This window comes from Callospermophilus lateralis, assembly GCF_048772815.1.
Source record: "Callospermophilus lateralis isolate mCalLat2 chromosome 11 unlocalized genomic scaffold, mCalLat2.hap1 SUPER_11_unloc_2, whole genome shotgun sequence".
Taxonomy (NCBI): Eukaryota; Metazoa; Chordata; class Mammalia; order Rodentia; family Sciuridae; genus Callospermophilus; species Callospermophilus lateralis.
In genome coordinates this window covers 2,119,829-2,191,917 of record NW_027510154.1, presented here as the reverse complement: position 1 = coordinate 2,191,917, position 72,089 = coordinate 2,119,829, and the positions used below count along the sequence as shown (strand labels likewise).

At 35.8% G+C, this 72,089-nt stretch overlaps 1 non-coding gene and 3 pseudogenes across 1 annotated transcript; 1 reads left to right on the top strand and 3 right to left on the bottom strand.

Moving 5' to 3' along the window:
• Window positions 1-7,359: 7,359 nt before the first annotated feature.
• On the bottom strand, window positions 7,360-9,081 carry LOC143387425 (ATP synthase F(1) complex subunit alpha, mitochondrial pseudogene; annotated as a pseudogene).
• A 16,737-nt stretch (window positions 9,082-25,818) lies between these two features.
• Window positions 25,819-65,667, top strand: LOC143387435 (transport and Golgi organization protein 1 homolog; annotated as a pseudogene).
• Window positions 43,862-43,968, bottom strand: LOC143387441 (U6 spliceosomal RNA). The gene has a single exon (XR_013089851.1). It is a non-coding gene; the product is annotated as a U6 spliceosomal RNA (small nuclear RNA).
• Window positions 65,668-69,687: 4,020 nt separating the features above from the next.
• Window positions 69,688-72,089, bottom strand: part of LOC143387436 (axin interactor, dorsalization-associated protein-like) — a 36,696-nt pseudogene continuing 34,294 nt past the window's right edge.

Genomic DNA, 72,089 nt, shown 5'->3' with positions numbered 1-72,089 from the left:
TTATGATTTCAACTATAAATAAATATAATTGTGATTGACACTAAAAGAGTAGTTTGTTAATAGCAGCAAACATAATCAATACTCAGATATCTAGGTGCATCTCATTTTGGGAGGAGAGGTTACAGTTTGATTCAATCAGTAATCTTATAGTACCATTGGTTAATATCTCTTAATCTATAGATTCCCTTTAAAATTTTTTTCTTAACAGTTTTTTATTTGTTAAGCAACCCTTCATCTGAATTTTTCTGATATCATCTCCTTGGTGCTATTTAGTATATTCCTTTTCTCCTCTATTTCTAAAAATTAGAAGTTAGATGTGATGTGATATTTGGGCAAGTAGTGGTGTGTACTTTCATCAAGAATTAAGAATTACTGTTATGACTATACTGAACTAGATATAATATTGATCTAGGAATATTAGAGTTTTATATTTGTTTTGTTTTGTTAAGGACCACTGAGGCATGTCTTTGAACTCATTCTTTTTATTTTCTATTGCCTTCCCTCACACATACACTTGAACTTCAGGTTGGGAATTGTTGGGAAGACACTATTAATTACTTGTTGTATGTTCCTGCATTATTTACTTTTAAATATAGGAGCCAATGACTATTCTGAATGGAAGTAATACAATATATCTTTAATCATTTTTCCCCATCTCTAGGTTTCCTATGATGTTTATCACCACCTTCCCTATAGGAATTGTTCAGCTAGAATGGCTGTATCAGGATTCAATATGTCATTGCCTTTCTATACCTAGATTTCCCTGAACATTCTACAAAGACATTAATAAATGGTTTTACTAGCATATCAGGTTTTTAAAATTTTTTTTATTTTGAATTAATTTGGCACTAAGATAAGCAGAATATTCTCATCTTGAAGAAGAAAGAGCAGAGTCAGTGTCCAGTTACACATAAGCAGTATTTTTGCTTCTAGCATTCCAGAGTCTATTTTAATACCCTTTGACTTTTATGTTGTGATACTTGGTTTGTATCAAGGAGCAATATCTAGATATTTTTCCTACATTTTATGTTCCCCTTGCCTCCCTTTCTCTCTCTCTTTTCTCCATTTCTTCTTTTGAATATACATTTAGAGTTGCCTAATGTGTATCAAAGTGCTAGGCTTAGTGAAACACATTAACAAAACATAGTTTTTATCTAAAAGGGAAATGATGGCCCATTGGGACTTATAGTCTATTTATATGGAGTGAGGAGAGTCATATTACACATAGAATCCAGAAAAACTGAACCCCCAAATTTAAAAAGCAGACTTTTAGGAGAAAATAAATCTCTTTGTGGAGCTGGGATTGTGGCTTAGTGGTGGAGCTCTTGCCTAGCATATGTGACACACTGGGTTCGATTCTCAGCACCACATACAAATAAATGAATAAAATAAAAATTTCTTCAACAGTGTTTTAGCATTCTTCCTGGATAATGGGGACAAATAAAAATCAATGTGTGAACTTACATAAATCATTTAACTTCTTTTCTGTTTTAGAAGTCAGTAAAGTAACCCCTGTCTTCATTAAACCTTTTTTTTGTGTGTGTGTGTGTGTGTGAACCCAGGGCCTTGTGCATGTGAGGCAAACACACTACCAACTGAGCTATATCCCCAGCCCTCATTATACTTTTTCAATCCTCAATTTCCTTAACTGGAAGTGTCAGGGTTAGACTAGTGTCATGTAACAATAGAACCTATTACATGCTTATTATTGTAATATGGCCTTTATATAAATCATCTTTTTACCAAAACCTCTGGAGGAGTATAAAAATGGTGCATCTAAGTTAAAAGCATATAACTAGTAGTTGCAGAATTCTTCCTTATAAAGACCATAAAAATAAAAATTTCTTCAACAACTAATAAAAATATTTTTAAAATAAATAATCTCTTTGTGACCTGATAAGGAAAAAAAAAATTTTAAACACAACACCAGAATAATTTTTCATATAGAAAAACACGTTCAAGTGCCACATAATGATGTTTCAATCAACAGTGGACCATGTGAGCCTGTAAAGAGAATGAAGCTGAAAAATTCTTATTTTCACATAGTCATTGGCTGTTGTGATAGCACAATACATTATTCACATGTTGGTGAGGATAATGGTATAAACACACTTACTGTGCTTCTAGTCATGTACTAGTATAGAGCATAACATTTATATGCAGTTCACAATATTTGATAATAAACAACTATGTTACTGGAGTATGTATTTGCTATACGTTTTTGTCAGTAGAGAGTTAATCCCCCACTTATGAAAAAGAATTTACTGTAAAAACAGTATACCTTGTTTTTCCAGCAGCTGACTGATCAAAAGGCCATGATCAACAAAATTGCAATGTTTTATTTATAGATATATTTAACATTTGTAATAAAAATACACAAATTCATGAGAATGATAACTTCCAGACAATGGTCACTGCTGAGGAAGGAACGGTAGAATCAGTTTTATCTAAAGTTTTCATCCTTAATTAAAAATGAAAAGCAAAGTTTTTATATTTATTCAATGGGTACCAGGTACTTTACTTGGCAATAAAGTTTATTCTTTTGTTTAATTTTTTTATGCTTAGTACCACAAAATTGGCTTTATGGTAAAATTAATAAACCTTTAATAAGCATTCCGTGTCAAAAGCAAAGTTTGATTTTCATACCTAAATAGAACTTTTGAAGTCACTCATTTGTTAATCACTAAGTTTACATATTATGGAATTTTATGCATGCCTCAGCCCTTGTGAAATTATTTTGCTTTTTATACTCTAGAGATATGGCTCTTAATTAGGAACAAATGGAAATATGGGAGTAGCTGTGGTTGTCACTATCTGGGCATTTAGTGGGGCCAGATTTAGTGCTACTGATGGCATTTAGTGGGTGCCATCCAGTGATGATAGACATCCTACAATGAGTAGGACAAGCCAATAAAATGAAGAGGGATGCCATTCATAATGTCAGTACCACATTGAGAAACATTGGTCTATAGGTTAATTTCATTTCAAAGTACAGTATAGTACAAATGTTGAGGAATGTTTCATTAGTTTTGTCACACAAACAGCATAGAATATATTTAACTAAAGGCTGCTATGATGTCAGTAGGTGATGTTATCTTATAGGACCATCATCATTTAAGCAGTCCATTGTTGACATAAATATCCTTTTGTGACATACCACTGCAGATCCCCTGAAGGTTCATAAGAATGAGCAAGAACCAATGAACTATGATTATTTTAAAAGCAGTTTGAATTTAAAAACAGAATTGATACTTTGGATTTTGTTTCTTGATTAGGTACTAGAAGTATCAAAATGAGGTTTTTCTTAGTCTTATAGTTCTAATTATTTATTTTTATTGAGGTAAAATCTATAATTTAAACATAAATTTAACCTTTTAGGGTATGCTCTTACATGGCGTTTAGTACATTTATAGTGTGTAAACATCACCTCCATCTAGTTATAAAACCTGTCACTCTCCATTTTCCCCCATCCCCACAATGCCCTGGTAACTACCAGTCACTCTGCGTTCTGTCTTTGTATGTAACTATTCTGGATACTTGATATACATACATTAATGTGATCTTTTTTATTAATTTTTCAAAATTTATATATGACAGTGAGATGCATTACGATTCATATTACACATATAGAGCAAAAAGCTAAATACCAAAAAACCAAATAACCCAATCAAAAAATGCGCCAAGGAACTGAACAAACACTTCTCAGAAGATGATATACAGTCAGTCAACAAATATATGAAAAAATGTTCATTATTGCTAGCAATTAGAGAAATGCAAATCAAAACTATTCTAAGATTTCATCTCACTCCAGTGAGAATGGCAGCTATTATGAATACAAACCATAATAAGTGTTGGCAAGGATGTGGAGGAAAAGGTACACTGATACACTGTTGGTGGAACTGCAAATTGGTGCAGCTAATATGGAAAGCAGTATGGAGGGAGATTCCTTGGAAAATTGAGAATGGAACCACCATTTGACCCAGCTGTTCCTCTCATCAGTCTATATACATAGGACTTAAAAACAGCATACTACAGGGACACAGCCACATCAATGTGTATAGCAGCACAATTCACAGTAGCTAAATTGTGGAACCAACCTAGATGCCCTCAGTAGATGAATGGATAGAATGCGATCTTTTATGTCTACCTTCTTTAATATAAAGTTTCTTTAATATAAAGACTTTAATATAAAGTCTGTCAATGTCAATAAGGTTAAGGTGGTTGATAGTTTTGTTCAGACTCTTGTGTATCATTAGTGATTTTTTTATAGTGTTACTATCAGTTATTAAAAGGGTGTTAAAAATTCAAAGTATGGATTTGTCTCTTCAGTTTTGTCAGCTTTTATATATTTGGAGCATATAAATGGTTGTATGATGTTATGGTTCTGTGTTCTTAAAAAACACATTATGGTATTATGAAATGTCTTTCTTATCTCTTATAAAACTCTTTATCTTGAATTTAAATTCATCTGATGTTAGTATAGCCTCTGCATTCTTCTTGGCTTACTATTCATGATGTATTTTTATCTATTATTTATTTCTTGTTTTCATTCTATTCCTATTTTTATTTAATGTAATTAAATAAAATTACATTAAATAAAAATTAAATTTTATTTAATTTATCATTAGCTTTTAGCTGTATTGCTATATATTATTGTTTTAGCAATGTTTCCAGGAATTATGAAATGCATTCTTTAATTTATCACAGTTTTAAGAGTTTAAATTGTGATACTTTCTCACATCTCCCCAAGTCTTTTGTGCTTTGTCTTCATACATTTTACAGCTGTATACATTCTGTTTTTTACCTTAGTCATGTTTCCAATAAATTAAAAGAATAAATATGTATACATATTGCCTTTTATATTTACCTACATTTTACTATTTCTAGTACTTTTCATTTCTGTTTATGGTGCATTGTCTTTAAAAATATCTAGCCCAAATTCTTCACATTCCTGTATCATGTTGCTTCTCTCATTATGAAGTAATATCTATTTTCCCACCCTCTGAGTCTGGGCTGGTTTTTTGCCTTTTTTAATGAACAAAATATATTTTCAGTGAAAGTGATGCCATGCCAATTCTAACCTAACACCTTGGGAAGGTGTATACCTTCTACTTTTATCCTCTAGTTATCTAATCAACAAATAAAAAATTTTAGAATGACTGAATGACTAAAAGCATTTGAGGAGATAAGGCTGACCCAACCAGTTGAGCTAGCAGACATGTAAAGGAAGCTATTTTATCAGTTCTACCTTTGGTTAAACAATCCCTGCTAAAGGAAACCACATAAGCAGTAATAAATACCTAGAGCAAAGGACCCATCAGGTTATGTAAAACCAAATCATAGAATAAGGAGAAATAACAAATAATTTTTATTTTAAACCATTAAGTTTATTACACAGTGAACTAAAACACACAGTGCATCTGTTTCTACCTGGTGGATCATCTCCTTTTATCCTGAAGAGGTTCTTTTAGCATTCTTCATAGTAGAGATCTATTGGTATTGAATTTTCTTACTTTTTATTAATTTGAAAATGTCTATTCTGTTTTCAGTTTTGAAGAGTATTTATCCTGGATTAGCGGTGTTTGTCTTCTAGCACCTTAAACCTTTCCATTAACTTTAACCTCTCATTTCTGATAAGAAGTCAGCTATCATTTTAGTCATTTTTACCAATGCATAACACACCACTTTTTTCTAATTGCCTTCAAGACCTTTTTCCTCCTAATTGATTATTTACAGTTGACTCTGATGCATCTAGATGTGATTTGCTTTGTAACTAACCTTAGTATTCACTGAGTTTCCTAAATCTGTTAACATCTTTTTTGTTAATTTGGGATAATTTTAGCCATCATTGTCTTAAATATATTTTTTTCTGTACAATTTATGCATCTATTCTTCTAGAGATCTAATTATATGTATGTTAGGTCACTTTGTACTGATAGTAACCAAGTCTCTATTTTTTTCTTTCTGTTTTTTAGACCAGATAATTTTTATTGGTCTATCTCCAAGTTAACTTTTTGCTGTTTTTGCACTATACAAACTGATGATAGATTTGTTTCATGAATTTTTTATTTCAAATACTATACTTTTTATTTCTTTTAAAAGAAATTTTTCATTTATATGTTGACACCCATATCTACTTATTCATTATGATTAAGCTTTTCTGTAACTCCTTGAAATTAGTTATAAAAACTATTTAAATTTTTTTTCTGCTAATCCTAACATATGGGTCAGCTCATGGAACTTTTTTTATATGTGATATTTTTCTCTTGTGGTTCTCATTTTTTGATCTGCTTTGCATTCTGGCAAAATTTAATGATATTCTACATGCCTATAATCCCAGCAACTCAGGAGGCTAAGGCAGGAGGATCAAGAGTTCAAAGCTATCCTCCGCAACTAAGGGATGCACTTAGCAACTCAATGAGACCCTGTATCTAAATAAAATGCAAAAAAGGGCTGAGGTTCTGGCTCATGGTTAAGCACCCCTGGGTTCAATCCCTGATAGCAAAAAAAAAAAAAAAATTAATTATATTCTGGTCATTTATAGATGATACATCATAGGAAATCTGGATTATGTTGTCTTCCTATAAAGGATATTCTGCTTTATGTGTCATGCAAGTTAATTACTGGTGAATTGTTTTGATCATAATAGATTTGGTATTATTATTATTATTATTATTATTATTATTATTTGGTACCAGAGATTGAACTCAGGGTACTCAATTACTGAGCCACATCCCCAGACCTATTTTGTATTTTGAGAGACAGGGTCTTGCTGAGCTGCTTTTGCACCTCGATTTACTAAGGCTGGCTTTGAGCTCATGATCCTCTTGCTTCAACCACCTGAGTCACTGGGATTATAGGCATATTCCACCGAGCCCGGCTAGGTTTGGTATATTTCTTTTTTTCCATATTTCATGGTGCATTATACTTGTACATAATGGTGGGATTTGTTGTTATGTTTTCATACATATGTACAATATAGTGATAAAACAGCCAATATCATTCTCGAGTATTTCTCTTTTACCTACTTTCCTCTCTCCCCTGATCCCTTTCCTCTATTTTACTGATCTCCCTTTGATTATCGTGAGATTCCTTTCACACACACACACACCTTTCTTTTCCTTTTTCCTTTCTGGCTGCCACATACATTTTTAGCATGAATCAATTTTGGTTTCAAATGTAGGTCAACCATTTTCCCTTTACTCTTTTGTGTGTGGTTCTTTTTGCTAAGGCTTATTTCTGAACTCTTAATTAATTACCTGATATATTAGTGAAGCTGCTGCAACCTGACTCTGCTGGAAACCTAATTTCTTCCAACGTTGCCATTTAGCATCATCTTCAGTCTTTTTTTTTTTTGATGTGAATCCATATTTTATGCTTCAAATCCAGCCAAGAAGTTTGTTACAATCTTTTTCAGCTTTGCATCGGACTGTTCAGAGATCTTCCCATCAGCCCTGATATTGCCCAAGAGGGCTTGGTGTTGACTGATCACATGAGACAAGAAAGCATTCTCAAACTTGGTGATCTTGCTGGGCTCCAGTTTATCAAGATATCCCCTTACACTGGCATAGATAACGGCCACTTGTTCTTCAATAGCCATGGGAGAGTACCGTCCTTGCTTCAGCAACTCAGTCAGACGCACACCACGACTCAAGAGTTGTTGAGTGGCAGCATCAAGATCAGAACCAAACTGTGCAAAAGCAGCAACCTCACGATACTGAGCCAATTCCAACTTCATGGTACCTGCCACCTGCTTCATAGCCCTAGTTTGGGCAGCAGATCCGACTGGGGACACAGATAAACCAACATTAATAGCAGGGCAGATACCTTTATAGAACAATTCTGTTTCCAAGAAGATCTGTCCATCAGTGATGGAAATGACATTTGTTGGAATGTAAGCAGACACATCACCAGCCTGTGTTTCTATGACTGGTAAAGCAGTCAAGGAGCCACCACCAAAAGAATCATTCATTTTGGCTGCTCTTTCCAGCAGTCGGGAGTGTAGGTAGAACACATCACCAGGATTGGCTTCACGACCAGGGGGTCGGCGTAGCAACAGAGACATCTGACGGTATGCAACAGCCTGTTTGGATAAGTCATCATAGATGATCAAAGCATGTTTGCCATTATCTCTAAAATATTCTCCCATAGAACAGCCAGAGTAAGGAGCCAGGTACTGAAGTGGGGCAGCATCAGAAGCAGTGGCTGACACCACAATGGTGTACTTCATAGCATCTGCATCTGTAAGTCTCTTCACCAACTGGGCAACAGTGGATCGCTTTTGACTAATAGCAACATAGATACAATACAGCTTCTTTTTCTTATCAGTTTCATCATTGAAGCGTTTGTGGTTAATAATTGTGTCAATAGCAATCGATGTTTTCCCAGTCTGTCTGTCACCAATAATCTGCTAACGTTGACCACGTCCAATTGGCAGCAAGCTATCCACAGCCTTAATGCCAGTCTGCATTGGTTCCCTCACAGAGATTTGAGGAATGATTCCAGGGGCTTTCAGGCCCACTCGCCTATGGATCTTGGAACCAATTGGACCCTTTCCATCAATGGCATTACCAAGGGCATCTACTACACGACCCAACAGTTCCTCGCCAACTGGAACATCCACAATGGCTCCTGTCCTCTTAACAATATCTCCTTCTTTAATTAGTATATCATACCCAAACATGACAACACCAATATTGTCTGGTTCCAAGTTCAGAGACATACCCTTTAAGCCTGAAGAAAACTCTACCATTTCTTCTGCTTGAACATTCCTCAGCCCATGAACTCGGGCAATGCCATCACCAATACTTAAGACACGCCCAGTTTCTTCAAGGTCAACAGAGGTATCAGCTCCAAGAATATGCTCTTCAAGAATAGAGGACATCTCAGCAGTGCCAATCTTCTGAAGATGGGTGTTAGAGGCATGGAGGTTCCTTGCAGCAATGAAGGATGATCCCAAAGCATTTTTGGAGACCAGCCCGGCTCGCCGAGGGAGGGCACGGGCCACGGCCGCGGCGACGCGCACAGACAGCATCTTCGGTTTCTGCTCAGGCGGTTCCTCTGCAGCCGCAGTCTCCGGACTGACTGGGACCTCATCTTCAGTCTTTATAGCAGTCAAACTCTGCTAAGCCTTAAAGAGTCTCATCTGGTACATTCATATCAAAAATGAATTTTCTCCAGGCTTTTAGTATTCTCTCTCTAACACACACACATAATCACATTGCACCCACCATACATAACTCAGACATTCTTGTCCACAAAATTCCAACCACTATGATAATCTTGCACTTTGATAATTTTCTCCTTAACTCAGTATGACCACCATCTTACTTGAGCTTCATCTCCCTGTATAAGTGTGTTTTGTGCACCAGGCCTATAGTCATGTCTGAAATTAATACCTGAAAATGTTTAGTTTTTCTAGTTTTATACTCTTTTGTGTCAGAAAAACAAATCCAGTACAGTAGATCTATAACAGTTTAAAGTAAAAGTACTAAATTACTTATATCCTTGCCCATCAATAGTGGTAGAGGCACTTAGGTGAACTTACATAGAAACTGCAACATCTTACATACTCAACAACAATTTCATTGCCCATGGAACCCAAAATTAATTGAAAGAGTAAATCCCAAAATGGATATCTGAAAAATAAACTGGTCAAAATTAGTAAGGCAGTCAGACTTAAGTAATCATATATTTTACCAATAGCACTAGCTTAAAAGTATGGGTCTACATTAACTAGAAAAATACAAGTTAATGTCTAGAGTCATAAAAGTTTCTATTACAATCCAATAGGCAGTCTCCAATGATGCTTTAATATTATATGATAGTTGTGAAATGATTACAAATTAATAATGAACATAATCTATTTGCAGATTAAAATGTTCTTCCCTGTATTATCTACAAAGTTTAGATACACCTCAAAATGTCCTGGAAAAGAAATTTCTTAACTCTCATTAAAATGAACTGCCAGGTTTTTTCCTACATTTGACATGACACAGTGTCAAGATTTCTAGTCCTGAATACACACTTTCTATAGGGAAGAGACATTTTTCTTGGCAATTAACAGATCATTTATCTCATTTCATACAGCCAATTTTCATCGTAAGAATAGAAATGTTTATGTATTTATTCTCCTGACTTTAATCTGTAATCTAATTAGGGATCAACAAACTTTCCCTGAAAAGAGACTGATAATAAATATATTAGACTTTGTAGGCAAGTCTTCATTGCTACTCAAGTGCCAGTGTAGCACAAAAACAGCCTAGACTGTGGGTAAATAATATAAGCTTCTGTGTTCTAATAAAACTTTGTTTACAAAAGCAAGTGTTATTGTTGGACACCGTGGTGTGCTCCAACAGTCGCAACTACTCAGAAAGCTGAGGCAGGAAGATTACTTGAGCCTAGGAGTTCAGGCCAGCCTGGGAAATATGAAAGAAAGAGAGAGAGAGAGAGGGCGGGAGGGAGGGTGAGAGAGAAGAATGAAAAAAAGAAAGAGAAAAAAGGAGCAAAGAGGGCTGGGGATGTGGCTCAAGCGGTAGCGCACTTGCCTGGCATGTGTGCGGCCCGGGTTCGATCCTCAGCAACACATACAAACAAAGATGTTGTGTCCGCTGAGAACTAAAAAAATAAATAAATATTAAAATTTTCTCTCTCTCCCTCTCTGTCTCTCTCTCACTCTCTCTTTAAAAATAAAAAAATAAAAGATTGCTATGTCTTTACATGATGTCCTTCTCTGTCTCCATTTAAAAAAAAAGGAACAAAGAGAACAATTTAAAAAAACAGTGTCAGGCTGACAGCTATGATTTGCTCATCACTGTTCCAGAGTATTAATTAATGTTTATGCTCACAACAAATGTTTGGCTAAGCTGTGTATATACATACATACATACATACATGAAAACAATTTTGTTCTTTTGGTTTGCTTTTATTTTTTTCCATTTTTTTTGGTGATACATTGTAGTCATTAATCATGGAAGTATTTGTCGTTACATATTTCCACATGCACAATATAACACTACAGTTTGGCCAATATCATTCCCCATTATTTTCCCTTCACTCCTCCGTCTCCTGGTCCCTTTTCTACACTCTACTGATCTCATTTGGATTTTCACTTTTCTTTTCCTTTTTCCTCTCTTGCTTTCACATACGAGAGAAAACATATGCTCCCTTGACCTTATGAGTTTAGCTTATTTTGTGTAACAGAATGTTCTCAAGTTTCATCCGTTTTCCAGCAAATGACATAATTCACCTTTATGGCTGAATAAAGCACCATTGGGTGTATATGCCACATTTTCTTTATTTATTCATCCTTGATAAGCACCTAGTTTGGTTCCATAGTTTGGCAACTGTGAACTGTGCTGCTATAAACATGGGTATGCATGTACTACTCTAGTATTATGACTTTAATTCTTTAGGATAAACATTGAGTAGTTGTATAGCTGGGTTATATGGTGGTTTCCTGCCTAGTCTTTTGAGGAACCTCCATACTGATTTCAATAGTGGTTATATTCATTTACAATCCTATCAACAGTGAAAAAAGTGTCCCTTCTTCTCCACATTCTCTCTAGCATTTATTGTTCATATTCTTTTTTTTTTAAGTAGTTGGACACAATAACTTTATTTTTATTTATTTATTTTTAATCTGGTGCTGAGGATCGAACCCAGGGCCTCACACGTGCTAGACAAGCGATCTGCTGCTGAGCCACAACCCCAGCCCCATATCGTTCACATTCTTGATGGCTACTATTCTGACTAGAGTGAGACGAAAGCTCACTGTAGTTTTGATTTGCATTTCCCTAATTGCTAATGATGTTGAACATTTTCATAGATTTGCTGCCCATTTTTATTTCTTCTTTTGAGAAGTATCTGTTTAATTCATTTGCCCAATTAAGCTAGGTTATTTGAGGTTTTGCTGTTAAGTTTTTTAAAGTTTCTTATATAGTCTGGATATTAATCCTGTGTCAAAAGAGTAGTTAGCAGGGCTCTGGATGTGGCTCAAGTGGTAGCGTGCTTGCCTGGCATGCATGCAGTCCAGGTTCGATCCTCAGCACCACATACAAACAAAGATGTTGTGTCTGCCAAAAACTAAAAAATAAATATTAAAAAATTCTCTCTCTCTTTAAAAAAAAAGAGTAGTTAGCAAATATTTTCTCCCATTCCGTAGATTCTTTCTTCATGTTACTAATTGTTTCCTTTGCTGTGCAGAAGCTTTTTAATTTGATGCCATTCTGTTTATTAACTTTTGTCATTATTTTCTGAGCTTTAGGAGTTCTAATAAAAAAGTCATTGCCTGTACCTATATGCTGGAGTCTCAAACCTATATTTTCTTCCAAGGATTTGCATAGTTTCTGGTCTAATTCCTGGGCTTTTGATCTCTTTCAAGTTTGTACAGGGTCTAGTCTTATTTGTCTACATATGGATAACCAATTTTCCTGGCACCATTTGTTTAAAAGCCTGTCTTTTCTCCCAATATGTTTTGGCACCTTTGTCAAGGATCAGATGACTATGAACTGTGTTGGATCTTTTTCTGTGTGTTCTCTTCTCTCCCATTGGTCTATGTATCTGGTTTTATGTAGGAGCCATGCAATGGTTATTTCAATAGCTTTGTAGTATAATTTGAAATCAGGTATTGTGATGATGCCTCCAGCTTGCTTTATTGACTTAGAATCGTTTTGGCTATTCTGAATATTTTATTCTTCCAAATGGATTTCAGGACTGTTTTTTTCTAGTTCTGGAAAAATGACATTTATTATTATTATTATTATTATTATTATTATTATTATTATTATTATTATTTTAAATATATGTATGACAACATAATGCATTACAATTCATATTACATATATAGAGCACAGTTTTTCATATCTCTGGTTGTATACAAAGTATGTTCACACCAATTCGTGGGTATTTTGATGGGAATTGCATCAAATCTGTATGTTGCTCATAAAACCAATTTCAAACATATACAATCATATTAGTAGTGATTTAGTGTCCAAAAAGAGATCTACTAAACAATAATTACTGGGCTGGTTTGGTGACTTGTAGTCCTAACTACTCAGAAGGCCAAGCCAGGAGGATTGCTTGAGTCCAGGAGTTGGAGATCAGGTTAGGCAACATAGCAAGACCCCCATCATAAAAATAATAATAATTACTGATGTCAAAACACATCTCAATCATTATGATAATCACTAACTCTTCAGTGTTTTCCTTGAAACTCTAATATACAATTAGTGAATGTCAATTTAGGACTAATTGTGCTGTTTTAGAGAGGAGAAAGTTGATTGTAATGGTAAATGAAATCAGCTATCATGAACTGATTTGTGTTTATTTAATTACAATTATCATGCTGATGACTCTACATATTAAGTCTCCACCTATAGTCCCCTAGGTGCTAATTTTAAAAACATGAGTTTTCATTAAAAATAAGAAAATAAACCCCTCCATATGCATTTCAATAATTCAAATTGTATCATAATTTGACTATTAACACAAAGGAAAATCAATGCAACTAATTCAGATTTAAATTTAAGATTACACAGTGCAAAAGAGGGAATAGTCTTGGAAAGGGAAGTAGAAAAATGTAAGATCCCTCTTAGATGTCAGAAAAAATAAATTCAAAAATGTGATTTTTTTTAAAGGTAGTGTTAACTTGAAGTGGAAAACAAAAAGCAAAAAATCTTTGAAGCAAAGTCAGTTGTGTTTACAAGGGCCTTTGGGTTTCTTTGATGTTTTAGTGCTTCTGGTTTTTAAAATGTTGATTTGTGGAGGATGGGCACAGGGGATTGAATCTAGGTGCTTAATCACTGATCCACATCACCAGCCCTTTTTTACATTTTTTTTATTTTGAGATAGGGAATCCATAATTACTAAAGGCCTTGCTAAATTGCTGAGGGTGACTTTGAACTCAAGATACTCCTTCCTCAGCCTCCAGAGCCACTGGGATTACAGTGTGCATCATGAAGCCCGGCCTTAAATGTTGATTTTATAATCCTTTCTTTTTAGCTGATAAGAAAATTACAAAATACAGAATACTTGCAAACTACAAAATATAGGATACTTACAACTAAAGGTGCTTTGTTAAATGATCAGAGTTTAACTTAAGTTTCAAGCAGTGACTCTCAAACTGGGAGAGTGATACTATCTTATCAAGAGAAGTTTAGAAATGCCTGGGGGCATTTTGTTGTTGTTTCACACCATGACTGAGGAAACTACTAACATTTTTTGGCCAGGCCCATAGATAGTATATAACCTTCAGCTAGAAGGAAGAGTCCAAACCAAAGTACCAATAGAGTTCTATCAAGAAACCCTGGTGCAAAGAAGTAATCTACCAAGGTTTCTTACTTAACTGCAAGGAAAACACAGTAGCAGTTAAGTAAGAGAACAGAGCAGGTGCGGGGTGCAGTGCTGCATGCCTGTAATCCCAGTGGCTCTGGAGGCTGAGGCAGGAGGATCCTGAGTTCAAAGCCAGCCTCAGCAAAAGTAAGGCCCTAAACAATTCAGTGAGACCCTATCTCTAAATAAAATACAAAAAAATAGGGCTGGAGATGTGGCTCAGTGGTCTAGAGCCCTTGAGTTCAATCCCTGTTACCAAAGAAAAATAGACCACCAAGGTGACTTGTTTGTACCAGTAGGTCTACCTAAAACGAAAAGGGATTTTATGCAGTCAAATTGTTTTATTATCCATTTAAATATAATTCTTTATTTCTTTATGTTTGTCAAGAAGTAAATATATTTAAGATAAAAATGAAAAATAATAAAAGAATGACAAGTGTAGGAACCTAATGATGACTTACACTTTTTGATTACAGACTTGAGATTCATCTGAAATGACAATGCAATCCCTAGCTATTGCAACAGAAATCTTAACCTCTGAGTGAAAAAAAAAGAGGGATGTTGACATACCTTCAATCATCTTTTCTCACTTCTGCGTAAGTACCAAGAGAGGTTGGCCAAAAATATTTTAAAACCTAAAACATACTTTTAAACTTGGCTTTTCTTTAAAATAAGTGCAAATATATGATATGGCCTAGTGTTAATTTACAATCCCTACTTTCTTATGCTGTGACTGTCTTTCAATGTGCCCAGTTTGAACTGAGATGTGCCATAAGTCAGATATCAAAGACTTATTATGAAGAGTGTAAAATAACAGTTATATTTTTATTTTGATTACAAGTTAAAAGGATGACATTTTGAATATATTGAATTATGTAAAATGTATTATTAAATGAAGCTCATCTGTCTTGCTTTTTAAAATATGACTTCTAGAAAATTTAATTTACATGTAGAGTTAATATTATATTTCTATTGGTGGTTCTAAGGGATCAGTGAGAAATAAGAGAAAGATCATGTTCAGATTCTCTATTTCATCATTTGGGTTTGATGTTATTCACTGATCCTCTTATGTATTCCAAACCATTTCAAATTCCATGTGGATTTGGGTAAGACTGAGCTTTCATACTAATCACAGAGAACTTATTTTCCCATATATGTTTGATCAGTGTCCCCCACTGAGTATAGTCTTCATAATAGTGTTTATGATCCTGTTTCTAATTTTATACTGCATGCATCAGTTAAAATGCTGAAGATTCAGGAGGGCTTGCTTTGCTTCAATGTATGCTCTGGTAGACTATATGTTATCCCAAAGAACATATTTTCTGCTCCACTCTCCCTGTCTCCTCCAAGAGGTGCTTGTGATCTTCCAAGCACACTTTGGGAGGATGTTATCAGCCTTACTTTGTTTCAGTGAGAAGAGAACAGTTTCCAGAGTAGGCACTATCTAAAAATGGCTCCTTAGTGATGAAAGCACTTATTTCAAAGACTTTTGTTGCTTTGTCAATTGTCTATATTGGCTGTAACAGCCAGGATTTTGCTGTTTAATTATTTAAACCACATAAATGGGCAATCTTTCATATATTATCTCATTTTCTTCTTAAAAAATGAACTATACAATTTTAACTTTGACCCATATTTGTATAGATGAAATATCTGAGACTCAGAAAAGTTAATGATTTTCCTATAGTCACACAATTAGACTTCTGACTCTTACTACAATCCTTTTGACTATATTCCTTACTTCTGCTGTTGTTCTGGTAAGGAAGTAATTTATATTTCTGAAAACTAAATGGATCAAGCCAAACACTGTGGGGCTGGGGATGTGGCTCAAGTGGCAGTGTGCTCGCCTGGCATGTGTGCGGCCCTGGTTCGATCCTCAGCATCACATACAAACAAAGATGTTGTGTCTGCTGAAAACTAAAAAATAAATATTAAAAAAAAGCCAAACAGTGCACTGTGGAAATTGAGATGTATAGGTCACATGTCCCCAATATCTGTTCTGCATTTATTTCAACACACCAAATATTTGACCTCCATGAAAAGAATGCCAAGGTAAATTAGGCAGAACCAGAAACAGGAACTCATATACATGCCATATATTAGTGGCAATTTCAGATGTTTGAGTTTCTTTCTTTGTACAGTTGAAAGTGGAATAATATTTGTCAGGGCTAGACAAACAGTAGATGCTGGCAGAAGACCTTGCCTTGTATATGACTCACTCCCATTAGTACAGTACACTTCGACATGACTTTTTAATTGTGGGGAATGCCTCAGCCCTACTGGTCATGCCCAGCCTAAACCTCCATCTTCCCTGGATTTAAGGACAAGATACTTGTTTAAATTCCACTTAAGTTATATGATCCCTTTATTTAAAGTCTAATATTTTCTGCATTTTTATTCTATTAAGTCTAAATCCTTATGCTTGATTTTCAAGGAATTTCATAATCTGACCTAAGCACACAAATATGTCATCCTTTATAGAATCCTTTCCTCTTAGCAAAATGAGGTGTCCTTACTGTCCTTTAAACATCTTTCTTTCTGCTGAGTCTTTCTTTTGCTGTTTAATTCACTTGCCTTTTATTCTCTTTTAGAATCCGAATCCTATGTACTTATCCAGGTCTAACTCAAATCCCAAGTCTCATCTCTTACTTTTAACTCTTTAGTGTTTACAATTTGTACCAAAATACATTTTAGCATTTATTTTGTGGCAGGGTAGGGCCCTTGCCACCCTCCCACTACACTAACTCTTACCAAAGAGGAAACTGGTGTTACCAAGAAAGACCTGTTTATTTTTTAGGAGTTCCCACTCTCGAGATTATAATGAGGACCTAGAGTCACCTCCACCCTTGGAGATAGATCCAAGATTGGGGTCCTTAGGCACAGGTGTAAAGGTTGATCCATTGCCTAAACCTCTTACACTGGCACAGAAGATGATGTACACACACACACCAAAACTCAGAAAGGAAAGAAGGAAGGGAGGGAGGGAGGGAGAGAGGGAGGGCAGGGAAAGAAGGAAGGAGACCCTTTGAAATCCATTGAGAAATGATATTGTTCTGGTCAACCTGAGAGAAAATGGAAATTTGTTGTCATTTTCTCACTTACCATATTGTGACCAAGCATAGTGCTCTTATTTTTATTAATTTTTTACTAAGACCTTTACTAGGATTCACCTGGTTTATAACTTTCTACCTTTAAATATAACTGAATCTGCTGGGAGGTGGTGGCAGAGTCTGTAATCCCAGATATTTAGGAGGCTGAGGCTGGAGGTTCGCTAGTTTGAGGTAAACTTGGGGAACTGAGCCAGACACTGTTTCAAAATAAAAACTAAACTGGGCATGGTGGCACACACCTGTAATCCCAGTGGCTCAGAATGGCGAAACAGGAGAATTGGGAGTTCAAAGCCAACCTTAGCAACTTAACGAGGCCCTGAGTAACTCAGTGGGACCTATCTCTAAATAAAATACAAAAGAGGGCTGAGGATGTGGCTCAGTGGTTGAATTCCCAAGAGTTCCATCTCTGAAAGCAAATAATAATAATAATAATAATAATAATAATAATAATAATAATAATAAATGATTAAATAAAATAAAAAGGGCTGAAGATATAGCTCAGCAGTAGAGCACCCTTGGATATTTTTACTAGGGAGTACAAAAAAAAGAATTTTTCAATGTATATTACTTTTTGTCTAGTTTATTTCATTCAGAATCTCCCTGTTTTTGTTATTATCAATAGTTCTTTATTCTTGCTAAGTATGTTTCCAAAATTTATTATCTGTTTTCCTATTGATATACATTGGGTATTTTTTTTTTAAGGAAACCAGGTTATATTTATACAGTGGAAAATTATTAAGCAATGAAAATAAGAAGTACATTCACATTCAACAACTTGGATAAATCTTATAAAACTACATATGGAGCTAAAAAAGCCACACACCAAAGAACACATGTGTATGATTACACTGAATAAAGTAACAAAACAGGCAAAACTAATCCTTGTTATTAGAAGTTCAAATAGTGCCTAACTCTGGGGGAGCGGAGGGAATAATTAGGGGAGCAATGAGAGAGGGCTCATGAAGGTGCATTTGATGTCCAATTTCTTGACCTGGGTTAGGGTTTAGTGGATATGTTTACTTTGTGATAATTCATTGTGCTATACGTGATTTTCTTTTGTCTGTTATATTTAATAAAAGAGAAGTTCTATTAACAGTAAAAAAAAATCAATCTCTACATTCATGGAATAGTTAGTAATCAAATGCCTACTATATGGTTAATATGAGTAGAAGGGTTCTGAGGCATGACATGTTCCCACAGTCCATCATTGGGGATTTTTTGACTATTACAAATAAAACCACCATGAATAGTTGTGCACAAGTCTCAGTGTGGATGTATGCTTTTATTTCTCTGGAGTAAATATCTCGACAGATGTGATTTAATTTTTAAAGCAACTGCCAAACAGTTTTCTAACAGTTTGTGCCATTGTTTGTACTCCATGTTACAGTCTGCAGTTCTAAGAGAGATACCATAGTCTTCATCTTTGTCAACATTTGTTATGATCAGTCTTAAATTTTGTCCATCCTACTGTATGTGTAATAACACTGCAGTTTTGATTTACATTTCAAATTATGTTGGATATCCTTTCATGTGCACATTCACCATATTTGTATCTACTTTGGTGAAGAAAAAAATCTTCTGCCCATCCTTTCAAATTGGGTCATTTTTCTTATTAATAAGTTGCAAGAATCATTTGTATATCCTAGATATCATTCTCTTGAGAGATATATGTTTTGCCAATACTTTGTCCTAGTCTGTCAGCTTACCTTTCCATTTCCATAACAATGAATATAGAATAGACAAAGTTTGTTGTTGTTTTTAGTACTGGGGATTGAACTCAGGGGCATACCACCACTGAGCCACATCCCCAGTCCTATTTTGTATTTTATTTAGAGACAGGGTCTCACTGAGTTGCTTAGTGCCTCACTTTTGCTGAGGCTGGCCTTGAATTTGCAATCCCCCTGCCTCAGTCTCTTGAGTCACTGGTATTACAGGTATGTACCACCACGCCCAGCATGAGACAAAGTTTTTAAGTCTGATCTATTTCTGAGAGGAGAGAGAGAAAAAAGAGAGCATGAGGCAGAGAGAGTCTCTGCCAAGCAGCTTTTTATATTTTCTTCCAGAAGTTGTATAGGTTTAGCTGCTACATTTAGGTCTGTAGTATATCCCTACCAGTAGTGTGTGAGGGCTCCCATTGATCCACATCCTTGCCAACTTATTATTACCTTTTTGATTATAACCATCTTAATAGATGTGAAGTAGTATCTCACTGAGGTTGTACATTTCCCTAATGGTGCTGGGTATCCTTTCATTTGCCTATTGGCTTTTGCTTATTTTCTTTGGAGAAATGTCTATTCTAATTTCTTGCCATTTGTCTTTTCATATTGAACAATAAGAATTGCTTATATATTCTAGGTAGTTATATTCTAACTACATGAATTGTAAATATTTTCTTCTATGATTGTATTTTCACTTTCTTCGATGGTAGCCTTTAAAAGTTTTAAATTTGATGAAGTTTATTAATTTATTATTTTTTTCTTTTGGTGCTTGGGCCTTTGGTGTCTTAACTACAAAGTCATTGTCTACTCCAAGATTTACTTATGCTTTCTTACATTTGGTTTTGGTTCTTACATATATATGTGTTGTCCATTTTGAGTTCTTACATTTATGTCTGTGGTCCTTTTTGAGGTAATTTTTATGTGGGTTAGGGTTTAACTTAATTCTTTTGCATTAAAGACTACATCATTTTGAAATATGTTTTCATTTGGAATTCAATTCTAGGATGTCAGTGTTTTTTTCTTTCAGAACTTGAAAATATTGATGTACTGTTTTCTGGTTTGCATGGTTCTTGAATGAATTTTGACATTTTACTCTCACTTCTTTGTACATAATGGTATCTGTTTTCTGTAGATGCTTTTCAGTTTTTTTCTTAGCACTGGTTTTAAGCATTTAGTGTATATTTGTGTCATCTTTATCATTTTTCTTGTTCATTGAGCTTTTTGAATCTGAGTGTTCATCAGATATGGAACATTTTTATTTATTATTTCTTCAAATGTGTTTTTCTCACCTCTTTTAGGAACTATCATAACACATATATTGGACTGGTTGAAGCTGTGCATACTGATGCTCTGTTCAGTTCAGTCTCTTTCTCCGTGTTTCTTTTTGGAGAGTCTTTATCACTGCATATTCAGTTTGCTGACATTGACTTCTTCAATGTAGAATTTGCTGTTAATCTCATTCAGTGTAATTTTCACCTTAGCCATTGTTTTATCTGAGTTTGAATTAGATCACTTTTATATCTTCTTTTTTCTCCTTTACATGCTTATTCTTTTCCATAGCATCTTGAACATATGGTATACAACTGTATTAATGTCCTTGTATAATAACTCTATCACAGTGTAATTAATGATCATTTCTATTAATTTCCTTTTCAACATGGGTTATATTTTCCTACCTCTTTGCATGCCTCATACATTTTTATTGGATTCCAAACATTGTGAATTTACATTGTTGAGTATTGGATATTTTGTATTCTTTTAAATATTCTTGAGCTGTGTACAGCTTTTTTCTGAACTATCTTGGAAACATTTTTATCTTTTTAAGATTCTGTAGACAGGATTTACCTTCAATTTTGGGCTAATTTTTGCCTTTTACTGACTATGTTACTTGATGCCCTTTTATTATAGATTTTCCATTCCAGCTGGTGATTACAAAAATTGATCTCCATGCCAACAATCACCACCACCTTCCACCCTGTTCCTTTCTGAAGATTCTTTCTCTGGCCTTACATGTGTGCCCATTGTTACTTAACCACAGACTTCAAGGGAACCCTTCATAGATGTCTAGAGAGCTAGTACATGTACACACTCTCTCTCCCTCTGCAGTTCTCTACTCTCTCCTTTACTCTGATCTGTGACTTCTACCTGCATTGGTATCTTCAGACTTTTAAAATCCATCTCTTCAACTCAGGAGATTTTCTATTTGAGTTTTCCTTCTCTGAATGTGGCCTGAAAAATTCTTTCCAGGGAGTAAATTGGGATAATCCTAGCACTCATCTCTCATGCTTAACTTTATCTTAGAGGTCACTCTTATGCTGCTTACTATCTAATATCTGAGAACTGTTGTTGTTTGTATTTTGTCCACTTTTTTCCAATGTTTCATATGCGAGGGTAAATCTGTTGCCCCTATTGGAGAGATTTAGTCCTCCATAATGTTTAACACTATTCTCTGGCACATCATTTACAATAGATGAGGTTCTTCCTGGTAATGGCAGCATTAGGCCTTCTGAATGCTCCTAGGCAAGTGCCTTCACAAGTTTCCAATGGTATATGTTATTATGCTGCCAATTATTTGTTTCAGATATGTTTTTCTTGTCTCATTTAGATTGTACTCTGACATTCGGAACCCTTCATACTTAGAATTTTATGTCCCCTCCACCCAAACTGGATACATTTACCTTTAACAATTACTCAACCCTTACCCCATAAGAATTCCCTTTGAGGTATTAAAGAATAATGCACTTAAGATTATTTATCTCCATGCCAACAATCACCACCACATTCTATCCTGTTACTTTTCTGAAGGTTTTTAACATAACCTTATATTAAACATCAATGCCACATATTTAAATGCTATGAGTAAAAGTGAATGCTGATTCATCCACTAATTGTATGTATCCTGGTAGAAAGAACTCCCACTACCTTATTGTGGCCAGTTGAGAAATTTTCTTCTCATTATCCACCAGACTAGTTAATGTGTCTTTAAGGCAATAAGTTTAAAAAATAATACTGATAAATCAAAATATTGAAAACTCTACAAACTAAGCAGCTGGTTCTTCAGTAACTGGAAGCACTAACTATGCATATAAAATTATATCTGATTATGAGTCAAAGAAAATATCAAGAAGATAATATGCAATTAGATCATTTTGCTATTCTGATTTTTCCATCAATGAATTATCATTAATCTCTTTTCTATAATAAGAAAAATTCTACAACATACCATATTCTATAATAAGAAAAATAAGAAAAAATTAAAACTAGTTTTTAAAGATCTACTTAAATATTCCAGTATCATGTAACCAAACAACTACTCTCCACAACAACTATGTTTTTATTCAATACAAACATTCAGGGGTACATTCCTGGAGTTGAGGATGCATGCTGCTGAGAGGTAGACCTTAAATGCCTTGTTCCCATAGCTTATTTCCTCTCAGTACTGTTTATATATAGGGGCTTAATAGTTAATATATGTGTTTAGGTTAATAGTGTAGTATATTTATAATATCATTGGAACCATGAGTTTATCCAACAAATCATTTGTTAACTCTCTCATACATTCTAGGCATTTCCCTAGTCACTGATATAACAGTAGTGAACAAAACACCTAATTTCCTGCTCGTCTTGGAAATTGTGTTTGAGGTTGGGTTGGAGCAGTCAAGTCAATAAACAAATGTAAGGCAAGTAGTAAGAGAAGTCTAAAGTGGTAAGGCAAGTCTGAAGAGAAAGAAAGGCAGGGTGATGGGCTTTATAGTCATGGCAAGAGGCTCTATTTTGTGTAGGGTGGCCAGGGAAGGCCTTTATCACATGAAATGCCACTGTTACAAAGACATCATAAAGTGAGGGGGTAGTTAGCTAGTCAGATGATTTGGGGAGTTAAGGTTGAGGAAAAGTTGCAAGTGTAAATGCTCTGAAGCAGGGGTGGGCTTGGTGAATTTAAATGGAACTAACAGAGCAAGAGAAGAATGTTAGGAAATGGGGAGAAAAGGATGAGGGGAGTCACATTGATTAAGAGCGGTCCATAATAAGGCAGGGCAGTCCATAATAAAGTCATGGCTTTTTTTCCTTTTTTTTCCTGATACCAGATATTGAACCCCCAGGGGCACTTAAACACTGAGCAACACCCACAGTCCTTTTTAAAATATTTTATTTAGAGATAGGGTCTCACTGAGTTGCTTAGCGAATCACTACATTTCTGAGGCTGGCTTTGAACTCAGGATCCTCCTGACAGCCTCCTGAGCTTCTGGGATTACAGATGAGTACGACCAGGCCTGGCTAAACTCATTGCCTTTTATTTGGAAATGGGAAGCTACAGGAAGATTTTGAAGAGAGAGAGACAATCAGATTTATATTTAAAAATATCACTCTAGTTGCCATCAGGATAATAGATATTGGGGAAAATGAGGGCAGAAGCAAGGACAGAAGAAGGCTATGGAAATCATTCAGGTAACTTATGATGTGGGTTTGGCCTGTATATTGGCTTAGCAGATGCAGAGGAGTGGTCAGATTCTGGGCCTGTTTCAAATGCTTACTTGGAAAGGAGGAAGTCAGAAAAATAAATAAATAAAAGGCTGTATAATTTATATCAAATTCTAGCAAATGCAAAACAATCTATAATGACAGGAGATGTTTGGAGACAGCCATAAAAGGAGAGGGGAGGGATTACAAAGAAGGATGAAAGACTCTTTTGATTTTGGTGATAGTCTCATGGGTATATTCATGTCAAAACTTATCAAATTGTACACCTTAAACATTTGCAATTTATTGTAGGTCAACTATATCTCGATAAAATTATAAAAATGAAGACATAATATTGTCTAATGGACTGGAGTTGGAATGTGAGAGAAAAGAGATCAAAGATGGTTTGTAAGTTTTGGGCTTTGAGCACCTGGATAATGGGAATTAAATTGTCATTCTTATTTCTGAGATAGGGAAGACTGAAAGGAGTAGATTTTGAGAGAAAAATGAGTTTGGTTTTCAACATGTTGTTAGAGATGCCTACTAGATACATTTTATAACATAATAAATACATGGTAGAAAATAAATGAAGAATGACTCAGTTCCTCTCTATGATCCACTGGTTCTCCAGAAAGCACAGAAGTACACTGGACCAACGGGGACTTCTCATGGCCCCTGTAGACAAATATTTGTGCACACCTTTTTTCCATTGTTTTCTTTATTTAACATTATGAACATGGTGGACTACATTCTTTTCTCTAAGTTTTAAAGATTCAGTTAATTTGGGGAAACAACTGATGGGTTCATTGTTGCAGGTTGATGAATAACTTTAGCAGAGACTATAGTAACAAGCCCTTGGTCACAGACAAATGAGAATGGCTCCACCAAGGATGGGAGCATTGCAGACACTCTTCCTTGGGCTGGCTAGCTTGTGCCTTTCCCCCCCTTAACTGTACATATCAGTAATTCAGCTATATTATGATTTAAATCAGATTTTGCTCCTCTTGTCAGAAAGTACAATATTTGCTTGTTAGTTGATGGGTTGTGATGAAAAGGAGTCTACTCCTTGGGTTTGAAACTTAGCTCCATTACTCACTGGATGTGTGACTGCCTCAATTTACTCTAAAATAAGGATTGGAATAGGACCTACTACTACTGTAAGGTACTATTGTTATGAAGATTAAATGAATTGATATGTATAAAACCTTCAGAGTAACAACTGGAGATAAAGAAAGTGTTCAAGAAATGTTAGCTAATAGCTTTCTTCTCTGACACTCGGTTTTGACAGTTGGTTCCCACTAAGTTGTGCACTTTTTCGGACCAGGACCAGATATCTTGTCTTTTGATTTTCATCCACTCCCACACCATGCTAGGGCTTTGTCCAGCATCTGGCAAGAATGGTAGCACAAAATGAAAGTTAAAAATATGCTGTTGAATTAAATGATTTCTTCCCTTATGGATAAAGATAAGAATCTCAAGATCTTAGCCCGAAGACTACTGTCCATCTCTCTGCCCTCACTTGTCCCCGCCTTAAAAAAAGCAGGCCATAGTCTCCAGTTTACACCCTCACTCACAGTTCCATTAACTTTCCCACTTTCCCCTTTCCTAATCAGAGGGATCTTGGGGTGGGGCTTCAAGGAACCTCTAGGAGTTTGAAGGGGAGGGAGCTTGGAACCATAGACTAGTTCTCACAAGTCATGGGTGGGATTTGGTAGTTCAGAAAAGGAGGTACCAGACCTGGAATGGGGGATGGGAGTGATGGTGAAGTGGAGTAGGCTAGTTCAGGATGGACCAGAAATGAGACATTGAGGAAAGCCAGAAAGGACCAGTTGGTGGAGTGGCGGGGGATGGGTGGGTGACAAATGGAATCACGCAGAGGGTGGCTTCTGAGGGCACAGAAGCAAAGGCAGGTGATTGGACGAGAAAGAGAGTCCTAGTTGCCACGGCAGCGACTAGAGGAGAAGGTCTTCAGTTGAGGAGAAGGTCTCCACTAGAGAAGGACGGGGAGCTCTGGCTCCGTGCGTTCCCCAGTAGAGCCAGTGCATCGACCCCCATATATCCCTGCTGATGCGTCAACCGGGAAAGGCTGAGGCCTTCCCGGGCACTGCCCCTCCGTGCCTTGCTACCCACCCGCCCCCTGAGCCCCCACGCCCGCAGCAGCCTACTCCACAGCGTCACCGGCTCCCCGATGTGACCACAACATGGCTGCAGCGCCTGGGCTGCTCTTCTGGCTGTTCGTGCTCTGTCCGACCTGGCGAGTGCTGGGCCAACCGGACCCGAGCACCTGCCGGCGCTTCTGGAAGCACAAATTCTGTGCAGACGACGAATGTAGCAGTGAGTGCGCAGGCGGGCGGGCGGCCCTGGGTCTCCGCGGTGGCTCTTTGGGGCTGCATGGGGCTCCAATCCCCCGCAGTCCCCAGCCCCGCGGGCTGGGCTAGGGGGTCACAGGACGATGGGTGGGGCGCAGGAGTGACAAGAGCCTCGGGACCCTGAGTGTGTCCCCTCCGGCTCTGCCGGCACCCCGGCCAGCCCGCTCGGGTTGTGGGGGGCTTCGACTCCCACTTGTTGCCAGCGTTTTATTTTTCTCTACTGACTGAGGCGGGGTTGGGAAACAGGATTCCCCAGGGACAGCTCTCAGTTTATTCCCTTCCAGGATTCGCCTAGGATCTCAGTGGTTGATGGGGTTTCGCCCTGCGCGCCTGGGACTCCCCACGCTGTAGCAGAGCGCTTTTCTGCCCCCGCCACAGGGATCTGGGCCAGTGCGGTATCAGGGAAGATGCTCTCCAGGGCTCGGTGGCCCTAATCCCAGCAGCAGGTTGATGGTGGGGCTCCTTGGGAAAGGGTCACTGGCTCCTTTGTCCTTTTGCTGTACTGGGGATTGGGCTGGTTTTGCCTTTTAACAGGGACTAGAGTTTATGCTTGGGAAGAGCACTGAGTCCAGGCACGCATTGTGTTCCGAGGTCTTGGCCCTGACTCTGCTTCAATCCTGTCATTTCTGTGCATAGAAGCCTCCCTTCATATTTGAGGTAGGGTAGCAGGTGGGCCAGTAATCTTTTGCTTTTGAAAGAGGCCAAGGATCTGCACTGGCCACCTGGGAACTGCAGCCTCTTCTGTGCGCAGGAAGTGGACAGAATTGCTTCCCAGTCCTGAATTGGAGGTGGGCGGTGGGGAGGATGTAGCCATTCAGATTCAGATGAAGAGGTTTGTTGCAATAACAATAATAAATACTCCAAGATTTTTATAAGCCAATTCAGTTTTAGACTCAGTCGCTAGTGTTGTTGGAACCTCTTTCCTCTATATATTTACTGGCCCAGAATACTTCTTATGGCCTCCTGCTTGGTTTCTAGTAACCTTGTAACTTGATGACCGTGTTGTCCATAAATTGTAAGCAGTACATATTTTAAAATATTCATGCTAAAAAGGCCAAGAAGTTTACCATTGAGCTCTTTATGCCTAAATTGGTGTTACCAAAAACAAATTTTATAATTTGAATTGTTTGTTCCACTCCAATAAAGAAAAAAGATGTCTCCAATATATGTTAAGCAGTTCCTAGAGGTAACGCTAAGGCTGGAGTAAATAAACACTCAGAAAAGCAAAGCAGCTGCCATGATATTTCCTTTCAGATTTGGGTGAACAAAATCAGGCTTCCAGCATGGTAGAATGTTTGCTATTCTTGGCTATCAAGCGCTATCCTACGTGGGCTACCTGGACAATCTCATCACTGATGCTTCCTCGGTACTAAGACATGGTGTTGGTAAGGTTCAGTGGAGTAACATAACTTGAGAAATCGCCTGTGTCCAAACAGATGTGACCAAACACCTGTTGGTGGGTCTGTGTTGTGTTGTAGGAAGTAGTGAGGTGTGTATGTCAGGTGTCCTTGTGTGCCTTCCAAATAAGTGCTCCAAAAAAAAATAACTAAATAGGTGCTCCAAACTATGCATTATGTTGTCACCTAATATATTACTGATTTGTAAATCCTCTATGACCTAAGGGGGAACAAGAGAAACATTGCCATTTCCATTTGTGATGAGAATTCCCCACCTTAAAGTTGGCCTCTTAATAATATATGAATTAGGATGCTGACAGTTTTGAAAATAGTCCTATTTTAGCTTCAAAATAACAAGTTACCCTCTCCAAATCTGTGTTTGTTTCTCAGACATATATTTTTATAAAACACACATTCTTGTGTATTTTACTGCTAATTGGCCTTTAGAAAAAGTGTTATTTCCATTTCTTCTTTGTGCTTTTTACATACATCTATTGTCCATTTCATCTTAAATCAGAAACTGTGTATTTGGTCAACCAAAAGAAAAATGTTGCTTCTACCAGTTTCTAGATCAATTGTGATTCTAGTCCTGCATTTTAAGCATGAAGGTATTGCCTGACCTTTTCTCATGGTTAAACTTGTTCCTTGTCAGATAGGATACCCACTTTGATTTTGTTTATTAAAAAAAAATACGAATGAGGATGTTTTGAAACAATCTTAATGTTGGATATAGTCAACAATATTTGCTCAGAGAAAATACATTTCCTGGTAATTTACCCAGATCCTGAACACAGAGACAGCAACTCTGCTGCAAATGAAATTGACAGTGTTTATGGCTGCATGGTAGCACTTGGCACTTGCAGCCACTTAAAGGTAATGTCTTTTAGCGGTTAGTTCAAGTTAATTAACCCCTTGGGGGTTCCTGGATATTCTTCCCTCTTCCCTCCCTATTACCTCTGCATGAAGCCATACTTAAGCCTGTCCGTGTCTACACTTGGATTTACATATTTGCAAAATGAAGCTTTTTATGATTATGAAACAGAAAAGAATTGAGGCCTGCAAGAACCAAGAGTTTCACTGAAACCAGCCATGATTGGTGGTAGCCACATTGCTTTTTATTTCTCAGCACAGAGAAAAATAGAGAAGCTTCCTTTTCCCTTGTCAAATTGCAGGGAATATTGTATTTTATAGCAATAAAATCTTGAAGAATTTTAGATACTTTGAGCAGGTGAATTAAAAGTGATTCCAGAGAGTACTGGAAAAGCTTGATTTTTGTTCATAGTGGGATTCATATTTCCTGATGGGTCAATGTGGATTGTGAAAAATCAAATTCTAATGTTTGTTTTTCTTTTTTCAATGTTCATATACAGTGTTAATGTACCGAGGTGAAGCTCTTGAAGATTTCAGAGGCCCAGATTGTCGTTTTGTGAATTTTAAAAAAGGTGACCCTGTATATGTCTACTATAAACTGGCAGAGGTATCACCAGAACTTTGGGCCAGAAGTGTAAGTAAAAGTTTGACAGGTGTTATATTCTTACTTTTGATGGGTTTTTCAGCAGTGTAGATTTAAATGACTGATTTCTTGGGATCTTTGTAGAGTTAACCTAACCTCTCTGCCAGGCCCTGTGCTCCTAACATGCCTTAGGCCTGGCACAGCATAGAAAGTCAGTAGACTTTCTGAAACAGAACTGAACTGGTTGTGGTTGCTACCCCTCACATCAAGTTCCAGAAGGCTCTACACATCATAAAGGTTGTCATGGTGAAAACCTGACAATTCTTAGCTTTGCTGCTTCAAAAGGGAAGGATTCAAGGACATTAGAGTTAATGCTGTAAATTAAGTCTGAGATAGTAACTCAGGCATGCATATTTAAAGTTGATTTTTTGTGTATTTTACCTAATCATTTGTGCTGTTTTTACTCTAAAAAAGCAGAATACTATGTTCATTATGTGCTTTTTTTTTCTTTTTTGCAACTTCTGGGTCATCCATTTCCTGCTTTTCCTATAATCTATGCCTGAAGGTTCTCCCAGGGGTTCTACTTCTAGCCAGTTGTATGGATCTTCTGATGAAAGACATGACATTGTTTATATCATGCTTTGATATTTTAAATGGGGAGATTCACTAGGAGTGACCTCATTGAGAGACTTATGAGTATTGTCCTTTTCATTTAAATGTGATATGTGGATTGTTTACTTAAAATAGTAGCAAGGGTCTTTGATGACTGTAGGAATGTTCCAGTTTAGAGACATTCCAGGTTGCATCCCTGAAAGTTCTCACCCTAAATAAAATACCACACAACAGAAAATAAGAGTAATCCCTATGGGAAAACTAGTTTCATTTTGTTGCCATTTCTGATTCTTAGGGAATGATCTTGAAACTTGGTGCCTTTAGGTACAAACTTTATATTTAGACAGAGTCCCAGTTGCAGTACTCCATATAAAGAACCATCTATTGTTTCTTTCAAGTATACCAAATAGGATTCGTAATCTTTAAACTTGGAACTGTTTTTCCATGTACCTAAGTGGCATTTTTCATACAGTAGTCGTCTTTCTCCCCTTCTTTGAACTTTTGGATAAATGGGCTTGATTTACATTTTCTCCTGTCACATTGTAGCCTGTTAACTATGTTCATCCCTAGGACTCTTGCCATTCTGGGTGGCAGCACTCATCCTGTCTTCCTGAGGAGCCCTGCTTTCAGCACCTGACCAGAAAGGATCTTTGCCGACTTATGAGTGTTTGGGTGGCACTTTGTTTGCATTGCTCCTGTGGCATTCATTTGTCTTCTTTGCCTTCAGTCAGGTTGTGTTTTATCTTAGCTCCCTATAAAGTGAAAAACTCAGTTAGGAAAGGACCCCTGTCTAATCCATCTTCCTTTTGAATATTTCCTTTCAGGGCAGTGGCACTTAAGTACATTTGTTCTGGTAGTAGCTTATGCAGAATTTGTTCTCTTCTGGCAGTTCTTTGCTCCCCACCCATCAAATCAAATCAGCAGCACCTCGGCAGGGATGATGTATGGAAGCAAAATTAGGTATAAAAATTATTTCCAGTCATGAGCCTCCGTGATTCTGCATCATTTTTTTTCATATCACAAGAAATGGGATACCACCCAGTGTGTAATTATGGAGCTTTATATAATCTATGGTCTCAATTGACACAGATTAAGAAGAGATAAATGTGTTTCCTTTCTCCATACATCTCTGGGTTTTTTTTCCTTTTCCAAATTTAACCTTAATAGAATTTTCATCAGAAGGGAAAAGTGTATTTCCCCTCAAACTCGCCTCTCATGTCATGAATGTTATACTTAGGAAATTAAAAACTCTTTAGTTTTCAAAATGATTCTCCTTTTGAGTTTTTAGTTTTCATTCTGCAATGTTGTTGATTTTCTAGAGTCTCAGACTTTATCTGCCAGTGATGAAGCTTTTAATTGCTCCGTCTTATCTAATCTTCATGGCAGTATTCTACCACTAATACTGGCTCTCAGATGGTTTCTAGATATAACAAGAACATTCATGAATGGGGATATTTTAGAGTTAGTGATAAGATGCCTTTTTTAATTTTCTTTTTTGGGCGTTTGATTTGCCTATCAGTTTCCTTTAATTATTGGCAAGAATCTTCTGTTCCTTTTAGTCAGTAGTTAGTAATAAGAGTGTCTTTCTCAAGGGGAACTTTATATACCTTTTGTACACTTTATGTAACTTCATATAATTTAGCTGTTGGTGCTGAAAATAAATGGGGTTTTTTTCTGCAGAGGATTTATTTTGGGTGAAACTGAAGCTTGATATGTGGTTTAGTATGCATTATATTGTAATTTTATTTTCTCCTCAAGTACTTGTAAAAGTAGATTTGGAAAAAGCTAGGAAAGCATATACTATCAATACATTTGCTATAGTGGTAATACATTTTAGAGATTTTGTATTGTTTTTACTTATTAATTTTCATGACTGTTATGTATTGGTTAAGAAAGACATAAATATTGGTTTATGAGCAATGCTACAAAATGTACAGGTAAATTCTTGCTAGAGGTTATTTGGAATTGCATTTATAACCAGCTTTGATTTATATAGTTTTAACCACATAATATACAATAATCTCCTATGCAGATCTTTTATTTACTTCAGAAGTCTTAACTTTATATGCTCTGTGTTGAGAATTAAGCTAAATGTAAAAAAGAAAACTTCAGTGGTTGGAAATGTTGTTTTAACAGTTCTGTATTTAATTTTTATGTGGAATAATAATCTCAGTGTAATTGTTATAGCAACTTTCTTTCTTGGTTATACCATATACCTATCTATTATGTGTATATTTCCTGCCACTTCTGAGAATCTCTTATTTATATTCCTTGTACAGAATTTATTTTATATTTGTCTCCTTTGCACTATAGGTTGGCCATATATTTGGATATTTTCCGAAAGATTTCATCAAGGTAGTTCGTGAATGTACTAAAGAAGAGCTACAAATTTCAACAGATGTAAGTTATGGATTTCTTTTTTGTTCTCAATTGTAAACTGGCTTATAAATCCACCCATTATATTCAGTTAACTGCTTCTGAAAATTTTATAATGTGTTTATAACATTTGTGTATCAGATTTTCATTTGAAATCAGACTACCTATAAAAAAAGTTTGAAAGGCATTCAAGGGTGATTATATTATAATCTGAGAGTTTTCTAATATATTGAAACAGATATTCTTATAGAAGGCTGTTTACTCAACTATAGGGCTTTTCTCTTCTGTTTTATGTGTGAAAAATAAATAATGTAATATATTTGTACTTGGCTATTAAATTTAAGAGGTAAATAATTTCATTTTACAGGCAAAAGGAGGTATTCCAACTTGAAAACTACTCATTGGATAGTTATTAGACATTTTAAGTATATTCAGGTAAAATTAATAAACTCTAACTTTTATACTAGGCTAGAAATACGTACTTACAAAGGTTTTCTTATTCTTAGTCATATATGGGATCGTAGTCATGTTATAGATTTGGAAAAGGGGACCTGAGCGTTTCAGGTGATGTTCAGTCTCAGATCTTTTAAGGCGCCAACTGCTTCCTTTATACAGCATTCCTGTATTGTGCTCTGACTTAAATTGATTTTGTGACTGAAAGGATTTCGTGTTCTAGAATTCTCACTTCAGCTGATTATTTTCTAGAGTTTTAAATTGTGTAGTAATTGATGCCCACCAACATTGAAACATCTTTGGGCAGCTCTTTGTAGTGGCTGTAGAATATGCAAGCTGCTAGGCTAGGATAGTTCTTAGATTAGATGGGGTGAATGGATAAAGTCATCCTGTTTGTTGTTGCTGTTCCTAAAATTTCTTCATAATCTCAGGGGCCATAAAATCACTTCTGTTGCTTGTTGGACTTCATTGTTGGTAAAGAGAGTTAGTTCTTGGGATTTAAGCTGTGACAGCAGTTCACTGATTACAGAGAACTCATTTGTTTTGAACTCTGCCTTTTCATTATGTTTCCCATTACATGCATCCCTCATGGCTTAGAAATGCATGTGATGGGGAGAGGAAATCATTCATCCCTACTACATTGAACTGCCTCCCCCACCCCCAGAACCCCCACAGAATATTTTGAAGATTTAATTAGGAGATGGAAATTTTTAAAAAAATTTCCATTCATACTATGGCTCCTTTTATATGTCAATTTGCTTACTAGTGGCAAGAAGGAAGACTAAATAAATATATAGATAGTCCTGAGAGAGGTCTTAGTGACTGTGAAACCCTGATGAAGAGGAAGGTGTGTAACTTGTTGAATCTTGTTTTCAGTTTGTTCTTGTGTTAATAATGTGAGGAGCCTCCTTAATATCATTCTTTATTCCATCAAATGTACTTGTATCTCAGTAAGATACTTTAAAACTGATTCATCTTTCTCAATCCTGCAGGATCTTCCAGCTTCTCCTGAGCAAATGATTAAGAATTAAATTCCTGAAACATAGGTGTAGATTTTAGAGCTGGAGGATCCTACAAGTGATACCTTGCCTTTTTCTACTTATGCTCAGAGCAAATTGAGAGAGACCCAAGAGTCAGGCTGTTGGAGACCAAATTGTCACCATTTTTACTCATTATGCTTTTTAAAGAATATGACCCATGTTAAAAAAAGAAAGAAAGAATAGACTTTCTAACACTGTAGTCTAGAAAAAGACAGATTTACTCAGCCATAGAAGGAGTTAGCCAATGGGTGTTGGAGGAGGGTAATCTGGTTGACCCCAAAGATTCTTTAGAACCAATCCTGAATTTGGGAGCATGGATGAGTTTGCTTTTGTGACACTTTGTTATTGACACACTAATGTTTTCCTTTTCCTTACAGGAGACAGATTTTGTCTGTTTTGATGGTGGAAGAGATGATTTTGATAATTATAGTGTAGAAGAACTTCTAGGATTTTTGGAATTGTATGATTCTGCAAATGAAGATTTTGAGAAAGCTATAGAAAAAGTGGAACAATTTCCTGAAGTCTCCCAGGATGTTGAACCTGAACCTAAACCAGTAGTAGCAAACTCAGAGCAAATTGAAAGTGCATTCTCAGAAAACACTATGGATCTTGAGGAACAATTTCTGGCTCAGAAGAACCATCCTCATGCAGATAGTCAAACAGATAATGCTCAAGGTGAACAAACTTCATTTGAACCCTTTGAAGAAATACTACAAGATGAATTGAAAGTGCCAGAAAGTGAAAACAACAAAACCAGCAACAGTTCTCAGGTCTCAAATGAACAGAAGACTAATGCTTATACACTTTTGAAAAAAGAAATGACATTAGACTTGAAAACCAAATTTGGCTACACTGCTGATGCACTTGTGTCTGATGATGAGACGACCAGACTGGTGACTTCATTAGACGAAGATTTTGATTATGAGGAATTGGATGCTGATTATTATGCATTTGATAAGGAAGAAGAGGAGAATGAGGAAAGCTTTGGGGAGCTCCCATTACTAACCTTTGTAAGTGAAGAAGGCATGAAATTCCCAGTGGAGTTTGGAGTGGAGAAATATTCAATAGGTGAAGAGCAGAATTCAAATGAAGAAGATAAGGTTGAGGTAACTCTGCCCCCAGGCATCAAGGATGATGACAAAAATATACTGACAACCTTGGAGGATACTTTATTTATTGGCACAGGTGGTGACGAGAAAACAGATATGATGGATTTGGGGAATTCTTATTCAGAAGAAGAAAAAGAAGATGAGGAAGCTGTAGTTCCAGATAGAAAACAGAAGAAACCACAAGCAGCAACAGATTATATTTATCCTGAAAGTGCAGAATATGGTCTTTTTGTGGAAACCTCTAAGACAGATAATGATGAAGAGCCAAAAGTGGACATCGAACTTCATATTAAAGGAAAAGAGACAGATGTTCAGGAGCCTAAGAAGCACCTGATGCAATATGTTTCAGAATTAGAGGATGAGAAGATAGAAGGGATGATTGCATATACTTCTCCCCAAAGCAATAAGCTCAGCTTATTGCCAGCTGTTGAAAAGGGCAAGGACACATTAAAATCAGCCTTTGAAAACAAAGAGAATGACCTAAAAGAAGCAGTTATCTATATCTCAAAAGACTCAAAAGAAGTGAATGAAGAACTCTCTTCACCTGGAGAGAAGATTTTGGAAGATAGCTTAGAGAATAAATCTCTACATAAAGCTGTAGGGAGTCTGATGACCCAAGAACAGAGTAAACCACCAGAATCCTTGGGTATTGCAACATTCCTGGGAGATAATCAAAATGATGCATCCAAAGATGGAATGGAGGAGCCAGGTTCAGTAAATACACCAACCCTGCACATAGACTCAGTGGAGCATCAACCTCAGGAAATTAAAGAGGGACTAGTTCTGAAAACTGAAAATCAATCTGGATTCTCCTCTCCAGATGGAATTGGTTTGTTAAGAGAACCAGAAGAAGAGGTCCAAAGTCCCAGAAAAAATTTTTCTTGGCAACAAGAAAGAGATGTGATTGTTACAGTTAGTCATGTAAATGAGAAGATAGGGCTTTCCAAGGACAAGGGTAAAGAGCAGTCCTTGGCTGAAGAATTGATTCAGCATAAGGCAACACAGGGGACACAGGAAATTAAAAAAACAAAGCAAACTGACGAGGTAGAAGTACCGGGTCTCCATACCGAAAGGCCAGCATCAGTAGAGGAGGATTATTATCCCCCTGAAGAGCTACTGGAGGATGAAAATGCTGTAAGTGCAAAACAGTCAAAAGAAAAACATTCTGGGATTCAGAATGTTAACCAGCACGTTCTTGAGAAAGCAATTTTAGAGACTATCAATCCTGATCTAGAAACCAAAGAAAACAAACAAGAAATGAGTATAATTTGGGAGATTTTTAAGAAAAGTGAAACCACAGCCAAAAGGGTAGACATGATGGACAAGGAACGAGGTGATATGGAAATGGGAAAGGAGGAAAGTCCTCTGGCAGATGAGGAAGCCCAGGGACTCTTTGACGGAAGTGATGAGGAAAACTCTCAGACTTCAGGGATAAGTGAAGTATTTCAGGATAAAAATTCTGATGATCTTGAAAAAGACAACCCTAAGGAACATCTGAACACTTCAGGGTCTACAGAAAAGGCTACTGGAAAAGAAATCTCAAAAAGGACCTTGAGGACATAGGGCATATCACGGATGCAGAAAGCCAGGGTCCTGCTTATGCAGATCTTGAAGATGATATACTCCCACAGAGTCCACATATAGCCCTAAAGTCAGAGCTTAACGATCAGGAGGAAGACTTGCCCATAATCCGCAGCTTCTTTACAGAACAAAAGTCCTTGCAACGCTTCCTGAAGTACTTTGATGTCCAAGAACTGGAAGCCATGTTGCAGGAAATGTCATTAAAGCTGAAGTTGGCACAGCAGGAGAGCCTGCCCTATAATGTGGAAAAAGTTCTAGATAAGGTCTTCCGTGCCTCTGAGTCACACATTTTGAGCGTAGCAGAGCAAATGCTTGATAATCGTGTGAATGATATTAGAGACATAGAAATAAAGGAAAGTAACATATTTGAAGAGGCTGCAGTGCTTGATGATATCCAATACTTGATCTATTTTGTGAGGTACAAGCACTCCACAGTGGAGGAGACTGCTCCATTGATAACAGCGCCTCCTCTACAGGAAATCTGGACTAAAGCTGAAGGTAAATACCTGCTTGCGGCTTGAGCTGGAGAAAAGGAGTTGTTCCATCCAGGTGTTTTTGTGTATTATTGTAAAGTTCTGTTCAGTTTCCATGTGCCTAAAGGAGAAAGAAGGCTGACTCAGGAGCCCCATATGTTCCTTTATTCATTCTTTTGGGCTAGAGCATGAAAGGACATTGCTTATTCGTTTTTCCTTTAGGACAGTTGGGATTGGTTAGCATGTTCAAAGAGAAATTTTATAAAAAGTTAAAGAGAAAGATATAAATGAGAAACTAATGCACAAAAGTAGACATGTTAACAGTACAGATTTTATGTTAAAATTAAAAAAGGGCTTTATTAAACATAATTTCTTAATCATAAAATATCTGTACTAGATCATGTGGGTGTGGAGTGACTAGCATAACTTTTTTTTTTTAGAATTTAATCTCTTTTTATGTGGTGCTGAGGATCGAACCCAGTGCCTCACCTGCACTAGGCAAGTGCTCTGTCACTCAAGCCTAGCCCTAGAAAAACTTTTAATGGATAGCTTGCCTGAATTCCCCTCCCCAGCATTTATCTTTTGTGGATACCATGCTATTTCCAGTCTCTTGGGGGAGAGGTCACTTATTCTGGTTTTACTCCTCTGGGTTCTAAGGTCCTTGCATTCATATTAATCAAGGATGGAACCAGGATGACAAGCCTTATAATGTAGTGCTTGACACATAGAAGCCTTTCAATTAAATATTCTTCAGACTGACAATGAGCCAATATCCTGATAAAAGCTTTCTGTTTCCTGGTTTCATATTTGATCATCTCTATCCATTGTTTTTCAAAATGAAATATTTCAACTGAGAGTATATGATAAGAATTCCAGAAGGACATAAAGCCATTGGAAAATTTACATCCCAAGAATGCTAATTTTATCTGATAATTTGGGGAAGAAAACAGTTGTACATTTAATCAAAGCAGATATATTTTGGATACGAATGCAAAGTACAAGTGAATGTTCAGGGTAGAATATGAAGCTGTAAAGAGATAATTTTTGCTCTGGATCCTATTGGTCTATGTCCTGAGCTCAGGAAGGAGATAGGTTCACCATTTGGCTCCTAGGTTACTTGGAACATATTTGAAAGTCACATTAGCAAGCTAGACTTACGGAATTCCCTTCTCTATACTGGCTCGGTGAGACCAGCACACTTGTAGATGAAAGAGTTCCTGTTATTTCTGAGCAGAATAGACATTTCACATTTTTGTTCTGGACCAGAATTCTCTTCTGCACATTTATTCATGTGGGTGTATGTTGGTTTGCCAAGGGAAGTTAAGTTATTGAAGCCTCTATCATAAATGTATTTGTTTATGAAATACTTTGGATTAAAGGCTTCTTTATAAATTTGACTGTATAGTTCAGTCATCCTTTAAATGGGATAAAAACAATGAACCCTCCCGTATCCTTGCCCAGTTGTTCTCATGGGCGCATGCCAGGACAAGGAGGGAAGTGTTGAGGTATCTGGAGCTGTGTGCTGAGGGGGAGTGCTGATCATTGGGCTTAAGTGGGGGTAGATAGTGTCATCCAGCTGGCTCAATGCATTCTTCTCCCCTGTAGAGATGCAGCCACCCCATGAAGATGATTTTCCTAAAGAGAACACAAATCATCTTAATAGAAATCTTCATGAAGAGCCTCGCCTCCTGAGTCATCATTTAAATATGAACCATCCTGAAGAGCCCAGCCTCTTGAGTCAACCTGTGACTGAGGACATGGGTGTCTTAGAAGTGTCTCAGATCCCAAATACTGAGAAAGTAGACCCAGGTAAAGCTTGCCAATTTTTCTCTACAAAGTAGAGGCATTATCATAATGAAGGCTTTCAAGGATATTTGTTGCCAAAGGTACAAAATAGAGCAGAGAGTAATATAGGTACATGTGAGTTCAAAAAACAAAATCTCTTAAGTGAGAGAAAATCAAGAATAAAGATGACTAGAAATCAAAAATAGGCCAGAGACTGTAACTCACCTAAAAGCAAATGTTTAGCTCTGACTAGCTTGTGTAAACCATTTACAACTAAAATATTATTCTTCAAAGGCCTTATGCTCTAAAACTGTAATTTTCAACCAGACCAACAGCACCAGAAATTCTGGGGGTGGGACCCACAATCTGTGTTTAGCAGGCCTTCCAGGAAAGTCTGGCCTGGTACAAGTTAGCTTGAGAATCACTGTTCATAGTCTCTTAAATTCTGTGTTTTTTCCCTTTTCTTCTAAATGGAATGTACTATACCTCAAGTCCTGTTTTGACTTGCTTCCTGGACATGGTAATTAAACTTTTTCAAATGCAGTCAATCGTCCAGATCTTTATACTATATACTTACAGGAAGCAGTACAGAACTGCAATCCATTTTAGACTGACACTTATGAATACTTCATCATAGTGCACAGTATCCAGTGGGAGATGAGAAACAATTTTTCAAAAAAAATCCCCAATAATGGCATCAATAGCATTCTACTTTTGTGTTGCTCACTCTCATTTTATCAGTAAATTACATTATGACTAATTGTTTTATTTTATCCATCCAGTATGGTGCTATGAAGCCATAATTACTGTATTTTGTGTTTTTAAAGGTTCTGGTCTGTAAGCATAGCTATAGCATTATCCTGCACCAGTGCAGGGCTTAGCAGCACTGATCCTGACCCCGCCCCCATCTGCACACACAGAGTGTAGGAGAACTCATGGCAGGGGGGATTCAGTTAATTTGAGAAGGAATAACATATCAGTTCTTCCATTTTCCAGAAGACATTTCATTCATATATGAACACTACTGACTTCTGAAATGTCTTTAACTCCATAAGGTTCTGAAAATGAATCACGCACCATTAAGATTTGTTATTTTCATGCTCCAAAACTTTCAAGATTAGGGAAAACTTGGCTTACAAAATTAAGCATGAATTATTTCCCTGGCCTTTTAGGTTCCACCACAAAATGATGTCAATCACCTTTATATGTAAAATCTTCCCAAATGTCATTTAATGTGTCTCAAGTGCTGAGATACTGAGCCAATGGGCAGACTTCACCAGCAGTCAAATTCATAGACCAATAGTGATTGGAGGGCCTGGGGTTGTAGCTCAGTGGTAGAGTGCTTGTCTAACATGTGAGGCACTGGGTTTGATTCTCAGCACTGCATACAAATAAATAAAATTAAGGTCCATCAAAAACTAAAAAAAAAATTTAAAAATTAGGCAAAAGCTTAAAAAAATAGTAGTGAATGGAATCTCAGGGTTGAGAAAGACCTTAGAGGCAACTGGTCCAACTTCCTTTTTTTTAGAGAGAGGGAGAGAGAGAGAGAGAGAGAGAGAGAGAGAGAGAGAGAGAGAGATAGTTTTAATATTTATTTTTTAGTTATCTGCGGACACAACATCTTTTTTTTTTTTTTTTTAATGTGGTGCTGAAGATCGAACCCTGGCCGCACGGCCAGACCAGCGCACTACCGCTTGAGCCACATCCCCAGCCCAACTGGTCCAACTTCTTAATAACTGCACGTTGGACTCCTAGCTGTTTAATCAAACGTACCCCAGGCTCATGTAACTCATACTGAAATTCCACCCCTACAAGCTCTCAGGTCTAATTGGAATTCTACCTCATTCACAGAGCCTCAATGCAGGTCTGTACCCAATATCCTTTAGTCTCTCTTGATATTACTATGTTCTTTTTAAATAGCTGTCATCTGTCCACTCAATAAATAGTTGTTGAGTATCTCTGCCAGGTGCCAGATGCTGTGTTAAGCCTTGGCTCATTCCACCTGTAAATCTGCAAACCAAGACTCCCTCTCTTTCAGCTTTCTTAAAATTTTTAACACAAAGTTTCACCAGCACTAAATCCATGTTTGTTGAATGTCACCCTGTCTATATATCTCTGGTTTTAAAAATTTTCCTTTAGTAAATATTGTTCTGATAGCAGTTGTATGGCCATGGAAGTAGTGGAGAGTAGACTGGAGATTGTTCATTTTATAATTGAAGGGTCTGACAGCTCTAATTAGGATTTTGAAGTTTTCTTCTCTGTGTTAATTGTCTTTAGGAGAGCCACATATTCCAGGCACTGTGATTCATATATTTAGTGAAACACTGATGAATATTGAAACTGAAGAGAGACAATTCTTATTCTATAGCATAAAATAAAATAGCCATTTCCCCTTTCAATTTTAGAGCTACTTATAACAGAAGGTACTCCTGTTGATGATGCTGATACAGAAAAACAACTAAAGGACATAAAGTTGGAAGAGCCAGCAGATGCCACCCTTTTGGACAACGTGCTTTCCTTGTTATATTCATATTTGCTTTATTTCACTAAGATGGTAAGTTTGACATAGTTTCTTCAATTAGAATGTTGATTATTTATTAGTTTTTAAGTGGCTTCTGGTCATGAAGTGAAGAACTTAAAATGTCTTTATGAAAATGACTCCTGACCCTTTGAGTAGATAGCTCCTAAAACAAAAGCCATAGGGGTGTGGCTTAATGGCTACTTAATTTAGCATATGAGGAAGATTTGCTGTCTACCAAGGCTGGACATTTGTACACCTGTAAAAACTTGGTTCTTCCCCTCAGAACCTTTCATTCTGGCAGGGAGATAATAGCATTCACTTGAAACACAGTAAGATAATGGCAGAAAGAGAGGTATTTATTTGATGGTAGAACATTATTGTCCATAAATGCATTTATTATGGTTGGAAGGGTGATCAATAAGGTCAGAAAGTAGTTGAGATGTGTTTGAAGCACAGGCAAAGGGCAAACAGGAGTGTGACATGTGGTTTGTTGTTGATTAGACAGGCTGGGGTGGAGGATGGTGGGGGAAGCTGGCAGTCAGAAGAAATGTGTTCAGAGAAATGGAAACATGAAGAAAAGGATATTTGGGGAGGCCAGGAGAATGTAAATAGTTGGTGTTGTATAACGTGTGAAGTTGGAGGGGGATGGTCTGTTGGAGAGGCCAGCAAATCTTAAAGGAAGTCATGGGCCAAAGTAGCATTAGACCAGTAATAGTGGGGATCCTTAGAAAGTTTTAAGAATGAAAGGAATTAGGTTAGATCTGTTTCTTAGAAAGAGTCACTTAAGGCTGACCTTTCTAAAGAAAATTATGATCCAAACAAGACATTTAATCTGTCTAGAAGCTTATCTAAGCATTTTAGGACTTACCTCCCCGTCATGGTATTTGTTGATGTTGGACTTTTAGAGTTTAATTATAGGAATGAGAAAGCTTTTAGAGCTTGGAGGATAAGATGGTCCTAGGGCCATTGTGACAGTAATCCTTCTCAACTGAAGTTGTTTCCTGTAAGTTGTGTTATTTCAAGACTTGTTTAAGAAAAGTGATGTTGTTGTTTTCCTTGTAAAATGTATAGATTTTGAAGCCAGGTAGATCTGGTTTCAAATCCCAAGGTTATCATTTAGAAGTTTGGGCAAATAACTAAACTTTTGAATATCAGATTCCCCATCTGAAAAATGTAGATAATGCTTACTCCAATCATAAGAATTAAATGATTTGACAAGGTAAAGTGTCTGGTGAGATGTCTGGCATTTTGTAGGGTTTTACCCCCACGCACCCCCTAATTCTCATGTAGGCAGTCAGAGGTGGTATAAAGACAATGAATACCTGGGGAGGAGAGACCACCAGGGTGGAAAAGATGTGATGGGGAGAAATGAATCAGTTTTCAGTTGGCTCCATGTTTGTTCATGGTGGTGGCAGCCACCTGGGTAAGGAGTATGTACAAGCCAGGCAGTTAGAATAATGATATTTCCAGTGATTAAAGCCCAGTCTTCCACAGTCATAATTTGATTATCAGAATGAATCAACATCACTTGGAAAGTTTACAGCCTCACAATATGGGAAGGATTTCTTTATTCATATTTTTAGGTATGCACAGAGCCCTCCTCTAGGTCTAGGTCGGGGTACACGAATGTGGTGCAGGTATGGTCACTGATTTTGCGGTTATGGGTAAGACATTGATGTGAGTGGCAAAGAAGAGGCACAATGTTACGAGACTGATTTGAAAGGAGCCTTCAAAAAGGCATTTTGATGGCCCAGTATGTACAGGACATTGTGCGAGGACTAAAAGAGTCTAACAGGTCTAAGGCATGATTGTGATTTTTGAAAGCCTTAAGAAAAGGACTTAACAAATATATGCAAAAATTATGAACAAGTCAATGTAAAATCTTAAACAAGTAGTATGATATCTGATAGGACTGGAGAGTAATAGGCTCTGATGTGTTTGGGAGATGTGCACCAATCAGATTCATTGATCAATGGAATCTTAGTAGAATCTTAGTGTTAGAAGAAACCTTGGAAGGCTGTTAGTCTAGTTTCTCACTCATTGCTGTAATTTTCTTTACTGTGGCCCTAACGAGTAGTTATGAGGCCTGTACACCAGTATTTCCTAGCAGGAGTCACTCTCTTACAAGGCTATATGTTCTTCTGTTGTCTAGTTCATCCTTGTATTGACTCCAAATTTTCCTCCACATGATTTCCTCTATAAAATTGAATTCTTTTCTACATAGAAATCCTTTAAATATTTGAAGTTATATCTTAATTTAAAAATTATTTTTAGTATTTTTATCATGGAAACTTTCAAATAAGAGCAGAGAGAATAGTAGGGGACTATAGGTAATCATAACATACTGTACATTTCAGAATACTAGAAGAAAAGATTGTGAAAGTTTTACCATAAATGATGTTTGAGGAGGTAGATATATTTAACCTGATTTAAACGTTACATAGTGTATACATGCATCAAAATGTCATGTTACCTACTTCAATAATTATAATGTTTATTTCTATTTACTAATTAAAAAATAAATTTAATTAGAAAAGCTTTAAAGAAAAGCATAGAGAATAGTATAATGAACCCATGGGCCATCACCCAACTTAACAGTAATTCCTTGATAGCCAATATCAGTGAGTTTTTTTTTAATTTGTTCTAATTGGTTATACATGATAGCAGAATGCATTTTGATTCATTGTACATAAATGGAACAAAACTTTTCCTAGTTGTACACAACACGTGTAGTAGTCCTACATGTACCTCGGGTAATGAGGTTCATCTCATTCCACCATCTTTCCTATCCCTATGCCCTCTCGCCTGTCCTACCTCCCCTTTGCCCAATCACAGTTCCTCCATTCTTTCCATGCCCCTTGCCACCCACCTCACCCCCATTATGGGTCAGCATCCACTTTCAGAGAGAACATACAGCTTTTGGTTTTTGGGATTGGCTTACTTCCCTTAGCCTGATATTCCCATTCACCCGCAGATGCCATAATTTTTTTCTCTTTTAATGCTATAAGTAACATTTCATTTTGTATATGTACCACAGTTTCTTTATCCATTCATCTGTTGAAGGGTTGTTTCCACAAAACTAAGGAATGCTTCACAAATATGGGTGTCATCCTTGCTCAGGGACCATGCTAATTTTTTCTGTATTGTCCCAATTTTAGTATATGTGCTGCCAAAGCAATCACACTCTGAGTTTTAACAAATGTAGATACCCATGTAAAAACTACCATAATCAAGATATAGAACAGTTTTTTCACTAGAAAAGGGGTTTCCTTGGGATCCTTCCCAGTGAGTTCCTTCACCACCTGTTCCAGGCAACCACTGATAACTTTTTTTTTTTAAACTATAGATTCATTTTTCCTACAGTACTATTTCATATATATGCCCCTATAAGTGGACTCATATCTAGGAGTGCAATTGCCTCCTATGTTTAATGTATGTTTTTATCTTATGTGATACTGTCAAGCCATGCTAATAAATGACCACAATCATTTTATACTTCCACCAGCAATTTAGGAGACTTCCACTTGACTTCATCTTCACTAGCACTTGGGCCATTCTAGTGGGTATGCCTTTGTGAGTTTATTTCCTGATAACTAATGATATTGAGTGAACTTTTTTTTTTTTTGAGATAGGGTCTTACTAACTTGCTTAGGCTCAAACTAACTTGCCAGCCTCAAACTTGGTATCCTCCTACCTCAACCTTCTGAGCTGCTGGGATTACAGACATGTGCTATCATGCCTGGATCAAATACTTCTTCATGAGCTTGTTGACCATACTGTTTTTGTATGTCAACTCTCTCTGGTTAGCTGGAATCCAGACTTCTCCCAGCTCAGTGCCAACTGTGGGATTGGTTAGCTTATAGTTGTTCTTGGCCCTCGCAGGTACTGCTTAGAATGTAGCCCCAAACTGAAGACCACCTCCATGCAGATTTCTGGAACTCTTTTTCTTTGTGGCTCCCATCTTTCTTGTAGTTTTCTCTACATGTTTTTGGCTGCTTAATCTCCTGGAACTCTGGTCTCTTTCTCCTCAGTGAGACTGTTAGGCCCCATTTGGGTTCCCCTTCCCAAACTGAGGTCTAGAGGGTGCCTCAAGGTAGAATGCTCACCTATTTGTTCTCCTTCTCTTAGGGGTGACAGTTGCATGTCCCTTGTGGCTTTCTATTTGAAAAATAGCTCTTTAAAAATATATTTTGACTGTGCATGGTGGCACATGCCTTAATATCCTAGTGGCTCGGGAAGCTGAGAGAGAATCATGAGTTCAAAGCCAGCCTTAGAAAAAGTGAGGTTCTACGTAACTCAGTGAGACCCTGTCTCTAAATAAAATACAAAATGGGGCTGAGACTGGGGATGTGGCTCAGTGATCAAGTGCTCCTGAGTTCAATCCCTGGTACCAAAAATATATATATTCCAACTTTCTGGTTGCTTTCAGTGGGAGAACAAGTCTCATATAAGTTAATTGATTTCTCCTTTTGTTGTAACTTTTTGCAATAATTGAAAAAAATACGTTTGTGGGACTTCTAGGATATATTGTAGTTTTGGTGAATAAATGACATCCCCCTGTACAACAATTTAACCTGTTTTCTCTATTGCCTTTTTTTTTTTTTTTTTTTTTTTTGGTGGTGCTGGGATTGAACCTCGGGCTCCATGCATTCTAGGCAAGTGCTGAGCTAACAACCTCAGCTTCTCTCTGTTGCTTTATATTTCTTGGAAATTCATAGTCAGGTTTAGGTTCAATTCTTTTTCTTATGAAAACTTAATAGGAAATATTGCATTGACATATGCATATCCTCTCCTTTGATGTTGACTACTAGTCAACAGTGACGTTGGTGAGATTTGCTAATATATTATAGGTTGCAAAATAGCAATGGTCTGAGTTGCTGGATTTTTCTTTCTTCATTTAAAGGATGGGATGCCTACACAAATAAAAATTTAATTATTCTTTTTTTTTTTGGGGGGGGTATTGGGAATTAAACTCAGGGGCATTTGGCTAGTGAGCCATATCCCAGCCCTATTTTGTATTTTATTTATATACAGTGTTTCACTGAGTTGCTTAGCAATTCCCTTTTGCTGAGGCTGACTTTGAACTTGCTATCCTCCCTCCTCAGCCTCCCTAGCTACTGGGATTACAAGTGTGTGCCACGGCGCCTGGCTATAATTGATTATTCTTTACACAGTTATTTGGTTTGTATAGTTAAGGTAGGAGATAAATATTTGATTCCTTTTCTTTATTTAAACACTTTTCAGAATAGTAAGGTATTCTTCTAGGTTATCAAATGATACCCAAAGGGGCTTGAAATCTTGTTATTGTTTCATTGTTTTTATTTGTTGCCATAAAATTAATTAGTTCTTTCATATATTTAAGTTTTTGTCTTAAATAAATTTTTTAAATTATAAAAACCAGGTTATCTAAAAGAAAAGAATGATCCAGAGGGATTCTAGCCAGGTGTGAGACAATGTGATGATATAGGGCCTGTTACAAACTGGAAAATTTAAAGTATGCTCAATTTAAAGTATTTAGATTCAGGCTTGGGTTGTGGTTCAGTGGTAGAGCGCTTGCCTAGCATGCATGAGGCACAGGGTTAGGGTTAGGGTTAGGGTTAGGGTTAGATGGTTAGGGTTAGGGGTTCGATCCTTAGCACCATATAAAAACAAAATAATGTGTCCACCTGAAACTAAAGATACATAAATAAATTTTTTAAAAAAGTATTTAGATTCATTATACTTGAAAACACTGCAAGTGAACAAAAAATATGAGACTGTCAGTATCCTTTCTCTTGAAGAAACTATTGGAAAATATTGAGGAGGTGGATTTCTGACGAGGAGGTTGGTTTAGAATTGCCATGATTCTTTGTGACTGTTTTGTTATAAATTTAAGGTTTCCCATTTCTTCTAATTTGTCTGTTTCAGCTGTTTACTACATTGCCTGATGAGTATCAACCTGGGCCTGATTTTTATGGACTACCATGGGAGCCTGTAGTTTTCACTGTTTTCTTTGGATTGGTATCCTTTGTCATTTTCTTTTGGAGAACTGTTCTTGTTGTGAGTAAATTAACTTACTTATACCTTAGCACATAAGCACAAGGATTATCTTATATAGTCACTGCCCCCCCACTTTTTTTCCTTTTCAGTTGCTAAAACACAGATTAGTGGTTTAAGTCAAACTAACCTTATAAAATAATTTAGTGTGGGTGCAGTTGGTAGAACTGGTAATTCTTACAGCCATCCTGACCAGTAGTTTCATACGTATCATAAGTCTTAAAAGTGGGATAAAAAATGGGATAGGTTAGATAAATATCCTTTATGTAGCATATATGTCTAGTAATCTATATTAAAGAAATAACTATGCTTTGAAGATTTTGGTAATGTTTTTCAGTGGAACAGTGTATTAGATTGAAGACTTAGCACAACCTAATTCATTTAGGGGATATTGTATGTTCGCTTAATGGAATAGTAGGCAGATTTATCTATTTCAAAGCTTTGAGGTACAGAAAATGCTCACAATTAAATGTGAAGTGGAAAAAAAAGCAGAAACAAAGATTTAAATGTTGATGAACTGTATGTTAATATAAACACATATAAACAGGGGGAAATGCTACAAAGAAATACAGTAATATGAGAAAAAGGAGATAAGATAATTTTTCCAGTCTTTTATATATATTTTTCCCAGATTTTATGATTTGATCATATATTCAGAAAATACCTTTTTATTTGGAAGTATAGATTATGTATTGTCCAAAAATCCATTAAATGTTTTGTTCATTAAGTCTTTTTTTTCTGAGCAGAATTAGTCTATCTCTGTGTATGTGTGTACACATATGTATAAGCTTATATATACATATGTTTGTACTGTAGGTCATTCTGTTTCATAGTTATTTAACATAATTGGAAGAAAATTATTTTAGGTAAATGGACTTTGCATATGAAAAGCCTAACAGTTAAAGAGGCCAAAAGCATTGGATACAAATCTTTTCAAATCTGAGTGTTCTTTTTCTGATTTCTTAATTATATCAGACATATCATTGTTAAGGTAAGTTTCCTCTCCTTGTACAATTGAGTGTAAAATCTCTTAAAAAGCATTCCCTTCTTAAGTAGAAGAATCATTTGCCTGGATTCCTGTGAGGAATTTTCACAGTTCAATCTCATTGAACTTTTTCTCAGTTAAAAGGAAAAAGGAAATAGAAGGATAAAGAGAAGGGAAAAACATGAAAACACTTTATATTTCTCTCTTGTTTCTTTCATTTCAAGAAAGAAACAATACCTGTTTCTCTTTTCACTAGGTTATGTGGGATCTGGTTCCTAGCTGTTGCTCCTCAGTTTCAGCATTTGACTTTGGAGCTTTAGTCTCTTCCTTAGATGACTGCTTTTATGCTACTTCCCATTTTCTTCTGTTGTCATTTTGAGTAAAAGGTTAGCAAGGCTATGACATTAAAGAAATGCCATTTCTTTCTGTGTTGGAGTTTTCTGAATGCAATTTCCTATTACGAAGATCCCATGGATGATCCATGGACACATCTGAGTATTCCATCACCATTTATAACATTTGAAAGGACAAGTATATGCTAAGTTACAAAGAAATTTAGTGATGTTTTTAAAAAAAATTCTGCTTAGGTTTTATTATCAGGCAGTTTATTGCTGTCTTTAGGAAATGATTGTTTTTGTCCTTTCCAGAATATGTTAATTGTCATTTCTCTTGTTGCTTGTGCATTTTCTTCTACCAGTCTTCCCTTTCAGATTTCTTGCTATATATTTAGTGGTTTGTAAAAATAAGATGATGTAGCCTATTAGTTTCTAAATTCAGCCAATAGGCAAATTTAAATTGGAGTTCTAAGATGTTTTCTGGTGAGTGAAAGTGGCATATCTTAGTATAAAGATTATGCCTTAATATCGTTTCCTCAGATTCCTTTTGATTGTTTCTAGACTTTATCCTGGTTATTTAGAATTCTCAAGTAAATGATTTTGAGTACACACACACACACACACATACACACACACATCTTTACTGTGAAATAAGGTACATATCTTAGTGTGTTTATGTCAGAGCCTATTTATGAAATATAACTACCAATTAAATTTAAAATGCTTGTTAACCTTTACTTATTTTTAATCCTATAAATTTATTATTCTGAACCAGAATGTTATTAAATTCTCACTTGGTTATGATTCTGACTGTTGTTTTAGGAATGCTGTTTCGATGTTTGACATCAAATTTAATCTTTTTTCTCTCTTCTAGGTAAAAGATAGAGTATATCAAGGTAAATTTTTAGGTTTCTTAAACTTGTATTGTATTGGTGTTTGATGTGTGTTTTATGTATGTTAGAAGTAGATACAGTGACTTTTAATGTCTATTACTTTTTTTTACCTCCTGAAAATTTTACTATTCCTAGGTTGCTAGCATGGATAACTGAGTAGATGATGCTGGTTCCAACTCTAAGATAGGAGATAAAGAGGAGGAACAAATTGTGGATAGGGAGATGATAAGTTTTAATTTGGGGCAGATTAACTTTGAATATTGATGTAATGCAGATGTATTACATTTGAAGAGTATTTCTATGCTAATGATTTAATCATGCATTAAGTAATTGAGTAGATAATTTAAAGAATGGTAATGTGAATCAGTATGCTTTCATTTCTGTTTTTCTTTGCAAAGAATTAAATGATTCCATTTTCTGAAAAGAAAGTGTTTTGAGAAGGGAGGAATATCAAGCTACAACACTTTACTGTATTTTCCATCTGTGAAATAAGCTTAAATTGAAATATCATTTTGGATGGGAAGGGTACCTGGAATTGAACTCTGGGGCACTCTACTGAGCCACATCCCAAACCCCCTATATTTAGAGACCAAGTCTCACTTAGTTGCTTAGTGTCTCGCTCTTGCTGAGGCTGGCTTTGAACTTGGGATCCTTCTAGCTCAGCCTCCTGAGCCACTGGGATTACAGGTGTGCACCACCACACCCAGCAAAATATCATTGTTCTTATATTTTTCTTAAATTTTAATAATTTTATACTCTTATTGCTAATAAGCATAGATTGCTTTTTAAAAGCATACTAGTTATGCTAAGAAGTATTTCCTCATAGTACCATATAACATGTCTTTACTTTTAGTAGATTGAGTAATTGGATTTCATTTAGTGATTGTAATAATCTTGTGTATTTCCCCCTTTTAGTCACTGAACAGCAAATTGCCCAAAAGATAATCAATTTCATGAAAGAAGATGAAGAACTGATACAGAAATTTTCAAAGTATGAACAGAAGGTATAATTATTTTTTTGTTTCTTTCTCCCTTGGTTCTAGCTTGAATCATTTCTACCTGTTTTAATTTAAAAATCATATTTTAAAGTTTTTATTTCATTATTTCCTACAAATCATCCAAATTCTAAGCAGTCATATGTATTAAGTACTGCTTTCTTCTGGAAAGGGTCACTTGTCTGGAAGTAACTTGTATAGTAGCACTATAATTTGTGTATCTTAATTCTGAATGCTTTATTTACATAGATAAAGGAATCAGAGAAACAGATCCAAGAAACCATGAAACAAAACATGATTCTTTCTGATGAAGCAACTAAATATAAGGTAAAAATCCCTTCTTTGGGGGGAATTACATTCTAAACTCAAAAGTAAATGTAATGAGTGAGTAATCTTGACACCTTTTTTCCCAGGATAAAATAAAGCTTCTTGAAAAAGCTAAAGAATTTCTGGATGAGAGAGCTAAAAGTCTTCATGTTATGTTAGAATCTGAAAGAGAACAGAATGCTAAGAATCACGACTTGGTAAGAGTTTTGCTGCTAAGTGTTGCTTTAATTTGGCTTTTGAAATATTTTGTAAAATTGGTTAAGTTGAACTTAGTCCAGCTGTTAAATAAAGTAAGATTAGGAGTCAAGGAAGTTGAACCCACATCTGTGCCCATTTTGTGGAACTTTTAAGTACTGATACAACAAATTATTTTTATGGGCCTAGGAAATATTTTTATTCTCAACCTTGGATAATTTTCATATTGCTTTGCTCTGCCCTTGGAAACATGCAGATCAACTAAAAAACTATTGTCCAATTGAACAGTATTTGTTTACTTTTTACTTGAAAGAGTAATGAATTAATCAATTTTCTGTACTTAAAAAAATTTTACTTACATATTTCATTTTCAATTTCTATAAGTTTCTGTAATTACATAAAAGTTGCAAAAGATAGTAGAGAGTGTGTTCTGAAATATCCTGCCCCCAAGTAAGCTTGATCACCTAGCTGAGGTAGTATTTATCAGATTTCGTCACTGTAAAAATTCTTTCCAATCCTTTTCATATTATATTCTTTGGAAGTTACCATGCACAGCCCACAGTTAAAGTATGAAGAGTTACGAGCTCAGGATGCAGCTCATGGTAGAGCACTTGCCTAGCATGCATGAGGCCCAGGATTCAATCCCAGGCATTGCAAACAAAGATTGGGGAGTTATGTCCACTTCCTTAAGGAGCGAATATCTTTATAAATTTTTGGGAATTCTTCTGTATGTGAGATTAGTCTATTCTCCCTTAAATTTTATCATTTTTTACTTCAGATAAGAAAATTTTAAAAATGATCTTGGGAAAATTTTTTTCTCTATCACTAGAAAAAAAATTACTAATTTGAACTGATTTATTTAAAACAGTAATTAATTAATTTTCTATGCTTTAAAACATTTTATTATTGCATTATGATTTTCTATACTTTGACCTTTTTTTCTGGTTATCTCATAAACAGTAAGGTTGTGGATGCCATGAAATATTTATGACTTCATTTTCCCTCATCTCTTTCAGTTCTTGATTTTTTGCTTAGTCCAAAGCTGGATCCCCTGCATTACTGAAATGTAATGGGATGGCTTGACAAATATTTTGTTGTGTTTATCTTTTTTAGTATATATATGTGTGTACACACACGCACACACGCACACACACACACACACACACACACACACACACACACACACATATCACTGTTTCTACTGAAATCCTAATGCATATTTTGTGTTCTGTTTTCACCTGGCAGATAATTGAAAATAAGAAATCTATAGAGAAGCTTGAAGATGTCATTTCAGTGAATACTTCTGAATTTTCAGAGGTAAAGCTGCCAACTCTTGCTAATGGGATAGTTGGCATAATGGGATATTAATACTATATCTTAGTTTTGTTGCGGACCAAAAATTTGAAGTGTGCTAAAATGTGCAAAAAATGAGAACTATATGATGTCTGGTTTGGGAAAGTATAACTTTGTTTTTTCTTTGGAATTAATTCACTAACTCTAGTGTTTTGCATTAGCTTCAAATTGTCTTTAATGAAGCTAAGCTTCGTGAAGAGAAGGTGAAGTTGGAATGCTGTCAGCTTCAGAAAGAAAATACCATACTTAAGACGACGAAAGAGCAGGTAAAGAAAATTTGATGTCATACATAATGTAAACTAGAGAAGTGAATATCATTATCTTGTATCTTTCTTGGATCTGTTTCTGAGGTAAGGAATATTCATGTAGGACCTTTTCTAGATATGCAAAGTTTAAACATGCTCCCTAAATTGAGTGCATGTATATGTTCTCCATCTGTTTTGGATTTTTGGATTATTGCTTTTCTTATCAAATGTCAATCAGTTATTAACTTGCATAGCCTCAAAGAAACTTTTTAAACCAGAAAATTAAGTATTTTATGATCCTCTTTTGAGTAGTTACTGATTCACTGGCCAAGGGAAGATTACATGATAAGGAGTCTAAATTTAGGAGACAGTCATATGTGCCCAGCCATTCCTGCTGGAGGTAAATTATTTGAATTGGCAGCAATTTTCTGGGGAATGCAATAAACAGGGTCAACTTCCTGAGAACTCTGATGTTCTTACTGCAGCTGTGAGAGTTGGGGCCACTCTGCCCTCTTCCTTAACCAAGGTCTCAACCCCCTCCATTGAGGCAGGCCACCGAGGAGTATGGTTCTCTATTTCTTTGTCTAAGTCTTGTAATCCTGATGTATCCAGTGCAGAAACCCCTCCCTAACCCACAGGAATTCGTGTGTTTTGACTTTTCAGTTGCAGCAGGAAGTCAAAGACTGGTGTACATCACACGCTGAGCTCAGTGAACACATCAAATCATTTGAGAAGTCCCAGAAAGATTTACTTGTATTTCTTAATCACAAAGATGATACTATTAATGTAAGTTAATACTCCAAATACATGTTTCATCTCATGATTTCTCCTGAAATCTTCTGAATTAAAATCGAGAGTCTTCCAACCTTTTGCTTCTTTTCTAGGCTTTGACTAATTATATCACACAGTTGAATCGGTTACAATGTGAATCTGAATCTGAGGATCAAAATAGAGAAGATGAGTCAGATGAATTAACCAACGGAGAGGTAGCAGGTAAGATCAGTCTCAGGGAGGTTGAATCCTTTTTTTGCTTTCCTGTCTTTAATTAAGTATTTATACAGATGCCAATTTTCAGCTAGCTGATTTTCTTCTTAAGCTTCAGGGTTGTAGACACATATCACTGGATCTATAGATATGTCTGTTGCATTGGCAGAGGTGGGTTGCTGGGGTATAATGTAGCAATAGGCATGTGAAGAACACTGACCTTTTCTATCCCATTGAAAACTAGTAAGTACACTGCAGCTACAATAGTCATATCCTGTACAATACTTAGAGTATTGAACATTGTACAGTAAGAGAAATTTATTTCTTATGCAGATGATAGTTGATTTTGATACTCATCATCTCTATGGCTCTGTGGTTTTAAGGTCCACAGTCAGTCTTAAGAGTCCAGAGGTAGTTGGAACCATAAACTAAGGCTGTGAGAACAGAGTCTAGAGACTATCAGAAAGCTAGAGAGAGGGAGTGTAACAGTGTTTACTGATGAGGAAAATATTTCCAGATGTTTTCTCCCAAGTTGGATATTGCTTACATAGCAAGTATTTCAAACCACACCTGGTAGTAGATTCAGGGAGAAAATAGAGGATTGAATCTTTCTAAATAAGACACTTGCCCAGGTGAAGATAGATCTGAGAGAGAAGAAAAGCTTTTATCTTACAAGAATAGCATAGATAACATTTTAGTTGTGCAAACTAGAAATTCACCTTTTTTTGTTTTGTTTTTAAGACAGACAGTACTTTTATTTATTTTTATGCTGAGGATCAAACTCAGTGCCTCACACATTCTAGGTGAGCACTCTACCACTGAGCCACAACCCCAGCCTGAAATTCACCTCTCTCTCTCTTTTTTTTAAATCTAAGCTTGCAATTCTCTTAAAAGTCATTAGTCTAATCAGTTTAGTTATTTAATTGATTTTTTTTCTTCTGGTGTTTGAACACAATCATTATTTAGTTTGGGGAAGTTAGGAGAATATAGAGTTAAAAGTAAGGAAAGAAAAAGCAAAAGTCTTTTGTTTTTTAGGTGATCGGAACGAGAAGATCAAAGATCAAATGAAGCAGATGATGGATGTCTCTCGGGTATAGTTCTTTGTAAGAGTCCCATAGTGCCTGTGAATTCTTCCTGTGCCTCACTTTTAAGAATACCTCTCTTTTCTGCAATTTTTAGACACAAACTACAATATCAGTAGTTGAAGAGGATCTAAAACTTTTACAACTTATGCTAAGAGCCTCGATGCCCACAAAATGTAATCTAAAAGGTGGGTTCTTTTTGAGAAGAAATTGCCATGTTGGAAAGACTTAAAATTTTATTGGAAAGATAAAGAATGGCTTCTTGCTTTCATGCTTCTTACTTTTCTTGGCACTACTCCCTCAAACAAGTTCTTAAGTCCTTGTACACATATAGAGATAAGCTGTTTTATCCTTTACAGACCAAATAAAGAAATTAGAAGGTGACTGCAATTCACTACAGTCTTCTAAAGTTGGACTGGAAGAGGAATGCAAAACTCTAAGGCAGAAAGTGGAGATTTTAAATGAACTCTACCAGAAAAATGAGATGGCACTACAAAAGTAAGATTTTCATTGTTTGTTATTGTTATCACTGTGTGAACTAATAGATAATTTTATGTTTTCTTAAGATTATTTACAATTTCTTCTAGTTGTAATAAGTAGAGATTTGTCTTTTTTCCTTTGTGTTTTGTTTCCTATAAGTTGCATTTTTCTTTCCATTGTCAGTCTTAAGAGTCCTGAGGTAGTTGGAACCATAAACTAAGGCTGTGAGGACATCGTAATCAATTGTCAAATTCATATGAAGGCAGGAAGTGGTAAAATGGTATTAACAGTCACTGATGTGGAAATACCTCTCAAAGTTCTAGACCCTTTCTATGATCTCCCTATTTATTTTAATTACCTTTCATTGTGATCAGTTATGTAATTCTAATGTTTTGAACTTGTATCTCTAACTCTGGACCTTTAAAAATACTGAGTGATTTGGAATGACATGTTTTAGTAGAATAAAAACTTCAAAAAGGGATAATATTTACTTATTGATGGTACAAGTTTTGGACTTGAATATCTCAGATGTTCACACAAAATTGAACTGTGGCAAGGACCTTAGGAGTTATGATTACAGAAGTACTTGTTTGTAGAATATATTTATATATTAATCTTCTTAGTGTGGAGCTAGTTATTTTTTGAAAGTTCATTTGAAGTTTTTAATCCACAAAAATACTTGGATTCTCTAAAAATAGGTTGTGTCAGATTTTATTTGTTTGCACCTGATTTTACTCTTCGGTATATATATATATCTTGTAAAGCAAAGACAGACCTTCTTACAGACCTAACTATTTTTAGGTATTTTGACTTCTGTTGCCTAATTAATGCATTAAATATTGAAACCTTTCCATTAACTTTTCTAAAATTCTGTGATCTCCAATCGACCTTTTTAGAATCTCAAATTTTTGTTCAGGCCAGTTCTAAATTCCTGGCCTGTTTCAAAGAAACATTTCTCATTTTATCACTTTTTTTTTTAAAAGAACACTTGTTTTCTCTGTCCCTACTAGTAATCTGAATGACCTAAATGGCAATTAATTTTTTTGTAATGCAGTTAAATTGTAGCACTATTTTTCTCAACTCCTCCAAAATTCATTCAGTCATCATCTGTGGTTTTTGCTCTTTTTACTCATCCCCAGGTACTATGTTAGTTCATGCCTGTGTCATCTTTTCTGTTTCTAACCTAGATCATCTGTCTTCATTCTACATTTTTTATATTTGTATATAACTTATTTCAAATTCTTAGTAGTTTTCTCTATAGCCGCTTGAGTGGACTTTCTAAAATATAAGTCTGTCCATGTCAATATGTACGTGTGGTTTATGAAGAATTTGCTTTCTATTTGATGACCTGTTCTTTTTTTCTTCCTTGTATCTTTTTAATAGTTTAAATATTTTTAATTATTTTCCTCATCCCCTGTATAAGCTTGATGTAATCATAAATTATAATGGAATTATAATTATATAATTATAATTTTATTCATCTTCTCATAATTTAAAGGCCATGGTGTATATTCTGGATTTAATAAAAACCTGACATAGATTAATAGGTATATTATTTTTTTTATGGGCTTTAAGTAGCTCCTGAATCAGATAACTGTTGTGGCATTGTATGTTAGTACTTCATATACTGTGAACTCCACAAGACATTCATTCAATTTATACACATATTTAAAGTTTCTGTAGTTCTGCATTCTACACTGTTGGTTTCTTATTTGAAATTATTTTCATTCTATTTGAACATTGTCCTTTAATGATAGATTTGATTAGTGTATCAAAGGTAATACAAGGATAAACAGAGAATAGTATTTTATTCACTAAATATTGCTACCTTTATAATCTGTATTAGGTTGACATGAACTTCATGATTAGAGTTAAAACCAGTTTCCATTTTTAAAGGATCTTTCTTTTGGCTACTGAATTTTGACTGTTACTTAGTTTTAGCAATTTAAAAATATCCAATTAATTACCATCTATTTTAAATTTTTTCTTTAAGGAGTCCATTATCATTGTTGTTTGGTCTTATCCCTCTTCTAGTTTCTGTAGTCCTTTCTCTTTTCTTAACAGTTGTATTGGGAAGTGCCTAGGTGTAGTTTTCCCCACCCCACCCACTTTTCCTCTTGCAGTTATGTTGCTTGGGACCATTAAACACTTCTTGAATTTTCGAGTCTTTTTCTAAATGTTGATTTTACCTCATTCTCTCTTCTGATTATAATAATGTATATTAGAATTTGATTTCCCCTGCCTCCTACATTCTGGATTTACTTCTTCTGGATATTTTCTTCTGACCTATGTTAAAAGCTCTAGGATTTATTTCATTTCCCAAATCTGCTGTTAAAATCATTCATTGAGTTTAGGATTTTAAAAAATTCAGGGTTTAAAATATTATTTTAGTTGTAGATGGACACAATATTTTATTTTTTATAGGATTTTTTTAAGAGAGAGAGAAAGAATTTTAATATTTATTTTTTAGTTTTTGGCAGACACAACATCTTTGTTTGCATGGGGTGCTGAGGATTGAACCCGGGGCCGCACGCATGCCAGGCAAGCACGCTACCGCTTGAGCCACATCCCCAGCCTGACACAATATTTTATTTATTTTATGTGGTGTTGAGGACTGATCCCAGTGCCCCACACATGTGGGGCCTGTGCTTCACCACTGAGCCACAACCCCAGTCCTATTTCAGTACTACAGCTCAAACCCAGGACCTTGAACCATGTGCTCTACTATTGAGCTACCTCCCCAGACTCCTTGCTCTTTCTCATAAGGGACTAGGGTCTTACTGCTTTCCAAGCTATCTTTAATCTCATAATTCTGCCTCTGCCTCCTGAGTATCTTCGACTGTAGGTAGGTCACCACACCCAACTATTTCTTTGTTTTATAGTTTCTAATCCTTTGACAAAATTCATAATCTTTTTTTCCTCTTTTGTGGTGCTGGGGTTTGAACCCCAGAGCCTTGTGCATGCAAGGCAGCACTCTACCAACTAAACTATATTCCCAGCCCTGAAATTCATAATCTTGACTTTACTTTTTTGACTATATAAAGCACAGTGATTTTAAAACATGTGCGGATAACCCCATTAGCTGGTTTCCTTTTCTGTGGGATTTTTTCTCACAGAATTTTGTCTTATGGAGTGCCTGGTCAGTTTTGATTGGCCAACATTGTTGTGATAATTATAGATGAAATTTGAGGACTAAGACGAAGTTATCTTCTTATAGAAAAGTGTTGAGGTTACTTGAGTAAGATTGTCACTTTAAACTTAGTCAGCAATTAAGATAATTAAAAAATGACTTGTCTTTTCAATGTTTTTCAGTATTGTTCCTTTTGGATTTTTTTGCCTGTTCATCACTTAAGTGTGCAGTACTTTCTAATCTAAACTCAAAGGCTAGGGCTTTTATTAAGGGTCCCTTTATTGGTAGCCTCATTTTTCCTCTAAGCCCAGGAATTTAATGAAGGCTTGGTTCAGACTCATATCTTTGTGTTATCTTCAATAGGAGAAAAGTATCTTAAAGTGCCAGCCTTACTTGTAATTCTGAGATTCCTTTTTCTAATGGATCTTGGCCACATACATATATCTTCACTGACTTTTTAGCTTGGATCCCTTCAAACACAATTTTATATTCTTATAAAGATGTTTTGATTGTTCTTAGTGCTCTCAGACTAACTCTTTGATAATTGGAAACAAAATTCTCTCTGTCCTTCAAGATTCAGTTTTCTCCATATTCCTTCTTAAGCCAGTGGGGAAAATTATTATATTCCTTTAGGCATCATTTATACCTGAAACAGTGAGCTCTTTTATTCTTTAGCATCTTACAAGGTAACTAGTATATTATAGCCACTCATAAAATACTTGCTGAAGAATTAAATGAGAAGCTATATAAGAATATATTATCCCCTTTTTCTATTTGGTACCAGTAATCCTTTTTTACTGTAGTTCTTCTGGTTTATGGAAAATTAAGTTTCAAGTTAATTATCTTTTGAATTGGAAATATGGCTAAAGTAGTACAAAGATAGCAGAAAATAGTATTTTTTAAATCATTAAATGTGGCTACCTTTGTGTCAGTAGATGAACATCTTGAGTTTCATGATCAGAGTTAAAACTTGTCAGTAGATAATACTCTGATAGTGGGTCACTTTGGCTTCTTTTTCTGGTTGATAGACATTATCAAAACTCAGATTTGTCTTTTTGCTTAATTTACAATTCTTTTGAAATAAATATCTAAAGTGTGAAAAATGTTCTGTGGTTAATTGCATAGCTAAAAGATATATTCTAGAAGATTTTTTCTTTGACTGACTATATGGTACCAGTCTTGGATTGAGAAAAGAGTTCCTCCATGACAAAGATATACTTAGTGTCCTACCCATGGCAGAAACGAGAAAAGAATTATCCCCTGCTTTATCCTAATATGTTTAATTATGTTAGGTTGATCAGTCCTGATCTTCCACATTGAAGTAAAGTGAGTTTTTATTATCTTACACACAGGAGACTTGCCCTTGGGGCACATGTTGTTTTCACATTTATTTTATTTACTGGTAAGTAGAGAATTAAGAGGATAAGTTAGAAAATGTAAGTGATTTGCCAGAGTTTGATTTATGAAATTGCAGGTTTGAATTCCTATTTTATGTGCCTAAGCATTTTATAGAATTGTGGGAAGTGATATTCACAAAGAGAAACTTTTGATTTGATAACTGGTTTTCTTTTAGGAAACAGAGTCAAGAAGAATGTGAGAGACTAGAAAAAGAGCAGCAGCTGTCAGCTGCAGATGAAAAGATGGTTTCCGCTGTACAGGAAGTTAAAAATTACAAGTGAGTTCAGTTTCTAAAGGAGGGTGTCAATGTCTCATGAATTAGTGTTAGCTTTCTTTTTAATTTTTTTTTTACATTATGTAGATAGAAGAAAATAGCATGGAAGTATAAATAACGAGAGGATATGAACACATTCAATTCACACAGGAGAAAAAATAAATTTCAACTTAACAAATGAAAAATGTTAACAAAAATTTACTTGTACCCAATGGGCAAGACCATAGGGAACTTGGTCAATGCAAACAGTTCTGGGGGTTTTGTATGTTGTAGTAATTCTTTAAGAAATCAGTTTGCTGTGTGTTATATCAAGACCCACAAAAGTGTGGCATTTGATAGACCTTGGAAATCTTCTATGGATATAATTTGAAAAAAAGAAAAAGTTTTAAGGAGGAAGATATTTCTAGCAGAATTACTTGAGAACACACTGATGAACAGTTAAGAAAATTATAATTTATCAATTCAGAATCTCTAGCAATTAAATGATAAAGAAGTTATTAGTATTAGGTTTTTATTTTATTTATTTATTTATTTATTTATTTTTGGTGCTTTACTACTAAGCTACATCCTTAGACCTTTTTTTCACTTTGAGACAGCGTCTCAGTTGCATAGGTTCCCACTTAATTGCTGAGACTGACCTCGAACTTGTGATCCTCCAGCCTCAGCTTCCCAATCATTGGGATTACTGGCATGTGGCATTGCACCTGGTCTGTAGTATTAGTTTTGAACACACTGGATTCATATAACTTTAGAAATGTTTTTCTTATGTATGATAAAAGTCTTTAAAAGTATAGCTGATGGAATAAAGAGAAAATGGTCAGAATGTTTCAAATTTTATTCAATTGTTGTAATTCTTAGGCGGAGAATTGAAGAGATGGAAGAAGAATTACAGAAAACCGAGCGCTCATTTAAAAACCAGGTAGTAATTAATACTGTCCTGTAGTTGCAGAATTCTTTGATATCTAATACAGACAATTATAGGCTATAATAATGAATCCCTAAAAACATTTTTTTAATGTGTTGTCTTTTTCAGATTGCTATGCATGAGAAGAAAGCTCATGATAATTGGGTAAGATTTTTTTCCCCTTTTCTTTATTTTTTGCATAGCCTACCGCAACCGAATTTGAATATTTTCTCTTTAATAGCTCAAAGCTCGTTCTGCAGAAAGAGCTATAGCTGAAGAGAAAAGGGAAGCTGCTAATTTGAGACAGAAGTATGTGATTTTTGGTATCTTACTGTATGTTTTATAGTGTTTTAAGGTTATGCTAGATATTATCTATGATTGCTGTTTCATAATTCAGCCCATTCTTTCTCAATATTCAAGACTACTGGAAATGACCCAAAAGATGGCAATGCGGCAAGATGAACCTGTGATTGTAAAACCAATGCCGGGGAGACCAAATTTACAAAATCCTCCTCGGAGAGGTAGGGGGCACTTTGTAAAAGGAGCTATTTTATTTCTTGGTGCAGAATGTATGTAAATTACTTTTTATTTCTGTGTGTAATGGTTATGAAATAATCTGAATGATTTGCTAAAGCGGGAGGTGTGGGGGTTGGTGTCAGGGAGAAGGCTGCCTTAAAGTAGTAACACGGCATTGTTGTCTTTAGGTCCACTGAGCCATAATGGCTCTTTTGGTCCATCCCCCGTGAGTGGTGGAGACTGTTCCCCTTCACTGACAGCAGAGCCAGCTGGGAGACCTCCTTCTGCTACTCTTAATCAAAGAGATATGCCTAGAAATGGATTTGGTGAGCATTCACATGTTGCTTTATAGTAAACTGCTTCAAGGTTTTGGTTTTTTTTCCCTTTTGAATATTCTAATGAAAACATAGAATTTGGGCCTGTACAATATATAGAAGATAATTTCTTACTTTATCTTAGTGAATGTTTTCTGTAAAATCTGTTCTAGAATAGAAAACATTTTTTTTTTTCCTGGAGGTCCCTGTATTGTTTTTTTTCTTTTAAATTTTACACTGTGAAGTGTAAACCTTTATCTTTAAATTAAATCTCTATGGTGTTCCTTTTCCACATATTATAAAAGTAGCCTTAAACTTTATGTAGCATACATATTTCCAATATGAAATACTTAGTCTTATTTCCAATTCTAAATAGGACTGTAGTCTTGGTAAGATTGGAAGTCAGGTTATACAGACTAAAGAAAAGCCAACTTACACATACTTCAAGGCTGTAGCTTAAAGTTTAGGACTAGTACGTATTAATTTGCTGTTCTATCAACCCAAAGCAGTTCTTTATTTTACTTAAGTCTCTTCATAAATTGTGATTTATGTATTGGGCAACCCATTTTTTTTAAATATTTTTAATTGTAGATGGTGTGGTGCTGAGAATCAAACCCAGTGCCTCACACATGCTAGGCAAACACTCTGCAACTGAGCTACAACCCCAACCCCTGAGCAACCCATTTTAATGTTGCTTTCTAGTTATTGTTGAACCCTGACCTGTCCACCAGTGGTTTATTTCTTCTGAAAAATACATACAAGGGCTCTGATCTTTTTTCCCAAGGGTCAATGGATGGACCTTTACCTCGTACTCAATGGTCTTCTGAGGCATCTGGGAAACCCGTTGCCTCTGGTAAAGAGACCAAGTAATTTCAAAGAATCTGTAATTGTGGATGCAGGATTTTTATTCTCTTCATGTTAGAATAAGTCTGAATCCATTCTTTGATCTCTAACAGACCCAGGATGTGGTCCAGCTCACATGAATAGCAGCTCCAAAAGTTCTTCTCCAGCTAAGGTGACGGATGAGGGCAAGGTAAGTTCTGTAGTTACTGTGAATCACGTGGTCATGCAGGAACATGTTGCTTTCCTACAGTACTTGCTCTTTGCTTTATCCTTCTTTGTGTTCTATTTGTACCATCCCATTTGTTTTTTAAAAAGCAAACTGTTCCCCAAGAACCTGAGACCCCCTCAGTTTCTACCATTACTTCTTTAACTGAGCATCCAGTTGGAGTAAGTACTTAGAGGTTGAGAACTGAATTGGGTTTTATTCTGTGCATTTCTGGGAAGGATATTCAGAGCATGACACTGATCTTGTTTGCTTTAAACTGCATGCAATATTGAGCTTACTTTTCTCCTTGGAAATGTGGCTTAAGTGTGTACAACTATAATGAACTACAGAATGTGAAAAGTTATCACTCTAACTTTATATGGTGTTTTGTGTTGAATGTTCTAAGGCAAAGTAAATTCATTATAAATTATATAATTCATCATTTTTATTTTTGTTTGGAAGAATGCTATTTAAGAATTCCTCCATTTGTGCAAACCCTATTTTGAGTGATTTGAATTAGATTGGTATCAGATTTTCTGAAAGTGAAATACTGTTTCAGTGCAACAATGATAATCTGAAATGACCTCTTGAGCCAGTCCCAAGCAATGGTCTCATTTGTTCACATAACTGCATTTTCTTGTAACTGTGTTGCTATTATATCTGGTAGGTCTTCTGCAGCTCTATAATAAAATAAATTTTTAATTGTTTAGTTTCAAACTCACTACTCATAGGAAATGATAAATCAATATCTCAAATGGTGTACAGTAAATGAAAGTAAATATTAAAGCCTTGTCTTCCTAATTTGTGTATATAGCATTGTGTTGGAAAATACTTCTCAAGTTCCAGTGTATACATATTCCAGGAATATACATCTCTGGAGCAATCTAAGGGCAGCTTAGATAAGACCCCCAAACCCCTTTGTAGTAGAAGATTTAAAAGAGAGCAAAGACCCGTTGTTATAGAGGAGTAGAGGTGGGAAAAGCATGGCTTGCAGGCAAACCTGGGATTGAGACCCTTTAATATGCAGTGTGGCCTTCAACAAATTATCATAATCCATTTGCTTTTGTTCCCTCTTATTTAAAACAAGACAGTCTACTTAAAGATCTCAGAGGTTGAATAATTATGAAAGACTTACTGAAGATACTCTGAATAGTAGCTATTATTACATGGGTAAAGAATGTATTTTTCATTTTATTCTGTTCATTCTTAATATGGAAGTAATGAGCTATTGTGATGAAAGGGAAGTGATGGGGAGGAGGGGGACTCCCTTTGAAATAGGTTGTAGTGAATACAGCATGACATACTGGTCAGAAATCACCTCTGTTAATAACCTCTGCCAGTCCTCTTGCCTTTCCCTTTCCTGAGCAGATATAATCACTAACAAACTGCTCCCTCTTGTGGAATCCTTCTAACTTCTGTAAGCTGTCAGTGGGAATACACAGGAGGGGTGGGTAGAGTTTTGTTGCACTGATGGTGTTCTCTGGACAGGTGCCTGTTTTGGTTTTAGCTTTTATCGGTGTTGGTACTTTGTCTTAATACATAGGAATTTTAAAACTTTTAACTTCTTTAAAATCTTAAATTGCAGGTTAATATGGCTATGAAAGGGCCCCCTCCTTTCTCAGGGGTACCCTTCATGGGCCCCCCTATGGAACCCCCGATGCGACGGCCTCCACCACCTCCCTTTTGGTATGGACCGCCATTTCAGCTCGGTGGGCCTTTTGGGCCTCGGCCAATTCCTCCACCATTTGGTATGATGATCTGAACAGTAGTGATTGACTTATAAATCACATTCATCTTTCATTTCTATTGCTTGATAAAACAGTTGGTTGCTATCTCAGGTCTTAACAATGAAAGGATACAGCTGAGTACATTTTAACTTTTCCTCCAGTTTTTTGGGACATATGGGACACTACATAATCTTATACTGAGATAGGCAATAGCTATCTCATAGACAAGGATAAGGGGCTATATAGAGAAAAGCCAGAAATATTACTTCTGCAGATGTTTGTTGAAAATATGTTGATATGCACTGCAATAGATGAAAAGGTAGATGAGACACATGCCATAACTTAAAATTTTGTCACAGATATGAAAATCCTATAACATAAAGTTTGTAATCACCCATAATGGAATCATAGGCAGTAGGTTATAGAATATAGAAAAGGAAAAGTCAAACCCTCCTTACCTTGAGAAAAGTCAGAGGGAAGTGTTAAAGAGGAGGATTTAACAGTGACCTAATAAATGTTGCTGATTTAATTAGGTGGCTGTGGAAGGCCTTTTCCAGGAGGGCATGCACCTTGATTCTGATGGCATGTGTAAAGTCCATGCTGAAATACTTCATGAATTTTTAATGGATACAGTAATAAATAGTGGGATTTCCTTTTATCAAAATTTCTTTGATGTAGTAAAGTTCTTATTTCATAATCTATCATCTTGTCATGGTAATATAGTACTTCCAAATATAAATGGAGCTCTTGTGAGATAGAAATAATTCTGCAATTATATAGTAGGGAAAGATAAAAGATAAGCCTGGAGCTAGGTAGAGCCATGTTTAAATCCTTAATATGTTGCTTCATGGCTGGTTGGCCAGGCTATAACCTAAACTTGTTCCATTTCAGTTTGCCTTATCTGGCAAGTCAGGATGTTCACCAGTTGATGTTCTAGGCTTGGGAGAAATTAAAGACTATATTAACATACTTGAAATCACCCAAGTTCAGAAATTTCTGGGTATTTACATAACTTCCTTTTTATTTTCCAGGTCCTAGTATCCGTCCACCAATAGGCTTCAGAGAATATGCACCAGGTGTTCCACCTGGACAATGGGATTTGCCTTTTGACCCTCGTGATTTTTTTCCAGGACCTGCACCATTTAGACCTTTAGGCTCATTTGGCCCAAGAGAGTACTTCATTCCTGGTGCCCCATTACCACCTCCAACTCATGGTCCCCAAGACTATGGGCCACCACCTGCTGCAAAAGACTTAATGTCTTCAGGCTTTAAAGATGAACCTCCACCTACACCCGATTCTCAGAGTAGTGAGGGCTGTTCACAGGCCTTAAAACAGGGCCCATAAAATTAACCTCTGAAACTTAGTCAGAAAGTGGACTATGAACTATTCATTGTGTTGAAGGATTATTGGCTTCAAAATATAAAAGTTTATTTTAAATGGTTTATGTTTTTAGAATGAAGCTGCCTTGGTGCAGTATACATTTGGAGCCAAAATATTTTCCCCCTAAATATCCCCCACTTAAACTAGAGTATCCTTCCAACTTTAAAATGTGCAATAAGGAATACCTTTGTTTTAGTTAATGTAGCATATACAATTGCTAAATGGTTTAGAATGTCATAATTATGGACATTTCCTGTGGAAATGCTTTAAGAACATGTATTTCCAGTATCCTATTTTTAGTGTATTCCAGTTGATAACAGAGAAATGGTGTTTTATAAGCTTGATTTTTCTCTTTAAATATCTGGTTGCAGAGACTGTTACGCTAAAAATGTTTACTCAAAGATCATAAACTTCATTTTCCTTCTTGCTGAAGTTCTTTGTTGTAATAGTTCATAAAAAAATTGTTTATTAATATTTCCCAAGTGTCTGTTGATTCATTGGATCGTCATGAGACTTTGTGCCATTGGGGAAGCATGTAAACTCACTCTCAGAACTGAAGATGGTGACTTGGCAGCATATTTCCTGTTGCTCACTGTTAAGGAGGCTGGACCTTGGTCAACTGTGGACTTATACAGAGGAATTTCTTTTACTTGTGAGAAGTCTTGTGGCTCTATTTTTGTAGCACATTCATGTACTTTTTTCTAACCACTGTCCATGTGAGAATGGTTTTCTGAGAATGAGTTTACATTAGTAGCAAGAGTTGTTTGACCTGAAGTTCTACTGCTTTTGCCAGTATTGCATTAAAACAGTAAAATATAGGGTGGTATGTTGTGTCTATAAAAAATAAGGGAATTTCTTTTAAAAAAAATGTGCACACACACTCTTCTCTTTCCCATACCTTGCCACTGATTTTCAAGGAATATGATAAAAAAATTAGAAAAGTATAATCCTCTAAGAATGAATGAAACCCTAAGGCTTATAATGTCCTTAATCAGCAACTATGGGCTGAATTAAATTCTTTTTTTTTTTTACAGATACTCAAATATATTTTATTTAAAAATCAATTAAAGCAAGTCCTGAATCTGTAACTACTGTCTTTAAAACAATGTTCCTAAGAACTAGCTCTACAGAGCTGTAATTTTAATTACAGCAATTTTAACAGTACATTTTAAGAGGTTTAAGATTTAAATAAAATTATAAAAGCCTGGTACTTTTGTTTACTGCTAGACCATATTCTTCCATTCTTTAAAGTTCTAGAAAGTAATAGGATTGTTGGAACCTAGAACATATCATTGTTCTTTTTATGTCCCCTAAGTATTCTCAAAATAGGGGCAAAAGCTTCAGTGTGAAACAAAATCTCTGTGAAACAAAATCTCTAAACTACTGAAGATGACTCAGAATCAAAAAGAATTTAAGTCCGTTAGGAAGAATTCAATCTACATAGCTTCCATTTAATATCAGAAGCAGCAACTGTGTGTAAGAGAAAAACCATATAATACCTTATGCCATTTTTAGCCATGTAAAATAAAATTTAAGTCAAAAACACCAATTTTGAATGTATCTTTCAACCTCTACAGGACACATGGCAATGCTGAAGTTACTATAACTTCTAATTTTAAAATAGCATTTAAATAAAGGTGATGTCAGCTAGGAAGATAGATTTTCAAGGAAAGGCAGATTTATTTTTTTATTCAAAGCAACAGTAGTTTTCCCTCTAAAGCCTTTTTTGTATTTATTCTATTAGTAAGCTATAATGCGTTCTACGTAGTTTATCTGAGCAGTTCTGAGCCCACCCATAATTTCCTCTCCTTACATCCATCTGATTGTACCACTTCTGTAGCAAAGCCCAAGGTAGCTGCCCATATACCGGTTGTGAGAGAATACTGTCCCTTGATTCAATTATACTTTTGTATCTCAAAAGTTTTAGAAGTCCTCTCCAGCAAATTGTGTTTGAGTTTAGTTACTAAAATCATTTCATTTGTGAAGCAGTAGTGTTTCAACCTGAAAGTATTACTGCTATAGTTGTAATTATTGTCCAGTGACTCATCCCCTCCCACACTAGAAAGTAAATTTAAACAACTAATTTGTGAGATACAGATTGTTTTGTGTTAATTGCTTCAAGATAAAACCACCTTTTTTGGCAGGGGAGGTTTGGTCATTCAGGTCTGAATTAAAGCTAAGCTAATGACAATGTTCAATTTAAGTTTGTTTAATGCTGATGAAAGACATTCATACAAAGCATCCTCTTTTTTTTCATATAACCCCATTCTTTGGTGGCAGCTGGGGTTGTGGCTCAGTGGTAGAGTACTTGCCTAGCACAGGCAAGGCCCTGGGTTTAATCCTCAGCATCACATAAATAAATAGAGGTTAAAAAAAAGCATTCTTATGTGAAGGATGCTAAATGTTTCTTTATATAAATTATCACTTTGAGGGGCTGGGGTTGCGTGTGAGGCACTGGGTTTGATCCTCAGCACCACATATAAATATAAAGGTACTGTGTCCATCTACAACCCCAAAAAAAAGGTTTGTTTTTTTTTAAATTATCACTTTGATATACATGTTTTATAGTCTATGAAAAAACAGAAAGAACAATGTATCAGTTTTGCTACATTTTAATAGTAGATTTTAAGGGAGCAACTTCAACATCAGTAACATCAAACAAAAAGGTACTGAGTACTCCACAGGGTACAGAGTGCTGCCAAGCACCTTGGAAAGTTTACATGACATGGAGAAGATGAGGCCCTTCTCTTGAGAAGTTTACAGTCTGGAAATTTTGACTACTCAGAGTTTCAGGTGAGTGAACATTTTATTAAGGCAAATTCTTCATTTCCTAGAACTACTGTAGACTGAACTATTTTTGCACTTGTGAAATTAACCCAATCCAGATGAAAGAAAAGACTAAATTTGGTTGAGAATTCTTTCAGGCTCATATCGTTTTATTAACATTCATCTAGTAAACAAAATTGACCTAACACGCAACTGAAAAATTAAAGACTAGATCTCTTGAAGTGCAAGGGCTAAAATTACTGTTATTCATTTTAAAAAGCAAACAGATGGTATGATTAGGGTTTACACTAGTTTAAAAATAGGCCAAGTATTGCATTCCCTTCATGCATTGTTCATTTAAAATAGTGAATATTAAAATACATGGGTTCTACATGTAACCCACAAAAAAGCTCCTCACAAATCTTTATGTTCTGTGTATCAAATATCCACCTTGTGTACTATGAAAGTTTTATTTATGTCTCATCATTAAGTTAAAAGTAATGTAAATGTTGAAATTATAATAGGCTAATGACCTGCATATTTTCATATGAATGTCAATATATCTAAATAGGAAATAAATGGCAGTTGTATCTACCTATATTAAAAAATAGAATATCTTTCCAGATTTTGCATACTCATCACTTTATAAAGACAAGGTATGCAGGTTTTAAGGTTTCACAGTCAGTTGTCAGAAAAACAGCAGTTGTTCCTGCAGTATCTCATTAGCTTCTGACTCAATTATTTTTAGATGACATGATTTAAACCCACCCAAAAATTTGTAATTATTCTGAGAGAGATGGTTTTAATGTTAACCCTAGAATCATTAATGTTAACCCTAGAAACAATAGCAATGTGATGTAGAACAACTAATCAACATGACTAAAAATATGCTCACTTTCAGAAAAACAATCTGGTCATCTGGAAAAAAATCACAGCTACAATCTGGGGGGCACTCCCATATAAGATATTGATCTGGTCAAGGCACACTATTTCTAAGTAGAACTATCAGATGAGGGTGAATTTAGGCCAGCTCTAAGGAACAGCCTATAAGACAGACCATAAGTGATCCAATTTCCTTTCAAAGCAATCTGGTACTATCCTACCCACTTCAATTCAAAATTTGAAGTTAATTCAAATCAAAAGACCATATTGGAGCAAAAGTGAGCAAATGTGTAAACTCTAGCACATTCTTATTGCTGTATTTTAAAGTTTGAAGATGAGCATACGTACCACAGCAGTATTGTTCCAGGAAGCAGGGTAGGAACAGTGGTAAATTAGGAAAAAGACTATTAATTGCACAATTAATAGAAAAGTAAAAACATGTTTCAAAATCTACAATAAACCTTGTATCCAAAGGAGTCATAACAATGAGGTGCTGGACTTTAGTTCTGTGGTACAGCTTTGCAAAGGACTCACTGGCCTATAGGTACGGCTCACTTCCTGCCTCCTGAAGGATGAATATGCTACCCAGAGCTATGATGGTTTGTACTGAGTGGTAAAATTCACAGAAATTCCACATTACTCATGTCAGAATCATTCCTTGTGCAAAGTTTGATGTAGATGAAGATAAAGTGGTTTCTTGGTCAATAACTGCAATTTCTTTCTTTTAAAGTCAGTGGGTTTCTTGTATCTGTAACCACAATAGAAAGATGATTGTTTAAAATACTTTGATGATTGATTTACTCCAATGTTACATTCTAGATAAGAGGGACTAAGAAGAAACATGAACTAGTAACCATTAGTACAGTATGAATCCTATATGTATATCACTTACAGTTCTATTACAATTGGCCCAGGTTTAATCTCATCCATCTCCATGAAAGCAAAACACTTGGTGCTGGTAAAACTTTTTTTAGGCTTGTAGTGTTTGAATTCAAAGAAGATAGGTGCACCTAAGGAATTAAAACAAACCACATAAGCCAGAGACCACACATTTCTTATGTGTCACCAGAAGCCTATGATTTTACAAAGTAACATGTGTCAAACAGTCTGATGACACAACTGTTGATAACTCACTGTGGCTGTCACTCCAAGCTCATCTACCATGTCTGTGTGACATTTCTCCATATCATTTAATTCTACAAAGTACAACAAAATTGTATAGCAAGAATGTAAGTTATGTACACAGGTAGAATCATAAACTACCAAAGAATATAAAATATTAAATACCACAAGAAAAACAGAAGTTACTTAAGTATCAGCAGTACCTATAAAAATGGTTTCAATAAGCACCTATATTAGAATAGAAATTTAAAAGAGTTCCTTTGATATTTTATTTCTCTCCCTCCTGAAACCACCATGCCCAGATTGTCCTTTCCATATTCTTACAAACTAACTGCCAGTTATAGTATCTTTTTACCCAAAGCATCTTATTGAAAGAAAAAAAATAATTCCTTAACTGTTAGAAAGTAATCATTAGGTTCCTAAAAGGACTTAAGGTAATTATTAGAGAACCTGCTTCCTTAACTCTGTATTATGAGAAATACTTCCCTGTCAAATAATATTTAACCACATTATTACACAACTAGATAATGCAACTGCTAATTCTCATAATTAAAAAAAATGTTGATTTGACTTTCTTTAAGTCAATATTCATAACTATGTGACATAAGATCTTGTTTTAAGTACACTATCAACACAAACCCAGATAAGTACTGTCCTTAAGAAGTCCTTAAGAAGTCAGTAACTTATAATTACAAACCTTTGGTTAATTTTTCAATATGCTTCTGGAGCTCAATGTCCACATTAAAATGAACATATGTATCTTCTTTTCTTGAAGCCACAGGAGTATCTTGCACAGGAGTTAAATCTATGCCATTCAGATCTGGAGAAACAAATAAGTTTCTGCTTATGAGCATTCACATATACAGACAGAAAATCTAGAAACTGCAAAGGTTACAGTTCCTAAAGAGGCATGGAAAGAGCTGAGAGGAGATTCTCAGGCTAAGAGATTCCTATTTGGTGTGAGCAAGTATGTGAGAGTTGTTGAAGTTCATGGGGTATGTGGAGAGAAATGAATATAGACTGGATAGGAGACCTCATGAAGGGGACAAGGAAGCCTTTACATGGCCAAGTGGACAAAACTTGATCTTCATAGTGAAGTGGTAAAAAGAACAAACATGTTTTCCTTAGGGAATACTCCACTATATTTTTCTATGCAAAAAAAAAAAAAAAAATCTGGAGTATATAATTTGCCACAATGGAGCTCTGCCACCAATTTCTAACTTTGATCAAGTATATGGCTTATTTAGAAAAGCCTTTAAACCTAACCTTATCATAATTTCCCTGTTAAGAACCAAAAATGGATGAGAACAGCCAACAAAAACCCTTTGGTTAATGAATAATTTTTCATAAATATTATCTAAATTCTGGTTATACTGTTTACAACATACCCTGAATTTACAACAACCAGATGGTACATTATATATAGTTTTAATTTTCTGGGTTTTAAAATCTCAGTTTAATCAAATTCAACATGGACTCATTTAATAACTCCTCAGTGTTTATGTGTTATTCATTTATGTGTCTCAAAAAGCTCAAAAACAATTTAGTACATTTAATAATTAAAAAATATTTACATAAAAATATTTCAGTTTAACATATGCAAAGGTAACTTAACATTTACAACATCATTAAATATTTTTGTGTTTTAAGTATACTTTCTGAATGAGTATGCAGTTTTACAAATGGTCTATCAAACAATGTAAATATTTTCCAGTATACTATATATTTGATAACTAGTAACATCGGAATTTAAAAGTGTACCAGTATTAGTGCTGTGGATTAGGTTCTTTAAATAAATCTTTTTCTTTGTGGTCATATTTTTCTTTTAATTAGCACTAATGAACCCATGGATCTGACTTTATTTCTGCAATTGATAAAAGTTCCTCCATTTAATTTCAGCACCGATCTGTTCCTTTGGTGCAAAACTACAG